The 72,089-nt window shown below is 44.6% G+C and overlaps 1 pseudogene; it reads right to left on the bottom strand.

Moving 5' to 3' along the window:
• Positions 1–37,638: 37,638 nt before the first annotated feature.
• Positions 37,639–51,607, bottom strand: LOC101153059 (iron-sulfur cluster assembly 1 homolog, mitochondrial-like; annotated as a pseudogene).
• Between the last annotated feature and the right edge of the window lie 20,482 nt (positions 51,608–72,089).

The following is a 72,089-nucleotide window of genomic DNA, read 5'->3' as shown; positions in this document are numbered from 1 at the left end:
GTACAGTGTACCACGCAAAGAGTGAGCCCTTAAATTGTATAGACATTGGCTCACCAATTGTAACAAATGCACCACACTAATGCAAAATATGAATAATAGGGGAAGGTGGGGAGGAAGAAAGTACACAGGACTTTGTATTTTCTGTTGAGTTTTTCTGTCAATCTGAAGTTGCTTTCAAAATTAGAGTCTCTTGGTTTAAAAAAATGTAAGAAAAGCAGGTGGTACTGGGAATCGAGGTAACTGAACAGATGACTAAATCAGAATCGCAAGGCAGATGGGAAGACAGAAATGTTGCAGGTATTGAAACGTTACACACAGAGTTGAGCCTGAGGAACAAACATGCTGACAGCCAGGAGCTTGTAACTCATCCTGACAATACAAACTGCTCATGAAAGGATTTCTCCACCTGAACTTCGCCTGATCAGAGAAGTGCATTTCAATGGCAACCACTGGACTCCAAAATCATTAACTACACAGATCAAAAAGCTGACTGGGCTTGGTGGCTCATGCCTGTAATCCCAGCACTTTGGGAGGCTGAGGCAGGAGAATCACTTGAGCTCAGGAATTGAAGGCTGCAGTGAGCCGTGATCATGCCACTGCACTCCAGCCTGGGCTACAGAGCAAGACACTGTCTCTAAAAATGGATTTTTTTTTAAAAAAGAATCTATAAACCTATAAAATACTGTCTCTTAATTAAGTAAACCTTAACCTTGTAGCATTTTTGCCTTACTACTTGTTTAGCAAAACTTTCCTTTCATAGGTAATTCTAAAGTAAACTAAAAACAAGCCTCTTCGGGATTCCTGGGGCCCACAGAAGTGAGATTTTATCAATTACTGTTCTATACTGAATTGTCCCTTTCTGTAATGATGGCACAGTTTCCTGTTTTTGAGTGTTGTAGAGGATAGGAGAAAAATAAATACAAGCTCCACTAATTCAGCTCTGGGATCAGCCATTGGCCATCAGTAGAGCTTTATAGAGGTTGAAATTGTTTTTCAGGGATCTTGAAACCGTGCCTCTTACCTCACTGTGCAATACTGAGAAGAAACACCACTGACAAATCTCTGCCACAACTGGATGAACACAAGAAGGCAAACTGTTCAGCCCAACATGCTGGGCCTTGGTGATCAGCCTCAGTGTTTGCTGCCAAAACCTTACATCCTTAGGGCTTAAGACCCTTTTAACAATATCTGATAATGAGCTCAAAATACAGACTTACTAATTTTTTCTGTTACAGAGAAAATGCACATGCATATGGATTTGAACTAGAATTGGCCTTGGAGATATTCTTCTAGTAAACTCTTCATTTTAAAGAAGTAGATATCTCAGAGTTTGACTTGTCTAGGACTCACCCACCTAATACTGAGAAGAACGATTAATAATTGCAAACTTCTTTGTTAGGATATAGGTCTATTGAGGGCAGGACTTAATTCCTTTTTGTTCTTGGACACCCAGCACTTAGCACCTTCCACAGGATAGGTGGTTAGTGAATATATATTGAATGAACACTCAAATGAATGGATGTATGAGCCCATTAATAGGGTTGGAATACGTGCCTCCAGACATGCAGGCTGTTATTTGACATTTGCTCTTGTACTTTGAATCCACCAGCAGCTCTGGAGTACTTTGATTGTCCAGCTTTGATTGTCCAGCTAAGTCTTTGGTGTTGATTGGTATTTTGGGCTCATACATTTTATAATCTTTTAAAATCACTATGTTAAAAGAGTTTTGAGTATGATATTTGGCACCTTCTTGATGCTCAGTAAAAGTCTGTTAATAAATGTAAGAAAGGATGATTATCTTACTCCCCTATTTTTTGAATACTTACTGCTTGCTTGGAGGAAAAGTTGGGAAGTTAAGGTCCCTGCCATTGATCATTCAACTCCTTATAATTGAAGAACAGAGTCAGAACTGCATGGTTCTGACAATTTCAGGTTCTTCCAGCCATGAGGGAAACCTCTATTGTTTTGTTTTATGTTTTGTTCAACATCCCTGGATCTGCCACCACTGGTCCCATGAAGAGTGAAAGTGCCCAGGCACAGTGGCTCACACTCATAATCCCAGCACTTTGGGAGGCTGAGGTGGGAGGATTGCTTGAGGCCAGGAGTTTGAGACCAGCCTGAACAACAGAGTGAGACCCCCATCTCTACAAAAAATAAAAATAAAGAGAGAGAGAGAGAAAAAAAGAACAGTGAAAGTACAGCAGCGTGATTAAGTAGGTACCAAATAGCAGTTACTGACCCCCTACCACACACACACCTTTTTGTCAATGTGCAAATGTTCTATGAATGTTTGAGGTCATACAACTCAGTTTCTATGTGGATTATTACATTTGGATAGTATTTTGGAGTCTTCAGAACACATTCACAACTATTTGATCACCATATAACCAGAACAATGTTAAAAAAAAGTAATAATATCAATAGCTAAGTGTTTTCTACTTATTTACACATTTAGTTCTTCCAACCTATAAGAAATGTTCTAGCATTATCTTCATTTCATATATGAGGAGACAAAAACTTAGAAAGGGTTTTAACCTAGGTTATCCAATAAGTGAGTGGCAGCTGGATTCAAAGATAGGCCTCAACTGTGCTGTCTTCCAGGCCTCACCCCCAGAACGTGCTTCCACATCGTGGTTCTGAGTGGTCTTTAAATCAGTCCTCCCTACTGTTGTCTCTTTCCAGATTCACAGCCAAACTGCTTGAAAGCGGGGTCTACACCAGGCATCTCTGCTATCTTACCTCTTAACTCATTGCTCTTTGATAGTCACCCCACTGCTCTGTTGGAATTGCTCTCACCCAGGTCTGCATTTTTCTTTCAGAAATTTGGGCAGCGACTAACTTGGATTAATTGCCTGGGATGTGCCAGACCTGTTGGAGGCCCTGGGTTTCAGTGGTGCTCAAACAAGGCCTCTGTCCTTCCTGGCTTACCTGGCTTACTTCATGGTCCTAGTCTGACTTTTCTTTTGGCAACGTGTGAATCAGTATTCCTCTCACTTCTTGAAACACTCCCACCCCCACCCTTTTTTGACAACCAATTGTCAGGGTTTTCTTCCCCTGCTCTCCCTGCTTTTCCACAGGCTCCTGTTGAGAGGCCTTCCTTTGTACTCCATTTATCCCCTAAGTGCTGTGTTCCCAGGGCTCAGCGGCAGGAACTCTTCTTGTCTCTCCTCTGCTCTTTCCTCCTCTTTGCTGAGCAACTTCATCAAGCCGCAAGGCTTTATTTCCACCTGTGAACCGACAACACCTCATCCCCTTCTGCTGACCTTTGGAACTATACTGACCTGCCAGCCGGACAGCTCCTTCTGGATGGCTGTGGGTGCTTACACCCCATGTGCCCATCACTAGAGTCAGCTCTGCCTCCTGTGATCTGAGATCTCTCTTGCTCAGAATAAAACCACCGTCTTCCCAGCTACTTCAGCCAGAAAATGTCCTCTCCCTTCACTCCTCCCTCCTTCCCCTTCTACACCCAAGTATCTAGGACATTCTTCACTTCTTTCTCCCTTCTAGAAAGACACCAGTCCATACCACCATTACTTCTCATTGCAGGTTCCTAAATATTGTCAAAGAATCCTGTTCTTTTCCATTAGAAAACTGACCTTTGTTTATAACTACACATTCACTGTTGTGGTCAATTGATTTTTGGATCCCCCTTTGAATCATAAGCTCCACGAAAACAGGAGTCTTTCCCTTTTTGCTCACTGTTTTATTTCTGGTAACTGTACAGGGCCTGGTACATACTAGACCCAGGTCTAGTTTATTGAAACAGCTCCCTAACTGCTCTCCTGTCTTTGCCCTTCTCCGATATCTTCTTCCCACAGCAGCAAATACACATATCTGATCATGATGTCATTTTCTTGCAGAAAACATTTCAACAGCTTCTCATTGCCCTTGGATAGAATTCAATGCTTGAGGCAGCTTAGGATCTGGCCCTGGACTCTTCTGTCATCACTCTCCAGCAGCATCCCTAGGCGCTGGGAGCCGTTCTCTTCTTTGTTCACATCCTCGCCACCTCCCTTGCTTCCAAGCCTTCCTATCAGTTTTTGCTGCTGCCTGGGATCCTTGCTCTTCTGTCTCCTTTTGTTTAACCTGATTATTGTTTCTCATTTCAGCTTGAATGTCACCCTGCCAGAATCAGTCGCCATCCTTGACCCCCTCCAAAACATCAGCCCTCTACACACCACAGAATTTCCTCTCTCCCTTGACTTAGCTTACCATATTTCATTGGCACAGGTAATTGCCTGACTTATTTATTGTGTGTAAATCATCTGAGAGCAGGGACAGCTTCTATCTATCCATTGAGCTTATGGCACAGTTCCTGGCTTGGCACAAACCCAGTAAATCTTTGCCGAATGAATGAATAAATAAGTAGACCAAGGGTAATGTGAATATTGGCTAATACTGCTAGGCTTTAGAAATGGAATGGGAGGTAGAGTATATCCAAGGTTTATTCAGTGAACATACATTGTATCCTGAAAGTACAGACAGTGTGTCAGAGACAGTGTCTCTTAAGACTACTGTCTTAAATAGTGTGGTGAACACCTGGTGAGCTCAGAAGGGCACCCTGGCTGATGCTCCCAGGGGAGACTTCCTGGGCTCTCAGAAACACCAGGGAAACCTGGCTGTATTCCATCATTCCCATCCCTTTGTCCTAGACCTGCTGGAATTTTTCTCTTGCTGTCCATGGAGCATTCAATAATCAGAAAACAATGGGATAGGAAAGCCATTTGGTTAGTTTGCTTGCAAAAAAGACTGCTCTTTGTTTAAAGGCAGTGAGACAGAGGCCCGTTACGGCTCCCAGCAAGTCCAGAATTCAGTAAGCCTGGATGCTAGGAAGTTTTCTTTTACCGATGATCTCAATCTTCCCTGCTGTAATTTGAGTATTTTTCTTCTGAGTGTACCTTGTTGGTGACACACCCAGTCCCTCATTCGTGTTGTCCTCTCTTCCAGCAGGGACCTCCCTTCTCTCATGACTCTGCCTAGATGCTGTCCTCCCTGAGCACCAGCCCCTCAGAGTGAGGACAAGGGACTTCTTAGATCTAAATGACCTTGGGGGAGACAAAAGGAAGGAACTAAATTTCAGTTTTTCAACGTTGACAGAACTCAAAAACCTAATGCTGAACGAAGAAAGTTAAATAATGAGGCAGACAGTAAATTATTTATGTAAATCAAATATATACAAAGCAATACTACACATTTGGTAGCCACACGTGCATGCACACTTACACACAGACAGGCATGGCGGGAGGGCGGGAGGGTGCTGATCCATAGTAAGAGAGTGTGATGATGGGAGGGTGGGACTGGGGTCAGGGATAGAGGGGACAGAGGAGAATGAATGTCTGCACGAGAAAGCCAGCCTCATCTGGGTAGATGATGGTGTTGGGCCACCAACTGAGGAAATGGTAACTTAAGCTTATTCAAGTCCAGCCCCCCAAAGGAAAAGCCATAACTAAAGTCGTGGCCAGGGTTCTGAGATTGGCCTTCTCTTCACTCTTCACTCCTTTGCCTTCCACACCAGAGCACAGTCAGGGTAAGTGAGACCGACTGGAGAAAGCCCGTCTGGTGAGAGGCATCCAGGGAGTTGCAAGCAACGTGGAGGCTCTGGGACTTCTGCTGCTTGGTGCATCCATCCACAGAGGGAGAGGAAAAGGAAAGCCAGGGACTCTAATCAAGGAAAAATGATCCAAGTATTCTGGGATTAGAAAAGACATACAGCATGTCCTCCGTAAAAGAACAGACAAGCCTAAAAGGGATTGTTAGCTTGAAACATCAGGAATGATGACGTAAGCTGAGGAAGGTTTAACACCGTGATTTAGATAGGGAGCGTTAGATTTAGTATGTTTAAGGCAATTTCTGAACAGATTCATGACCCTTGGAAGAAGGACACCCGCGGATAAAACACAGCCTCCAGAGTGTGGCCTCCCCGGCTGCCTCCGAGCTCCCTCTGCCCTCTTGTGGGCTGGGGTGCCCACTCCTCTTCCTTACTCCTTCACACGTGCTCTCTCCTGCCGCAGGCCTGTGTTTTTCCTTTGAACTTTATGTATTTGTAAACATTTTATGTGATTATTATTAATCATATTAAAACATAATGTGATTATTTTATTTTATTTTTTTTGAGATGGAGTCTCGCTCTGTTGCCCAGGCTGGAGTGCAGAGGCACGATCTCGGTTCACTGCAACCTCTTTATCCTGGGTTCAAGCGATTCTCCTGCCTCAGCCTCCCGAGTAGCTGGGACTACAGGCGTGTGCCACCATGCCCAGCTAATTTTTGTATTTTTAGTAGGGATGGGGTTTCAGCATGTTGGCCAGGCTAGTCTTGAACTCCTGGCCTCAAGTAATCCACCCGCTTCGGCCTCCCAAAGGGCTGGGATTACAGGCATGAGCCACCACGCCCAGTCCATAATGTGATGATGTTTTACTGCCTTAACTGGTCTGTCCTTGAATAGGATTGAGCAAATGCCATAGAAAAGCATGGTTCGGTTCACCATGCCTATGGGAGTGAAGGTCTTCAGACCACAGAGCCCTGAGCCCACGGTGCTGGCTTGCCTGGCCCCAGAGCCCCATGTTTAGCAGGGAAAAAGCTGCCTCTGTCCTATCAGCCACCCATTACGCTTCCCACAGAGAGTGACTGCCGAACCAAGCTTCCCTGCCCACCCCGCTTCCACCCTGATAATGTGCATTTATTTACTTACTTTTATATTTATATGTTTTATTTGTGTAAATTTAAGGGCTGCAGTGCAGTTTTGTCACATGAATATGTTGTGCAGCGGTGAAATCTGGGCTTTAGTGTAACTGTCACTCAGATGTGCACTGTATCCATTGAGTAACCCCTTACCCCTCACCCTCCTCCCCTCCTTCCCTCCCAAGCCTCCATCAGCTATTCTTCCACACTCTATGTCCACTTGTGCAATTCTGCCTCAGTCTCACACGAGGCACAAGTCAGTAAGTAGCCAGCACCCCCATGTTCCAAAGATGGGAGCCAGCTCCAGAGGTCTCTGGACCCAGTGTGATGCCATCCTAGAAAAGAGGCTGGAGATCCTCGGGCAGTTGGAGAATTTTTTTTTTTTTTTTGGAGTCTCACTGTCACCTAGGCTGGAGTGCAATGGTGCAATCTTGGCTTACTGCAGCCTCTGCATCCTGGGTTCGAATGGTTCTCCAGCCTCAGCCTCCCGAGTAGCTGGGATTACAGGTGTGTGTCACCACACCTGGCTAATTTTTGTAGTTTTAGTAGAGAGAGGGTTTCACCACATTGGCCAGGCTGGTCTCGGACTCCTGACCTCAGGTGATCCACCTGCCTTGACCTCCCAAAGTGCCGGGATTACAGGCGTGAGCCACCGCACCCCGACAAGAATTCTCTGGAGTGTGTGCAGTGAGTCCTTCTCCTTGTGGGGAGGGTGGAGAACATCTTCTCTCCTCCAGCTTAGGGACATGGGCCTTGGGCAGACACAGTGGGGGCACTGATGGGGACACAGTGGACTGGTCTTCCCTGGCCTGTGGAATCTCGGGGGTGAAGGAGAGGGAGTGAGACCAAGGGTGCGTGGGAAGTTGTCCACCCTGGGAAGGGATGCACCTGTGTTTGCAGCAGAAAGGACGTGACAGAGCAGGCCCAGGCTCTCCTCCTTGTCCTTGCCCTTTACACTCCTCAGAGAATGTCCCCCGGCTGCCTTGTGTGGAGGTGAGCCTCTGAGAATCTAGGGCTGAACGGGAGTTGATGGTGGCTGCATGGATGGTGTGTCACCCTCATCAAGAGAGCTGGGGGTGAGAGGTTCCCAGAAATCAGGAGAGGGCTCCCCAGGGACCAAAGAAGACATTCCTGAGAGGAAGACAGTTTTCCCATAGGCCACGGCCAGCATTCCAAAGCTGGATCTCAGGCCAACAAACACAATCCCTCCCTGCCTGGTACAGCGCTGCCCATCCCTGCTGTAGTCCTGGAGAGGTCAGAGTGAGAGAGAGATGGGGGTGGAAATGCCAGCAAAGAGAGAAGCTTATCAGGTATTAGGGGCTGAATTGGGTCCCCTCAAATTCACATGGTGAAGTCCTAACCCCCAGCACCTCAGATCGTGACTGTTTGGAGACAAGGCCTTTAAAGAACTGATTAAGATAAAATGAGGTCTTTAGGGGGGCCCTAATCCAATCCGACTGCTGTCCTTATAAGAAGAGATGAGGACACACACACACACACACACACACACACGGAAGACCATATGAGGGAGAGAGCCCACGTGGGGAGACGGCCATCTCCAAGCCACAGAGAGGCCTCAGAGGAAACCAGCCCTGCCAACGCCTGGCTCTCAGCCTCCCACCCAGCCTGGGCCACTGTGTTGGGCAGCCCCAGCAGGCAAACTCATCAGGTCTCTGCCATTCTCTTTGCTTGCTTCCTGCCTACAACAGGCTGAGCTTTCACTCTGAATGAAAATCACACAAGATATATGAACAACTGAACTATGGTCATGACCATAGTTCCTAAGACCAGGAACTTCTCTTTGTCATAAGCTGCATCCTGGCTTCCCAGACCCAGGAAGAGCCGCACAGCTGGGTTTGCAGGAGGGTCCAGACAAACACTGGGATTGCTTCATGGCCACCAGTAAGGGCTCTGCTCTTGTAGGGTCCTACTGACATCCTTCATGAAGACAGCAGGCCCATCACTGTCATCCTAAGCGGCTCTCCCACATTTGGCAGAGGAGTTTACACTTCCTGGGTTAGATTTTGGCTGCACCGACTATTCTTTGGAGAAAATAGAAGTCCAAAGGAATGAAGGGGTTAAAGCATACTGCTCTCAGCAGGGACCAGGCTCCAACTCTGCTCCCCGCATCCCATGGCTGGCGAGTCTATTCTACTCCAAGAGACTGTCTTAGGGCCTGGTGGGGGAAAATGAGTTTCTCCTTTCCCCAGGCTGCAGTGGGGTCTTAGTGGCCTCACCTACAGATCTTTTTCCCAGATTTCAGTCTGTCTGGCAGATTCTCCTCTATGATGTGCCTATTAAGGCTTGTCTTAAATTAAATCTGCTGAGCTAGGCTTGGTTCCGAAGTGACCCCACAATCCCCTAGAGGTGCACTGTGTCCTCAATAATATGAAAACTGACCCACACAGAGAGGGAGGGATTGGTTTGGTCTTGTTCTCCAGAGTAGCTGGGGGAAAGCATCAGGACTCCACCTCCCTAGCAGAATGAGGCTGCAGCAATTTATTTGTATTGAAATGAGTGCATTCTTTTTGATCTGTCCTAGATGCATTAGCCCCATTTCCTAGACACACTGAACAAACTGAGAACAGAAAACTGAGATCAAATCCCACTACTTCCCATCAACCAGAGCTGAAGTGGGAGGATTGCTTGAAGCCAGGAGTTTGAGACCAGCCTGGACAACAAAGCAAAACCCTGTCTCTACAAAAAAAAAAAAACATTTTAAAATATTATCTGGGCATGGTGACACAGGTCTGTAGTCCCAGCTACTTGGGAGGCTGAGGTGCGAGGATCACTTGATCGCTCAGGAGTTTGGAGGCTGCAGTGAGCTATGATCACACAACTGCCCTTTGCTTGGGTGTCAGAGTGAGACCTCATCTCTAAAAATAATTAAAATAAAATAAAATTATAAAATAATAATAAAAAAAGAAGGGGCACCCACCACAGAGAGCAATTAATGTCCAGAGAGTATGAACAGATCCTGGGACTGCTTTGCAAGACAGTTCAGTTAAAGTTGCTTTAACTTTGTAGGCGGACCAGCCTCTGCTCAGCCCTTGAAAGGGACGCTGGGCACTCACCACACTCAGTAAGCTGAAGAAGAGCAGGCCGTGAGGCCGCCAAGCCCTCCAAGGATAAAGCATGAGCCCTGGGGCAACTGGGCATGTGCTGGAGATAGCTGGCTCAAGGCCAGTGCCTCTTCAGTGCTGGAAACTGTTGACTCAAGATTTGTGCGTCACCCAGCCCTTGGGGGTGGGCCAGGGATCATGACTCTGGCAAGCTCACAGAGTGCCTGAGATTGAAGCTGCAGTGCATGGTGGCTGCTTTATGTTCCTGCAATAACTAACAGGGACCAAAGCTGAAAGCATTCTGTGTATGGGCTGATGGTGGCTGGAATACACATTTGGAGGTTTGAACCTAGCCTTTTCAAAAACAAAACCAATCAAATAAAGCAACCCCTTGCCATCACCTGAGGACTCTTCACAAGCTTTCTGGTAGGTTCCAGGAGTTTCTGATCCCCCAGGCTGAGGCATTACTTGGTGGTTATTAACCTCGTGCAGAGCAAAATGAAATGCAGACCCTGAGGTCCTTTGGGAGGCTTAGAACCTTAGCCAAAGTTCCAGAGATCCTGGGGCTGCTTTTCTGAAGTTCCAGTTTCTTCAGCAAAGTCGCTCCCAATTTCTCAGATAGTGGATACACCTCTGCAGAGTGGCTGTCAGTCTTAGAAAGTGTAAGACATGCCTGGAGAACTTGTTAAAAGTTCAGATTCTACACACCTAACAGAATGGCAACAATTCAGAACACTGACAACACCCAGTGCTGGTGAGGATGTGGAGAAACAAGAATTCATTCATTGTTGGTGGGAATGCAAAATGGTACAACCACTTTGGAAGACAGTTTGGTGATTTCTTACAAAACTAAACATATTCCTCCCATATGATGCAGCAGTTGTGCTCCTTGGTATTTACCCAAATGAGTTAAAAACTTCTGACCACACAAAAGCCTTCATACAGATGTTATAGCATCTATCTATCATCTATCTATCTATCTATCTATCTATCTATCTATCTATCTATCTACCTATCTATCATCTACCAATCTATCATCTATCTATCTATCTATCTATCTATCTATCTATCTATCTATCTATCATCTATCTATCATTCCATCATCTGTCTATGTATCTATCATCTATGTATCTATCATTTATCAACTATCTATCATCTATCTAGGTATCTATCATCTATCTATGTATCTATCATCTACGTATATATCATCTATCTATCATTCCATCTATCATCCTATCTATCTATCATCTATCATCTATCTATCATCTATGTATCTATTTCTCTATCTATCGTCTATCTATATATCATCTATCTATCATCCCATCTATCATCTAGCTATCTATTATCTGTCTATCTATCTATCATCTATGTATGTATGTATGTATGTATCTATCTATCTGTCTATCTATCTATCTTCTATCTCTCTATATCTCCTATTGACTGTTTCTCTAGTGAACCTTGATTAAAAAATTGCTCTAAAAAATCATGTTTTTTTTTTAAAGTCTATATGACTGGGATCTTCTCACCACCCACAAGAAATTTCAATTCAGCAGTGCTGGAGCTGGGCCTGGGAATGTACATTTTGAAGATCTTCCTCTATTTTCTGATGCCAGTGGCCTGTGGGTCACCCTCAGAGAAGCAAAACCTCAGAGCTTCTCCCTGTAACTGGCAGAGACAGAAAGAGCTACAACGTGAGGTCCCCCTCCCATGGGACTCTCATTTTCCCCCACCCCACCCCAGCAACTGAGATGGGCTGTGTACCCTGGACTGGGGGGCAATGCAAGACATTTTGGCTTCTCATGCCCCTAGCTATGGCCTTCCTATCGTTTGCATCAGATAGATCATGTGGTAAACTAGGGAGAAGACTTGTGGGTGTTTCACCTACCCGGCAAGAGACTTCCTCCTGGCAAAGGCCGGATGATTGCAATGATCTCCTCCTCCCCAGCTGCTCTTGGACTGCAGGCTTTCCCCCTCTGCAGCACTTCTTTATGCAACTGACCACACAGTCTTCCTCTCACAACTTTTCCTTACATAATCTCCTTCCTCAAGAACCCTCCCTGTCCCACTACTGCCTTTAAGGTCAAACCCGAATGCTGATCCCTGTGTAAGCCCCTTGTCTGTCTGCACGTGTCCCTCCTTCCAGTGTGCACATGCCCCCCACCCCCACCACTGTTTTCCAATACTCCTTGACCCTCGGAGCCCTCAGCACTCAGCTTCAACTTGCCTCTTTCCAGTGCTTCTCTGCCTGGCTCCCAGGACTCTTCCAGCTTTGTCAGTGCCAGAGCATATTGCAGGGTCATTACCGAGGGGTCCTTCTACTTGAATTTGTTTTAGAGTGTGCTCCTGCCTGCCCTGCCCTGCCTCAGTGAAGGGGCTGGTGTTTATGCAAAGCAGGCAAGCAGAAAGACCAAGAGCACTGGACTAAGCAGACCTGGGTGCAAGGACACATGCAGCCCTTCAGGAGTTGTAAGACCAGGGACAAGTTCCTCAGCTTCTCTGAGCTTTTGTTTCTTTACCATATACATGGGAATAATGGTACCTGTTTCCTAGGACTGTTGGGAGGAGGAAAGTACAATGGTCATGGAGGTGAATGTGTGGAAATTACAAGACACTTCCCCGGGAGTCAGCAGCTGTCCTGCTCAGCTGCCCGAAGTTGGCTTCCTCACTACTGGACAGGCTTGGCTGGTGCATTGGTGGCCAGGCAAGGCACAGAGCAGGCACGAGGGCCAGAGAAGGGGACCACTGTTGTCCTGATGCACAGCCTGGAGGAGGACCTAGAAAACAACACTCAAACATATGAAGTCAGGAGCGAGGAGCAGAGTGTTGGATTGGAGATGTGCAGAAGTAGGTCTGCAGAGCTGAACAGGGACAGGGGCAAGGGACAAGAAAGCAGACAGGGGGAAGAAGGAGGGATGAGGACAGAGAAGGCCACTCCATGTGGCTTAAGGGAAGAGCTTCTGGGACACTCTTCATCCAAGGCCAATTCTGTGGCTTAAAACATCACCAGTACAGCCCAAGAACGCATCTCGGAGGTCAGGAGCCCTGGAGAATCTGGAGGCTGGCAGCTCCTGTGTTCTGTCTGGGGGTGGTGTGTTCATGCAGGATTTGAGGAGACTGAATCATGTAATCATGTGGAGCTTTGGCTTTGAAATACCTTCTGTTCCCGGGACGATGACATCTCAAATGTTATTGAAGTTCTTGAAGCCCCCATTCCTCCTCTGTATGACAAGAATCCTAGTGACCACTTCACAGGGTGGTGATAAGATTTCAGTAGATACAGCACAGAAAGTGCTGAGGACAGGGCTGGGCACTGAGGAGGTGATCTTGGTTGTAATCATCATTATTATGCTTATAAAGGCTGCTTAGGCAATGCATGGAAGCTGGAAAGATGTGGGTCTTCTCTGTACAGAATATGGGTAAGGAAAAAGCTTACTCTCAACGTCAAGCGATGCTTCCTCTGGGCTGGAGTGGAAAAGTTGCTCCTGGCCTGCTTGCTTTGGTTTGGGAATGTCTCTGTGGCCTCCAAAAAGCAGATGAGGCTGGAGAGGGTTTCTTTTCTGGGGCAGCCTCTGGAGTTCAGACATTCAGGTTTCCCATCTTTCCCAGGGTGCTTATCTTAAAAACGTGTACCTCAGTCAAGAGATTCACTTCTAATAAGGAGAAGTTGCCAGAGCTGGCCACAGAGGGTGGTGAATGCAAGTGTAGCCCCATAGTGTTATGACAGATACTGGTTTTCATTCATGGTTCCTGGCTAATAACTCCCATAGCCCTCGTTAGTCTTTTATTATAATGTTGGGTGTGTTAGGCCTCACGGGCAGGCTTCAGACCTTCTCCTGCCTTCCTCCCACTCAAATGTTCCCCAGCCTTTCTGACTGTGCATCTTGAGACCTCCTATGAGGGTCCCACCCTGTAAAGCGGGGAAAGGAATGCTGATGTCACGAAGCTTCCATAAAAACCCAAGAGGACAGGGTGTGGGGAACTTCCACATAGCTGGACACATGGAGGTTCTTGGTGGGTGGTGCTTAGGGAGGGCATGGAAGCTCCGCACCCCTTCCCACATACCTCGCCCTACTCGTCTCTTCATCTGTATCCTTTGCAATATCCTTTATTATAAACTGGTAAACATAAATGTTTCCCTGAGATCTATGAGCCAATCCAGCAAATTAATCAAACCCAAAGAAGGGGGCCCATGATCCCCTCTTGAAGCTGATTGGTCAGAAGTTCCGGAGGTCTGGACTTACGACTGGTGTGTTTGAGGGGGGCAGTCTTGGGGACTGAGCCCTCAACCTGTGGGATCTGACACTATCTCCATGTAGATAGTGTCGGAACTCAAATGGTATCCTCTGCTTGGAGCATGTGGTAAAAAAAACTCACATATGGCCACAGAAGTCTTCTGTGTTTGATGATTGTTGTGGTATGAGAGTAGAGGGGAAGCATAGTTAGAAAGAGTTCTCTCTATACAAACCCCCAGTGGGAAGGTTTGATTGGAAAGGCATGCATGAGCTGGAGGCTGGGCTGCAGGGAGAGACACTTGCATGTGTTGTGGTCATGCTCTCAGCCTGGACACAGGGGCCAGAGGGCTGGCCCTGAAGGGTGGCAGGGCCGCCTGAGGCGGCATCTTACACTCTGCAAACAGATGCCACTCGGTTGCATACATGGGAGCAAAGTCCAGAGAGACTTTTTCTGATCCTTGAGATGGCTCCTTTGTAACTGAAGGAGAAAATGCATTTTAGAGAATTAAAATTTGGAAGTTGGCAGTAAAGTTGGCAGTATCCTACTGGTCAGCACTTGGAAAAAGGAAGTAAGAGAGGGAGGGAGGGAGGAAAGGAGGCTGGATTGGCTCTTCAACTATGAAATTTTGACAAGTTCCATCTTGATTTTCACTCCTCTCTTTCCCATGCACTAAAGTTGACATCTAAGATAAATCACAGTGCAATTCACATGGACTCTGAAGATGAGTGTGCTAGACATTTCTTGCACTGCTGTTTGGCTGCTATGCACCCTTACAGGGATTTCTCTGGAGAGGTAGATTTCTCTGGAGAGATTGTATTCAAGTCCTGCTGGCAGAAGATGCTACCATCAGGTGTTTCTTCCTAGTCTAGAATGACATTTAACCCTAGGAAGCATGCAGCTACTGGGGCGAACCCTGGGCACAGCCTCCTGCTGCTCTGGAGCCTCAGGTGGTAGACGTGCCGAGGTGGCACCTCATCCCACTTAGCACCCGTTTTTGGAACAACATCGTACAGAACATGTGGGCTTTTCTTTCGAAAGCTGTCACTTGGGGAGCAATCTGTGTGTCCTCCTATTATATAGTTTGATGTCTTGTTAGAATAGAAAGATTTCAAAATTAGCATCAACATTTGGGGAGAAATCAAATCTCTTCCATATGCTACTTTGCTTGGATAGCACCAAAAAAAAGGCAGAGCTGAGCTCCAGAATATGTCTCTCATAGCCCCTGCCCCGCGGCCCAAGCAGGTGTGTTCTCAGACGTGCCACCTCCACAGTGGCCTAATTTCAGCTTCTACGGCTGCTCCCTGCTCTTCATCCCCATGCTCTCTCTTCCCCCATCATCTGGCTCTGTTCCCCCTCTGCTCTTGCTTCCCTTGCTGATGCACTGTTGCTGATGCAGTGGCATTGTAACTTGAAGGCCAGCAATCTGAGACCCCCCTCCTCACTCCTGGGCTCTCTCCCTCATGCTGATTCTTATGGGAGGAAGGGCTGGGAATTGGGCAACGTGCCTCTGATCTGGCCACACCCTATTCTCCAGGGAGCCTTGTCAGGCCTTGCCTCACCCTAAACATAAAAACAAATGACTCTGACCTCAAAGTCAAGGCTTCCATAGAACTCTCAGATTAGAGAGCGAATATTCCCAGATCAAAGTAGGCACAACTCTTTTATGGACCACTCTCGGCAGTGAAGGATTCTATTCTCTGACTCATTCATTGGAATCTTTGCAACTTGTTCAACTGCATATCCTACAGACAGGTCTCTGGGCATTTCATGGTGCCCTGTTGGCCAGAAAAAAGACCTTAGACCTTGACCTTTTTTGTTTCAACTGAATAATCTCCTGAGTCTCATCTAAGTAAATATTTTTCTTGTTCACGAAAGTTCCTGTGGTGAGCAGTGAATTCTCATAGAAAAAATACTATCAAGCAAGAATTTCTTGCCTTCTAGGAAATCCTCATTTTATCCAGGTTGATCTATCTTGGAAGATTACCAACTAGTCCTAACCATAAAAAAAATCAGTAAAATGCTTCCCTTTTGGCCTTTCATGCTGCCAGAGCAGATAAACTTCACCTCCCAGGGTCCAAGCACCGAGTACTGGCCTTGGGCTCTTTTTTTGGTACCTTGAGACCAAGGAAAACAAAGCAAATTCAGAATGAATAAAAATGATTTCATATATTATAATATATCATATTAATAGAGTGAACTAGAAAAGTATGTTCTTTTCTTAATATACACGGAAAGAAAGAGACAATATTCAACATCAATGAGTTCTAAATCATTGGTAGCAAACTTGAAATAGGACAGAGCTTCCTTTTTGGGGCCCTTTGTCTTTGGCTCAGATTAATTCATTGAATCAAATAGCTGACACCTTGGAGATTTTGGAAGTCTGAGGTCAAGTGAGTGCCAGCGGAGAGGGAAGACGGACAAAAATAGGAGGGGGCAGAGGCCGTCCAGGGTAGTTGTAAATTCCAGGCTTACCTCCGGGCTCTCAGGGGTCTCACTGGCATATTGAAGAAAATCAAAATATTTCATCCCAAAATATATTTCTTTGACACATTTTGAGATTGCTGTTCACAGAGCCCGCATACAGAAGCAGCCCTGCAAGGCTGTCATTTGTGGGGAAATTTGCACCTGCAGAGAATCTGATTGACGCAGCCGTCTCGGAGGCCCTCCCTTGTCTGGATCTAGGAAAGATTAACTGAGGTTCTTTTTTAAAGAATTGACACCTTTAAAGATCTGAAAGAAACATTCACCATCTATGCTTTCTGAGGGCTGCTACCTGTGGGGTTTCGTGTATGTAACAAGGTGACCTTTGCTAGCCAGGCCTCCTCTTCTCCCCTTTCCATAACCTGTGTTGCCACCATAACCTGATGCACCTCCATTACTTGTTTTTGGTCATATTCTGAGTCTTCTTGTCTCTGTAACCTCAAGATGTGCCCCACTGGGCGGTTGGGTAATCACTTTGTGATTTTCTCCTCTGTGCATGTTAGTAACTTTGTATGCCTTTTCTCTTACTGATCTGCCTTTTGTCAGTTGATTTTTCAGCAAACCTTCAGGGAGCGAAGGGAAAGTTTTCCCTTGACCCCTACAATGTTAAGGTGGCACTGAGACGCTGGCCAGTAGGGGCAGCTCTCCTGGCCTCCCTCTTCTCCCCAGCATCCTGCATTGTCACAGTCCTAGCTTCTGTTCCCGACTAGTGGGACTGGAAAAATTGTGGGAGCAGCTTCAAGCCTGTTCTTCTCTCCTGTCCTGCATATGAGTGAGGGCACCAGGGCAGCCAGGCAGGATAGACTTTCATTTCTCTCTCACAGAACAGTCCAGAGGCAGGGCGGTCCTGGCAGGTTGGCTGGATGCATGAGGCCATCCCAAGACCCCAGCTCCTCCCCTCTTGATGCTCTGTCATCCCCTGGGTGGCTCACATCTGCACCTGCAGCCCATGGGAAGCACAAGGGGAGTAGAGGATGCCCCCTTCCTTTGTAAGAGATGGGACCCAGGAGCTGTCCTGGTCTACTTCTGCTCAGATCCCATCAGCTGGAACTCAGATGATGCCACACGCAGCCCCCAGGGAGACTGGGAGTGCTGGTCTCCAGCTGGGAATCTGTGTGCCCTGCTGACCCCCTATTGAAGGAAAGAATGAGAGAATGGAGACAAGCGCAGCCAGCCACTCCCTCCCTCCCAGCTCAACTCGGACCCTGCTTTCCACGGGAGTTCTGGGCTCGGTCCCCTTCCCAGTGCTCCTGCATGCCAGTATCTGCGTCTGAGGGCCCCACGTCCCCGCAGGTCCCGATTTGAGGGGCTGGCCGCTCCCTTGGCTTCTGTTCCAGATTACTTAGTAGAGCTATGACACTCCTCCTGGCTGCCAGCTGCTGGCCCGAGCTTTGGGATGATCAGCTGAGCTCCTGGCACCTGGCCCTGCCTATGTGTTGGCAGGGGCATCCTGCACTAGCAGGCCACTTTAGGGGAGGCTGCCCACCTCTCACTGCCCATCCTGTTGTAGCAACCCCCCGCCCCTGGGAGTCAGGCTCAGTTCTCCTCCCTTGGGCTCTACTCAGGTGGGCACAGATGAGAGGGCACTTCAAAGGGCACAGGAAAGGGTAATGGAAGGAAAAGTGGGCCTGGAGTGAGCCCAGAGTCCCAAAGCCCTCTGTCCCCTTTGATTCTTTGTCTGCACAGGAAACCAGAGGGTGAGAAGGACAACTAGGGATACGAAGGCTGACCGCGATTGTGAAGACCACGCTTGCCCACTCCCCAGGCTGCCACTGAAGGGCCAGGCCTCTTAGATGAAGGCTCAGAATGTAGGAGCTGAAACAGACCTCAGCTCCTCCCCTGTGCAGCAGTGCTCAAGTGCTCTACCCAGCCTCGTGTTCAGGAGCCGCCTGCAGGTGCAAGGGAAGGAAAGGGGCACCCTAGACAAGGCTGGTCAAGGTTGTCCACCCCACCTCCCCTTTGCTGCCAGAGTATTTCTTTGTTATCTGTTATGTGTTTTGGGGTTGTGTGCAATTATTTCACTTACTAAAAAGGATCCCGCTGGTGGGAGGGAAAGAGGACTTGAAAGCCACTGATCCAGGACAAAGCCTTCCTTTTATACTTTTTTTTCCTTCCTTCCTTCCTTCTTTCCTCCCTTCCTTCCTTCCTGCCTTCCTTCCTTCCTCCCTTTTTTCCTTCCTCCCTTCCTTCCTTCATTCCTTCCTCCCTTCCTTCTCTTTCTATCTTCTTTCTTTCTTTTTCATATAACCCACAAACATCCTTCCATATACTCAAATTTTTTTCCAGACGAGGTTCTGCTATGTTGCCCAGGCTGATCTTGGATTCCTGGCCTCAAGTGATCGTCCTGCCTCAGCTTCCTGTGTAGCTGGGATTACAGGTGCCTGCCACTGCACTCAGCTTCTGTGTTTTGAACAGGCTCCATTGGTGATGCAGATGCTGCCTATGGGACCTGTGATGGTTAATTTTATAAGTCAACTTGTCTGGGCCATGGTATCCAGATAGTTTGTCAACTATTATTATTATTATTTTAATACAGCATTAAATTTTAATTTTTAATTTAATTTTTTTTTTTTTTTGAGACAGGGCTTTGCTATGTTACTCAGGCTGGAGTGCAGTGGTGTGATCATGGCTCACTGCAGTCTGGACCTCCCAGGCTCCAGGGATCCTCCCACCTCAGCCTTCCAAGTAGGTGGGACCACAGGCATGTGTATCACCACACCCAGCTAATTTTTGTATTTTTGGTAAAGACGAGGTTTCACTATGTCACCTAGGCTGGTCTCAACCTCCTGGGCTCAAGCGATTTTCCCACCTCAGCCTCCCAGTGTGCTGGGATTACAGACGTGAGCCGCCATGCCTGGACAGGTCAAATATTATAAATTTTTCTTTGAAGGTGTTTTAAATGAGATTAACATTTAAATCAGTAGACTTTAAGGACAGCACATTAGCCTCCATAACATGGGTGGGCCTCATGCAAACAGTTGAACACCTTAAGAGAAAAAGACTGAAATTTCCCAAGGAATATGGAATTCCTCCAGCAAACAGTCTTCAGTTTTGAACTGAAACTCTTCCCTGGGTTTCCTGCCTGTCTACCTGCCGTACAGACTTTAGATTACCCTAGCCTCTACAGTCATGTAAACCCATTCCTTAAAATAAAGTTTCTCTCCCTCTCTCTCTTTATGCACACACACACACACACACACACAGAAACACACAGACACACAAACACACACATACACACAAACACACACATACACATACACACACAAACACACACACATACACACATGCACACACATATACACATACACACAAACAAATACACAGAAACACACAAACATAACACACACACATACACACACAAACACACAGACACACACACATCCTGTGCATTCTGTTTATCTGGGTTCAGACTCCAGCTCTTCCACTTACGGTGAGATTTTAGACAGGCTATCTCAAATCTTTGCTTCTGTCTCTGTAAAGTGGAGATTATACATTTAGTCCAGTGCCTGGCACATAGGAAACTATTAATAAATTAGAACTCTAACCTTCATCAGGCCATGATGATTATCATAGTAGCACTGGGAAAAACTGTAAGAAGTCTTGCCCTTCCTGTTCTTCAAGAAATCTTGTCTCCATCCCTCATTCTAAGCAATGAAAACCTCACCTTTTCTTGAAAATCTCAAGGAAATAAGATTGTAGAGACATCCTCTGCTGAGCACAGCAGCCCTGCCCCGCACGTGAGGGCCCGATGGCCCCAGTCCCACCTCTCCCCTCACTGCCAGGCAGCAGGGAGGAAGCAGCAGAAAGCGTTTCCCAGTCAGGACATGTTTGTTGTCAGCTCTTTCCTGGACAGAGCCAGCTTTTCCTTCTTGTTTTACTTGGCATCGATCTGTGTATTATCTGTGCAGTTCTCTGGAAAAGAACAGAAAACCAACTTCCTATGTGAATAGCCAAGAGCACTGACCTCTCTGATCTCTGGTTGTCTTCAGGACTAACTCAGAATTCCTGGCTCCTCCTGTCTCTGGCCAGGGAGGCCGCCTGAGTTAGTGCACAGAAGCCTCAGCTGGTATCAGGAATGTTCTGCAGGACCAAGGGTTGTTCCAGGGTTTTTACATAGAAGGGGCTTGAAGGCAGGAGTTTGGTTGAAAGAGAAATTGTCCTATAATTGTATTTGCAGCACAAACACAATGGTTTTATTTAGAAGGCATATCATAGAGCATGAGGGTGACAAACTGGCCATTGGGATAAATCTGGCCCCCTACCTGTTTTTTGTAAATGAGGTGTTGTTGGAACACTTCTATGCCCTTCCTATTGCCTATGACTTCTTTCGCATTGTAGCGGCAGAGTGGAGTAGTTGAAACAGAGGCTGTACGTGTGATCGCAAAGGTCTAAAATACTTACAATCTGGTCCTTTACAGGAAAAGTTTGCAAATCCCTGTAACACAGCAATAAAACAGCACATTTTAAAAAAAGATGCTACATTTATAACAATGTGCGTAAAAATAAGAAACTATCCTTTGCTCATTTCAAATCATATTTTGGGGATGTCTCAGTGGGTGGTTTAATGAGGCCTCTGGGTGGGGAGAGGAGTGTAAATTTTCCTAAGTGACATTTGTGCTGTGACCATGGAGACACTCCTTCCTCAACCCAGGTCCTCTGAATCTCACAGAATGCCAACCTGTGGTCTGAGTTTCTGCTTTGTTTTCAGGTTTTGGCCTCTGCCCAGCAGCACAGACTGTCCTCTCACCCGGGTTGTTTTTTCAGTTTTTCTTGCATCGTAGCAGCTATGGAAAACGGCATTCATTATTTGTAAAAGGATGCGGCTGCTCACGGCTGAGGAGACAGCCACAGGAGCTGTCCCAGACCCCATCCCCAGGACTGAGGCATTGGCCTCCGCACACATGAAACCCATTAGCAGCCCGGAAGACACCGCAGCGGAGGGCTGGGAGGCTCCCGCTGGTGAGCTTCCCCCTGTTCCTGGTGACAGCGCTCTGGATCTGCCACTCAGGGTGTCAAGGAGACCTGTTCCTGCTCCAGGATGGGGCCTCCTGTCCCCCAGGGCCCCAACCTTAACAAAGACCTGAAGGAGCATGCTAGGTCCTGGTTGAGTTGTTTTCTCCTACGTTTCATTTAAGCCTAATTAAAGTTCTGGTGTTAGGCCAGAGAGATATGATACTATTAGCTATGTTTTGTAATGGAGGAAATGGAACCTCAGAGCACTGCAGCAAGTTGCTCAGGTAAATGGGCTCTGAGCCAGAGGATCAAGTGCTGGCGGTGTGCTGGTAATGCCAACAACAGGATCTCCTTGCACAGCAGGGAGTGGGGAAGCCTCATCCACAGCATCTGCCCCAGCCCTCGAATAAATCCCCCACCCAGGGGGCTCGCCACCCCTGGACTAGGATCCCTGACCCTCTCTGGGCCTCTATTCCCTGATCTGCGGGTTGAGAAGTTGCAGCGCCTGGAGCTGCGGAGCAGACCTGCACAGGAAGTGCTTTAAAAGCCACAGAAGCTTTAAAAGCCACAATCTTAGACGGCGTGGGTCGGTGCCAGCAGAGTAGGAGCCCCAAGCATGAAAAGACCTGGCACATCCCACCTCGGTCACCCATGTGCGACTAAAAGCAGATCCGACACTAAGCCATATGTTTAAGAAGGCGTTTTTCTCATGATGCCTATGTAAATCATCACATTAAAAAAGTGTTGGGCTCCCTATCTTGCTATTGCCCTAAGCATGTTCTTGGCCTTTCCACTGGGTGACCCAGCCTGGGGACAATATGTTTGAGAAAGATCGGTATCTTGTAGCTTTCAGGACCCAGCTGGAAACTTTAGGAGAATTACGGGTATCCAGCTTGGAGTAACTTCAACAGCCTGGGACTGAGTTTAGACAAATGGCCTGCAGAATTGTACCTAACTAGCTGCGTAATCACTCATGAATTGTTTTCTGAGCACCTCTGGCAAGGTGCTGAGGGGGAAGAGGTGAGATGCTTGTCTTCTCTGGGGCTGGGGATGGAGTGAAAGATGCATGTGGCAGAGGCCACTTATGACCCAGGGAGTGCTGCTGCCATGATACCTGGGCAGCATCCGAGGGCCCATAATGGCCAACTGTGCCGTAAGGGGGTCAAGAGATCACCATTGAAGTTGGCAGCTGTGGGAGGCTTCCAGAACGGCAGATGGAGCTGGGCCTCGAAAGGCAGGTGGGATTCCAGCAGGTGAGGACGGAGGCTGGACCAGCAGTCTCAGGGATCCATCGAGTGGTTTTTCCTTTCTCTGTTTCACTTGGATGCCCTTGATTCTCGCTTCCATTTCCTCTCCTGGTTTGACCCCTGAACTACATCCTCAGGTGAGAGGGCAGCCTTGACTCGCCTGTTCTGGGACTGGTTATTAGGCTTGGTAGGGGTGGAGAGGAGGGTGGCTTCCTCCCAGAGGCAGTAGTAATATACCCAACCGACACTCCAGCTCTCCTTAGAGGCATCTTCGCATCCCTTTAATGAGTTCATTTTTCCATTATGTAGCCCAGAGGTGTGTGATTGGTTAAAATTCAAAGAACTAGTATTTGGCCACCTTTTAGCACCATTTAGCAATTATTTCAAATATGTTCCTTTAGAATGTGCAGGTGCTTGTTAAGAGTTCTTTTCAGCAAAGATCCTAGCACAACCGGAAAAGTCCTCGTGTAATATCCTGTTACGTTCTCTAGGTTGATTTTACATTCTGCCTATATGACTGAACACATTTCCAGTGCAATTAAAAAATAGTTTGCAACAACTCAGTGGGTGCTGATGTGCAGCTTTCACAGTTGCCTGGCCCATCATTTTCATTAGGTTACTCTTACGGCGTTCTGTGATCCATAACACTAAGGCTGTGTGACCCATAACGTAAGACCAAGGCCTGCTGGCCTATAAGGCAAGGTGCTGTTACCAGCTTACTTGACGCCCCTGGCTCACCTTAGACTTGAGGTCTCCTAACTCCTTGCTTAGAACACTTTCACAAGATTCTTTTGTCCCCTAAACAAAACAAAACAAAACAAAATAAAACAAAAAACAAACCAAAACCAAAAGCCTTGAGACCTCACTTTTTGATTTGAATTTTTATTTAACCTAATGTCCTTTTATCTCGTAATAGTTGGCTCTGGAACCCACTATGCAGCTGAATCCTCTTTCGTCGGCCCTTGTGTTTGTTGGTATAATTTGGTGTGAAGGAAAATAAAAAACTCTCAGGACCCCCGAAGTCCTTATGCAAAAGGGAAGGTTAAGCCTGGAGATGGAGTCACATAACACTCCCTTCCAAATGAAGAGCTGTTACCAGCATTATGTGGTTCCCCTCTGGAAGGTAAAAGTCCTCAGGCATCTACAAAGGACTACCCCACAGACCATTCATAAGTAAATTCTTTGCTAGCCTCCTATAAATAAGCACATGTCAATTGTAACTTTGGATCTACAGTCTAAGGCTAGCGCCAAAAACTAGTCAGTTCATTCTGTATTGATAATGTGAGTTACAAGCTTATCTTCCCAGGTGCAGAACATAGACAAGATGAGACCAGTCATTCCTCCACCTACCCAGAGAAGTCTGCATAATCAGTTCTTCATTTACTCCGTTTTTTCTCTTCAAACATTCCCTTTACCTTATGTAAAATATAGATTTAGTGAGCACTAACTAAAGTCTTACAAGAATGTGACCATTTACCTTACTGCCTACCTGCCCGTCTTCCTACCTGCCTTCCCCCCTTTAAGGAAATGTACAAAGACTAAACCTTCTGAAAACCTTTTTAGAAAAAAACAGCCACAGATGTGTCAGTGTTTTTCCTGGATGCTCCCTCAAGCTGGCTTAATAAACCTTGATTGACTGAGACTTTTGCTTCAGTCACTCATTTCAGTTATCATCAGATTACATGAGAATATCACTGTGATATCTAGAAAAACAGCCTCTGCTGCTGTAGGAACCATGCTAGGAAAGTCTTCCTTCATTTTCAGTGCCTGCCTGCCCTTCTGCAGTAAAAATCACCTACTCTACCTGTCCTGGCACCTACTCCCCTAGCACCAGCCAAAGGATGCCCCGCTGTGAAGACAAGGCTGGAGTCCCCAGGAGGCATCTCCACATAGGTAGGGTGTTTGGAAGAGGTGGGGTCCTCGGGTCCCACCAGCCAGAGAAACATTCAGTTAAGACAGAGCCTGGCGTGTGGTCAAGGAATGCTTTGCTGAAGAAGAAATCTTGAAATAGATGTGTAGGTGTAACTGAGTAACCCCCTTTTTCTAAGAGATAGTGAATGAGTTGTTATTATTATTATTTCTCTTCTTTTCTCTTTTCTTTATTTCTCCCTGCTCCCCACTTCCTACTTAGCCCTTCAGAAACGCAATTATAACTTTCTACCTCCCCTTCACCAGACACTCCCTACAGGGTGAGTTCATCTATGTGCTTAGAAGCTCTAGAGGAGGACTGTCTCCCACCAGAAGACTGCCTTGAGGACAACAGTCAATTTACAACTCAAGGTATGCCTGCTACAAAACTCTCTCCCACCTGGAGAGTTTCGGCCACCTTTATAACCTAGCTCTACCCACCAAGACACCAACTTGACCACCTGGTAGATAAAGCACTGAAGGTAGTATGTGGACACCTACCTGTTCACTTCCTGCCCTGCATGTCATTCATGCCAGGTCCCTTTTTGAAAGTGCCCACTTTCTTTTTATTTTATTTATTTATTTTTTTGAGACGGAGTCTCACTCTGTTGCCCAAGCTGGAGAACAGATCTCGGCTTACTGCAGCCTCCACCTCCTGGGTTCAAGTGATTCTCCTGCCTCAGCCTCCTGAGTAGCTGGGATTACAGGCACGCACCACTACGCCCAGCTAATTTTTTGTATTTTTTATTAGAGACAGGGTTTCGCCATGTTGGCCAGGCTGGTCTCGAACTCCTGACCTCAGGTGATCCACCCGCCTTGGCCTCCCGAAGTGCTGGGATTATAGGCGTGAGCCACCACGCTTGGCCCAAAGTGCCCACTTTCTGCTCCAAATGTGAAGTGGTACTCTTAAGGCAGGGAAGCCTGTACTTCTTCCCCTAAGCTAGCTTTGGAATAAAAAATCACCTTCTTTGTACCAGAGCTCGTTCTTGTTCATCGGACTCTGCAAGGGGCAAGCGACTGAACCTGTGTTTTGGTTACACAGGGAAACCTCGGCACCTTCAACACATTAAAAATACTGAATATACTGTCTCTTCTACTTCTGGGTCCACATCAAATTTACTTTCACGTTTTGTTTAATTTGGGGAGGAAAGAGAAAAGGAAAGTAACCTTGGTGAGATCTTTTCTTATTGATCCATTTATTTATTCGTTCATTTACTCAATGAATCCACTATGTGCCACGTGATTTGCTAGTAGTGAGCAGCAAGATGACAAATGATAAAAATACCATCTATCCATGCCCTTGTCAAGTTTGATGTCCAGCCAGAAGCCATCAGCATTTGGAAAAGTTTTTCTGTTATCACAGATGCTAGCCTCCCCCAGACCACATTGTGAGAAAGGTGAAATTTGACCTGGATGCAATTTCACTCTTTTGCTTCCTCTCTGTATCAACCTTCCTCTGCTACCTCACTGGGCCCGGAACCCTGTGGGATCTACTGGTGGTCTCTGTTTCTATAAGGACATGACTGACCTCCCAGCTCCCTTCTCTGAATCCCAACTCCTCATGGTCATGGGTCAGAGGGTAACAGTCCTTCCAATTCTATTGCCCTAAGGGATCACCACTGACTTGGTCTGAAATAATATCCTCCCTGACCATCCACTGTGAGAGGTGCCCTCTCAGCCAAGGTAGCAACTGATTACGTTTATAGAGATCAAAGGATTTAGTCATAAGAATAGTATTTGATTTAGACATTGTTTTTGTAGCATTTCAAAAACGTGGAAATGGAAGCTGGGAGGGGTTGAATAGCCTGCCCAAGTCCACACAATTCATAAAGGGCTGAGGCAGGCATCAGATCCATATGTCTGACTTCACGTTCCCATCTTCTCCATCATAACACCCTGGATCATTGAGATGCTCATGTGAGTAGGCTCTTGCACCTGGAGAAAACTAGTCAAACTCCATGTATTGTTAAGTTTCTACATTTATATTTGTGTAGGGCTTTTTAGAGCCTGAACTCAACATCAGTGGTAGACTTTTCAAGCCCTCAAATCACCCTAAGTGATGGTTACACACTCTGCTGGTTTTTAGACTAATTGATTCCAATATGACTTCTTCGATAAGGGTAGTGGAGATGCAGAATGTGCAGGAGACTCAGGGTCCAGGAGCGGGAGTCAGGGTAATAGACGAAAGGACCCAATCAGGTTTGATCTCAAGACCTGCTATAAAATTAGCTATAAAATTACTAATAACATGGTGAAAGAGTATGCTGAGCTGAGACAAGAAAGTCATTGAAAAAGGAATTGGCCTTGAACTTGGAGGAAGGCAGGAGAGAGATCGGATAGCCCTGAATGACAAAGAGCTGGTCCCTTGAGGGTCTTTCTCAGAGGGGAAGACCGTGGGCTGGATGAGTACTTCTGTTGAAGAGAAAATTTGTTCTGAAAAAGAACACTGGTTATATGACATGGAGTGAACTTCAATGACTAGAAGAAGCAATGTGGGAGAGAAGATTTTTTGGGGGGAAATGTAGTGAGTCTCCAGCCCTATGGCCAGTCTCTAGGTGTCTGGGGAGAATCCCTTGGTGAAATTCACAAAACTACAGCTGTCTGGACCTTGACACCAGAATTTTTGATTCAACAGGTCTGTAGGAGACCCAAGCATCTGAGTTTTCAGAAGGTTCAAGGTGATTCTGACACCCTCCAAGGCTGAAGAACTTGATCCAGCTTGTACTTCAGAGCTGGCCTTGGCTTGCTCTGTCAGTCCCTGTCCAAAAGTCAGCTTCTTCCCTGGGATCAGCTAAGGCCATCCCCTTTGAGTTGACTTTGACAGCCTTTTACTTCCCGAATAACAGAGAGCACTGGAAGAATTCTGAATATTTTTTATTTTTATTTCAGTAGGTTTTTGAGGAACAGATGGTGTTTGGTTACATGGATAGATTATTTAGTGGTGATTTCTGCAACTTCGGTGCACCCATCACCTGAGCAGTGTACACTGTACCCAATGGGTAGTCTTTCATCCCTCACCCCCCTCCCACCCTTCCCCCACCAAGTCCCCAAAGTCCATTGTATCATTCTTATGTCTTTGCATCCTAATAGCCTAGCTCCCACTTATAAGTAAGAACATATGATATTTGATTTTCCATTCCTGAGTTACTTCACTTAGAATAATGGTCTCCAGTTCCATCCAGGTTTCTGCAAATGCCATTATTTCATTACTTTTAATGGCTGAGTAGTATTCTATGGTGTGTATATATATATATCGATATACATACATACACATTTTCTTTATTCACTTGTTGATTGATGGGCACTTGGGCTGGTTCCATGTTTTTGCAATTGTGAATTGTGCTGCTATAAACATGCATGTTCAAGTGTTTTTTCATATAATGACTTCTTTTCCTCTGGGTAAACCCAGTAGTGGGATTGCTGGATCAAATGGTAGACCTACTTTTAGTTCTTTAAGGAATCTGCACACTGTTTTCCACAGTGGTTGTACCAGTTTACATTCCCATCAGCAGTGTAAAAATGTTCCCTTTTCACCACATTCATGCCAACATCTATTATTTTTTATTTTTAAATTGTGGCCATTCTTGCAGGAGTAAGGTGGTATCACACTGTGGTTTTGATTTACATTTCCCTGGTAATTATTGATGTTGAACCTTTTTTCACGTGTTTGTCGGCCATTTGTATATCTTCTTTTGAGAATTGTCCATTCATGTACTTAGCCCATTTTGATGGGATTTTTTTTCTTGCTGGTTTGTTTGAATTTCTTGTAGATTCTGGATATTCGTTCTTTGTTGGATACATAGTTTGCAAAGATTTTCTTCCACTCTGTGGGTTGTCTATTTAATCTGCTGGTTATTTCTTTTGCTGTGCAGACTCTTTTTAGTTTAATTAAGTCCCACCTATTTATCTTTGTTTTTGTTGCATTTCCTTTGGGGTTCTTGGTAATGAAATCTTTGCCTAAGCCAATGTCTAGAAGGGGTTTTCTGATGTTATCTTCTAGAATATTTTTGGTTTCAGTTCTTAAATTTAAGTCTTTGATCCATCTTGAGTTGATTTTTGTGTACGGTGAGAGACGAGGATCTCACCTTATTCTCCTGTATGTGGCTTGCCAATTATCCCAGCACCATTTGTTGAACAGGATGTCCTTTCCTCACTTTACGTTTTTGTTTGCTTTGTGAAAGATCAGCTGCTTGTAAGTATTTGGCTTTATTTCTGGGTTCTCTGTTCTGTTTCATTGGTCTATGTGCCTATTTTAATGCCAGTACCATGCTGTTTTGGTGACTAAAGTCTTGTAGTATAGTTTGAAGTCAGGTAATGTGATGCCTCCAGATTTGTTCTTTTTGCTTAGTCTTGTTTGGGCTATATGGACTCTTTTTTTGGTTTCACATGAATTTTAGGATTTTTTTTGCTAGTTCTGTGAAGAACAATGATGGTATTTTGATGAGAGTTGCATTGAATTTGTAGATTGCTTTTGGCAATAAGGTCATTTGCACCATATTGATTTTACCCATCCATGAGTGTGAGATGTGTTTCCATTTGTTTGTGTCATTTGTGATTTCCTTCAGTAGTATTTTGTAGTTTTCCTCACAGAGGTCTTTTACCTCTTTGCTTAGGGATATTCCTAAATATTTTATTTTATTTTTTTGCAGCTATTGTAAAAGGAGTTGGGTTCTTAATTTGATTCTCAGCTTAGTCACTGTTGATATATAGCAGCACTACTGATTTATGTACATTAGTTTTGTATCCTGAAACTTTAATGAATGCATTTGTCAGTTCTAGGAGCTATTTGGATGAGTCGTTAGGGTTTCCTAGGTATACAATCATATCAGCGAACAGCGACAGTTTGATTTTCTCTTTACCAGTTTGGATACCTTTTATTTCTTTCTCTTGTCTGATTGCTCTGGCTAGGACTTCCAGGACTATGTTGAATAGACGTAGTGGAAGTGAGCATCCTTGTCTTGTTCCAGTTCTCAGGGAGAATCCTTTCAACTTTGTCCCATTTAGTATAATGTTGGCTGTGGGTTTGTCATAGATGGCTTTTATGGTTAGCTAGTATTTTGTTGAGGATTTTTGTCATAGATGGCTTTTTTGGTTAGCTAGTATTTTGTTGAGGATTTTTGCATCTATGTTCATCAGGAATATTGGTCTGTAGTTTTCTTTTTTTGTTATGTCCTTTACTGGTTTTGGTATTAGGGTGATACTGGCTTCATAGAATGATTTAGGGAGGATTCCCTCTTTCTCTATCTTTTGGAACAGTGTCAACAGGATTGGTATCAATTCTTCTTTGAATGTCTAGTAGAATTCAGTGGTGAATCCACGTGGTCCTGGGCTTTTTTTTGTTGGCAGTTTTTTTTTTTTTTTTTAAATTACCATTTCAATCTCACTGCTTGTTATTGGTCTGTTAAGAGTTTCTGTTCTTCCTGGTTTAATCTAGGAGGGTTATATATTTCCAGGATTTATCCATCTCCTTTAGATTTTTTAGTTTGTGTGCATAAAGGTATTCATAGTGGCCTTGAATGATCTTTTGTATTTCTGTGTTATCCGTTGTAATATCTCCCATTTCATTTCTAATGGAGCTTATTTGGATCTTCTCTCTTCTTTTCTTGGTTAATCTTACTGTTGGTCTGCCAATTTTGTTTAACTTTTCAAAGAACCAGCTTTTTGTTTCATTTATCTTTTGAATTTTTTTGTTTCAATTTCATGTAGTTATGCACTGATCTTTATTATTTTTTTTCTTCTGCTGGGTTTGGGTTTGGCTTATTCTTGTTTCTCTAGTTCCTTCAGGTGTGAGCTTAGATTGTCTATTGTGTTCTTTCAGACTTTTGGATGTAGGCATTTAATGCTATGAGCTTTCCTCTTAGCACTGCTTTTGCTGTATCCCAGAGGTTTTGATAGATTGTGTCACTGTTATTGCTCAGTTCAAAGAGTTTTTAAATTTCCATCTTGATTTCATTGTTGACTCAATGATCATTCAGGAACAGCTTGTTTAATTTTCTTGTATTTGGATTGTTTTGAGGGTTTTCCTTTTGGAGTTGATTTCCAATTTTACTCCACTGTGGTCTGAGAGAGTACTTGAAATAATTTCGATTTTCTTAAATTTATTGAGACTTGTTTTGTGGCTTATCATATGATCTATATTGGAGAATTTTCCATGTGCTGATGAATACAATTGAATAATTATTAATTGTCCACTTAGCATCTCATAGAGCTGAGAAAGACGTTCCCAAAGCCAACAAAGCAAGTAGCAGTGAGGGGCTCAGAACAGGGCCTTCCTTTTCTTTTTCTTTTTCTATTCTTTTTTTTTTTTTTTAAGACAGGGTCTCATTGTGTCACCCAGGCTTGATTGCTCTAGAACAACCATGGCTCACTGCAGCCTCAACCTCTTGGACCCAAATGATTCTCCCACCTTAGCCTCCCAAGTAGCTGAGACTTCCGGTGTGTGCCACCAAGACTGGCTAATTTTTGCATTTTTTGTAGAGGTGAGGTATCCCTGTGTTGCTTAACCTGGTCTCAAACTCCTAGGCTCAAGTGATCTCCCACCTCAGCCTCTCAAAGTGCTGGAATTGCAGAAGTGAGCCACCGTACCCAGTGGGCCTTCCTTTTCAAGGCTGCCTCTGCCCACGCTCTCCTGCTGTCTCCACTCTTCACTGTGTCTCACTCAGATCCTTTTCTGGCTCTGAATCTCTCCTCCTTTCTGCATTCCCCTTTCCACATTAACCTCCCACAATATGAATTTGATGTACATTAGAAATTATTTGCAGGATTTAACAAGCAAAAGTTTGCATGTCTTGTTCAGTCAAATATTCAATGAGCTTTTCCAGCTCTGTCAAATCCTCCTCACAATCAAATTAATTCCAGGTGGCCTTGCCTGTAGGTCAAGACCCTCCAAGAGCAGCGGTATCCTCACCGTTGAGTGAACCAAGGACAATGAGGTTATGGGTCTTGGTGGATGTTCTGCTTGACTCCCACTAAGCTGGTTTTATTTCTGGTACCTCAGTTTACCTACCTGTAAAATATAGACTCCCTTCAACAGGATGCAGCTAGTGCATGCCTAGCAGAGTGCCCAGCACATGAAAGGACACACAAAAAAACAAAATACCTATTTTTCATGGGAGTAATAATACTTGCTAAGGGACACTGGGAGATTGATTCAGAGAACTCAATGTCATTTCCAAGGAAGAAAACTAGTCACAAAAGATAGCTTTGTGCTCTTGCCCTTTCTGCCGAACTCCAGGACGTGCTTTCTTGGCTGAGGGCCATCCTTGGGAAGGGAGATGTGCTGAGATGTGCTCGTAGGATCAGACTTTATGGTTGCCAGGCACCTCCTCATTCATTTCTGCTCTTGTCGCTGTGTGTGTGTAGCATCAGGGAGGGGAGGCAGGGACTAGGACCCCTTGATGGTCCCTCAGCCTCTTACCCCTCCAATGGCTAGCAGCAGGGAATGAGGATATGCTCACAGTGGATGATTATGCAAATAAGTACAATATTCTTATGGGTTCTTAGTAACATGGGAAATGTTTATGGTATGAGTTTACATTTTAAACGCACACTCCCAAATTGCATATTATGCAGCATGAACTCCTTGGGCTGCGGTGGCCCTGCTGTGAGCCTATGAATTACCCAGTGCTGATCACCTGTGTCCTAGAGGGTCTGGTGACCTCGGGCAGAGGAGCACCCTGGGAGGTAACTCCCTGAAGGAAGAGAGCTGTGGTGGCCAGTGACTGGGGCCTGGAGGGAGGAGTGTCATCTTTCACTTGGAAGAGCTGGGTAGGAATGGTCCAAGAGCTAGTGCATCTCCAACTGAGAGCAGGAAAGAGTGCAGGAGGCAGTCCCGGCTCCAGAGCCCCTGTTCAAGAGGAAAGACCAGGGCACCTAACGGAGCTGGCACAGCCGTTGGCAATAGTGTCACCCTACAGAAGTGGCTTCTGTGCTGTAGTAACCATGTCTTTTGTTTTCTGATGCTTTAACAAATGGGGCCTTGCTTACCCTAGAGGGACTTGCCCCTGAGTGCACCTTTCACATGAAAACCAACCAATTCAAAGCCCACCCACTACCCCCTCCTCTATCTGGGCTATCATACTCAGGGCTACCATCCACCTGCCCTCATCCAACACCTAGGGCCAGGTACCAGACAACTAGGGACAGCCTCTGTGCCCTGGCACATACTGAAATGATTCAAGCCAGCCAATCCTAAGTCTGCCTGCCCAGCTTCTCTGGTACTTCCCACAGAAAGCTGCTAAATGCTCTTGCCCTTGTTTTCCTGTGCTCCCTCTGCCTCCCGACCAATGCTGGTGCCTGCCGTGTGGACCCGGGTGTCATGGCATGCTCCCTCCTCTTGGAACTGTGAGCAATAAACTCTCAGTTCAATGGCAGCTGTCTCCTCATCTGCCTTACTACACCTCAAATTTTCTACTAATATATTTTAGAACACGTGTCCAGAGGATGTAATTGATGCCCTGACAAGGCTGCTATAGGAACAGGAGCGTCCAGCTCAGGTCATGAGGGGCAGGGAAGCTAGGAAAGTGGAAGATGAACCAGGACAGCCTGTGGTAACATCTGAACTCCAGCACATGAGAAACCCACCCTGGAGAGCCCCAGAAAACAAGGACAGGCCACTTCCCAGAAGGCTCAGGCCCAACATGAGCAAGAGGAAAGTCAGTGGAATGGGTGCCAGGCTACGTATAAAACACAGGAGAAGTTGGCAGGGCACATGTGAGATGTGGTGTGTGGTGTGCTAGGGGGATCTGATGATGGGGGAAGGGGTTTTTTTGGGGGGGAGGGGGGCCTGTCTGTAGAGGGAAGATGAATTGAAACCATGGAATAGTGTGCCTGGCCAGGACCCACTCTTCTGATCCTGGCCATAACGAGAAGTCGAAACAGGAGCCTCCACAGCCAGAGGCAGGACTCAGCTCCCATGCGTCACTTGCTGATCAGCTTCACACCCGGGACTCCCAGCTGGAGAGACTTTCACTCTGTAAAGTCAGTGAGAAACCTCGTGTTGCTGAAGCAGATGTCCAGCCAACTCCAGGAGGTACGGTGGGACAGCTGTGTCGAATTAGCTGGGGAGGGCTCACACAGCTGTAAGACAGTGGCTGACACAGGGCCTGGAAGGAAGAGGGGTTGCTGCACTTTCCCAAGCTCCCAGCTGGGGGAACGGGAACCAGGGTGGGCCCCAGGCTGGCTGTCCTCAGCCCCAGGCTGGGAGCTGCTGTGGAAAGTTCCCTGCTTAGGCATCAGGAGACCAACAACCTTGCATGGTGACGCCTGCCAGCTGACAACCTTGAGCACGCCATTTCCCTAGGTAGGCTGTGCTCCACTCCTCTGTGAAATGGGCTGGTTGTGGCTTGGTAACATTTTCCGACTCTGACTTGCGTGAAGTTTCTTTCCCCCATACGTCCCCTGACTCCAGCAGGGAGTGAGCTCAGAGCCCTTCGCCATTAGGGTAGCCCCTGTGAGGAAGGAGGAAGAGATGGGCTTAAAGTCTTCCCAACCCTACTTTCCAAAAGCCTAAGCCCCAGAAAGGGAGAGGATTTGTGGATGTAAACAAGACATCTCTACTAGAAACAGGGAGAGAGAGGCGGGCTTTTCTCACACACCAGAAAGATGTTCTCCATGAGGAAGATGAAAGAGGAAAGCAAGCAGCAACAGAAAGAGAAAAATCTCTATGAGGGGCCCTGTGGGCAGGATGAAGGAGGGCTTCACCGTGACACATGCAGACCACGAGGCTCCCGCCTGGTCCGATGACCCACAGCTGTGAACAGCCCTGCGAACAGGGATGTCCAAGTGGGAAGAGGGTGACTCAAGTAGAATTAAGTTAAAAATTTTATGATCTGGTGAAGTAAGCCTGAGGCAGCTTTCTGTATCCATTGAACACTAACTCCCCGTTCTGCCTCCTCTTAACCCCCTTTCAACTTTCTATCTCTTTGCATTTGACTCCTCCAGGTACCTCATATAAATGGAATCATACAGTCTTTGTCCTCTGTGACTGGCTCATTTCAATTAGCATAATGTTCTCAAAGCTCATCTATGTTGTGGCATGTGTCAGAATTTCTTTCCTTTTGGAGGCTGAATAATATTCCATCGTATGCATCCACCATAATTTTTGTTTATCTATTGATCTGTTGATGGACTCGGGTTGCTTTCACCTTTTGACTATTATAAATGAGGCTGCTATGAACATGAATGTACAAATATCTCTTCCAGTCCCTGCTTTCAATTCTTTTGGGCATATACCTAGGAGAAGAATTGTGAACTGTGTGATAATTCTATGTTCAAATTTTTGAGGAGCCACCAAACTGTTTTGAACAGGGGTTACATTTAACAGGGTTTTACATTCCCACTAAGATTCCAATTTCTCCACATCCTCACCAACACTTGTCACTTGTTATTTTGTGTTTTTTTTTTTTTGAATGTCATCCTAAAAAGTGTGACGTGGTATCTCATTGTGGTTTTGATATGCATTTCCCTAATGATTAGTGATGTTCAGCACTTTTTATGTTCTTGCTGGACATCTGTATATATTCTTCAGAGAAATGTCTACTCCAGTCTTTTGCCCATTTTAAAAATAATGAGTTAATTTTTTTTTTAAAGAGGTGGGCTCTTTTTATGTTGTCCTGGCTGGACTTGAACTCCTGGGCTCAAGTGATCCTCCCACCTCATCCTCCCGAGTAGCTGGGACCACAGTTTGTCTTGTTCGCCCATTTTTCAATCCAGTTGTTTGGTTTTTGTTGTTGAAATACAGGAGTTAATATATTCTGGATATTAATTCCCTTTTTTTTTTTTTTTTTTTTTTGAGATGGAGTCTTGCTCTGTCTCCCAGGCTGGAGTGCAGTGGCATGATCATGGCTCACTGCAACCTCCACCTCCTGGTTTAAGCGATTCTCCTGCCTCAGCCTCCCGAGTAGCTGGGATTACAGGCATGTGCCACCATGCCTGGGTAATTTTTGTATTTTTAGTGGAGATGGGGTTTCACCATGTTGGCCAGGCTGGCCCCGAACTCCTGACCTCAGGTGATCTGCCTGCCTCGGCTTCCCAAAGTGTTGGGATTACAAGCGTGAGCTACTTCATCCAGCCTCCGGATATTAATTCTTTATTGATACAAGATTTACAAATATTTTATCCCATTCTGTGGGTTGCCTTTTTACTCTCTTGACAGTACCCTTTGAGGCAAAAAAGGTTTTTTGTTGTTGTTGTTTATTTGTTTGTTTTTGTAGAGATGAGGTCTCACAATGTTGCCCAGGCTGGTCTCCAACTCCTGGGCTCAAGCGGTCCACCTGTCTTGGCCTCCCAAAGTGCTGGGATTACAGGCGTGCACAAAAGTTTTTAATTTTGATGAGATTCTATGTATCTATTTTCTCTTTTTGTTGCCTGTGCTTTTGAGAAATCATTGCCAAATCCAAGCCATAAAGCTTTTCCCTGATGTTTTCTAAGAGTTTTATAGTCTTAGCTCTTACCTTTAGGTCTTTGATCAAGTTTGAGTTAATTTCTGTAAATGGTGTAAGGTAAGGGTTCAACTTGATTCTTTTACATGTGGATATCCAATTTTTCCAACACCATTTGTTGAAAACACTGTCCTTTTCCCAGCGAATGCCCTGCAAACCCTTGTTGAAAGTCAATCAACCAAATATGCAAGGATTTATTTTTGGGCTCTATATTCTGTTCCATTGACATATTTGTGTATCCTTATGCCAGTGCTGCATTGTATTGCTTTTGTGGTAGCTTTGTAGTATATTTTGAAATCAGGAAATGTGAGAGTTCAAATTTTCTTTCTTTTTCTCGATAGTTTTGGCTATGTGGGGCCCCTTGAGATTTTATATGAACTTCAGGATGAGTTTTTCCATTTTCGCAAAAATCACTATTAGGATTTTGATAGGAATTGCAATGAATGGAGATTGCTTTGGTTAGTATTGTCATTTTAATAATGTCAAGACTTATCATCTATGAACAAAGGATGTCTTTCCATTTATTTAGTCTTCTTTAATTTCTTGTAGCAATGTTCTGTTACTTTCTGTGTACAAGTCTTTTGCTTCCTTGGTTAAATTTATTCCTGACTATTTTATATTTTTTGATGTTATTGTAAATGCAATCATTTTCTTTTTTGAATTGCTCTTTGTTAGTGTATAGAAATGTTACCAAGTTTTGCATGCTGATTTTGTATCCTAAACTTTGCTGTATTTGCTTGTTATTAATAGCTGTAACAGGTTTTGTGTGTGTATGATCTTCTGCATATAAAATCATGTCAACTGTGAACAGAAGTGGTTTTATTACTGCTTTCCTTTCTTCTTTTTCTTGCCTAATTGCTTCAGTTAGAACTTCCAGTACTGTGTTGAACATACGGCCAAAAATGGGAACCCGTGTTTTGTTCCTGATCTTAGGCTAAAAGCTTTCAGTCTTTCACCATAGAGTATGATACTGGTGGTGCATTTTCATATATGGACTCTACTATGTTGGGAAAATTTCTTCTTACTCCTTATTTTTTGGGCATTTTAAAAAATCATAAATGGGTGTTGAATTTTGTCAAATGGTTTTTCTTCATCAATTCAGATGATCATGTGGGTTTTTTTTCTCTTCATGCTATTAATGTGGCATATTACATTGATTTAGTGTCATATGTTGAACAATTCTTACATTCCAAGAATAAACCCCATTGGTCATAGCGTATATTTTTTTTAATACGTTGCCAAATTTGGTTTGCTAGTACTTTGTTAGGCACTTTTGTGTCAATATTCATAAGGAATATTGGTCTGTAGTTTTCTTGTAATTTTGTTTTCTGGCTTTGGTATCAAAAGTAATGCTGGCTTTATTGAATGTTAGGAAGTGTTTTCTCTTCAACTTTTGGGAAGAATTTGAGAAGCACTGGTATTAATTCTTCTTTAAAAATGAGTAGAATTCACCAGTAAAGCCATCTGCTCCTAGGTTTTTCTTTCTTTTGTCTGTTTCATTTTCAAAATGCCTCACTTTATTTTCCTTATAAGGCAGCCACACATTAAGCATGTGACAGTCACATGATTTCTTCAGTGAGCCCCAAGGCTTCCACGAGCTTTCCTGGAGCCTATGGCCAGAAGAGTCCTGAGATTTCAAATATTAAAGGTTTCTCCACAGCCACAAGTTCCTTTGATGTTTGGGTTATTGAACAAAAACTCACTGGATAATTTGTCTTCAACATTGTCCATTTCTGTTCCTAAAAGTGTTAGCTGGGCTTTCTTTTCGATGAATACTCTGACTCCATCTTGAATAACTTCTTCATCAGAATCTCCTTTTGTCTTTGTATATTCTACAGTATAAGAAAGGCCATTACAGCCCCTGATTCAGACACCAGCGTTTACACCTACATGCTCAGGCTTATCTTTAAGAAGTTGTTTTATCTTGTTTACTGCTGAGGGTGTCAGGGTGAAGGCAGCCCCGGTGGGCTGCAGTTTCCTCTTTCTAGTTTTTTAAGTTTTCCTAGTTTTTCTAGTTTTTTAGTTTTTTTAGTTGCCCAGACTAAGGAAGCTGACATCTTCGCCGTCCTGGAGCCCTGGTGCCTCGGAGCCCGGCTGCCTCAGCCTGTCCCCATGGACACGGTGGGCGCATTCCTGGGCTTTTCTTTCTTGGAGGTTTTTGATAAGCGATTTAATCTCCTTCCTAGTTATAGATCTGATCAGATTTTCTATGTCTCCCTGAGTCAATTGTGATAGATTTTATGTTTTATAGGAATTTTTAAATTTACTACTTTATCCAGTTTGTTGGTGTATAATTGTTCATCGTATTCTCTTTTAATCATTTTTATTTCTGTAAAATTGATGGTAATGTCCCCACTTTTATTTCTGACTTTAGTTATTCGAATCTTCTCTCTTTTTTCCTTAGATAATGTAGCTGAAGTTTTCTCAATGTTGTTTTTTTTTGAATAATCAACATTTAATTTTGTTAATTTTCTCTATTTTTCTGCTCTCTTTTTTTAAATTTCTGCTCTAATCTTTATTATTTATTAATTATGTTCCTTTTGACAGCTTTGGTTTTAGTTTATTCTTGTTTTCATAGTTTCTTAAGGCATAAAGTTAGTTTGTGAATTTGAGATTTTTCTTCTTTTTTAATGTAAGCATTTAAATCTACATGTTTTTTCCTAGCATCACTTTTACTGAATCCCATAAGGGATTTTTAATTATAATTTTTTAAATTTTAGATTCAGGGGATACGTGTGCAGGTTTGTTACAGGATGTTTGTGTGGTGCTGAGGTTTGGGCTTCTATTGATCCCGTTATCCAGATAATAAACACAGCATCCAATAGGAAGCTTTTCAGCCCTTGCCGCCTCTCTCCTCCTCTCCTTTTGGAGTCCCTAGTGTTTGTTTTTTCCATCTTTATGTCCATGTGTACTCAAGGTTTATTTTCCACCTAAGTGAGAACATGAGACATTTGGTTTTCTGTTTCCGCATTAATTCACTTAGGATAATGGCCTCCAGCTGCATCCATGTTGCTGCAAAGGATATGATTTTATTATTTTTAATGGCTGCATAGTACTCCATAGTGTATATATGCTGCATTTTCTTTATCAAATCCATGATTGATGGGCACCTAGGTTGATTCTGTCTTTGCTATTGTGAATAGTGCTGTGATGAATGTATGAGTGCGGGTGTCTTTTTGGTAGAACGACCTATTTTCCTTTGGGTATATACCCAGTAATAGGATTGCTGTGTCAAATGGTAGTTATATTTTTAGTTATTTGGGAAATCTCCAAACTGCTTCCCACAGTGGCTGAACTAATTTGCATTCCTACCAACAGTGTATTTGCAGTCCCTTTTCTCTGCAGCTTCACCAACATCTGTCATTTTTTGAAGTTTTAATAATAGCTATTCTGACTGATGTGAGATGGTGTCTCATTGCGGTTTTGATTTGCATTTCTCTGATAACTAGTAATGTTGAGCATTTTTTCATATGTTTGTTGGTCACTCATACGTCTTCTTTTGAAAAGTGTCTGTTCGTGTCATTTGCCCTCTTTTTAATAGGGTTATTTGTATTTTGCTTGTTGATATGTTTAAGTTCCTTATAGATTCTGGATATGAGTCTGTTGTCAGATGCATTGTTTGCAAATATTTTCTTCCATTCTATAGGTTGTCTGTTTACTTTGTTGATGGTTTCTTTTGCTGTGCAGACTCTTTAGTTTAATGAGATCTCACTTGTCAATTTTTGTTTTTGTTGAAATTGCTTTTGAGGACTTAGTCATAAACTCTTTGCCTAGGACAATGTCTGGAAGCGTATTTCCTAGGTTTTCTTCCAGGATTTATATAGTTCAAGGTCTTACATTTAAGTCTTTAATCCATATTGAGTTATTTTTTGTGTATGGTGATAAATAGGTGTTCAATTTAATTCTTCTGCATATGGTTAGCCAGTTCTCCCAACACCATTTATTTAACAGTGACTTTTCCCCATTGCTTACTTTGGTTGATTTTTTTTAAGATCAGTTGTTTGTAGTTGTGTAGCTTTATTTCTGTGTTCTCTGTTCTGTTCTGTTGGTCTATGTGTCTATTTTTGTGCCAGTACCATGCTGGTTTGGTTACTGTAAACATATATACTTTGAAGTTATGCATCCCATAAGTTTTGATATGTTGTGTTTCATTATCATTTATCTCATTTCTTTCATTACTACCTTCTTTTGTATTTAGTTGATTTTTTGTAGTGATACATTTTTATTCCCTTCCCATTTACTTTTGTGTATATTCTATAGATATTTTCTTTGTGGTTACCATATGTGGTTACCATATATAACCTCCTAAAGTTATAACAATTAGATTTAATTACCACCAACTTAACTTCAATCACACACAAAAACTACTCCTACATAGCCTCATCCTCCCCTTCATGTCATTAATGTCACAAATCATACATGACATCTTTAAACATTGTGTGCTCAATAACATAGATTTATAATTATTTTATCCCTTCTTTTTTTAATCCCACTAGAAAATAAGTTCAAAATTATAGAAATACTGGCTTTATACTTGCCCATGTATTTACATTTACAGAGGTCTTTATTTCTTCATATGGGTTTGAGTTACTGTATAGTTTTCTTTAATTACAACTTCAGGGGCTCCCTTTAGCATTTCCCGTAGGATAGGTAATGAACTCCCTCAGTTTTTGTTTATCTGGGAATGTCTTAATTTCTCATTTTTGGAAGACAATTTTTATGCATATAAAATTCTCAATTGACAGGTCACTTTCCTTTCAGCACTTTACGCTATCTGCTCATTGCTTCCTGAGATCCAAAGTTTCTAATGATAATTCTGCTGATAATCTTACGGAGCATTCTTTGTATGTTACGACTTGCTTCTCTCTTGCTACTTTCAATATTCTTTCTTTGTCTTTTGGCAGTTGATTATAATGTGTCTTTGTATGGTTCTCTTTGAGTTTATCCTACTTAGAGTTCGTCAAGTTTCGTGAATTTGTGCATTCATGTCTGGCATCAAATTTGGGGAGTTTTTAGCCATTATTTTTTTCAATTTTCTTTCTTTCCCTTCCTTTCTCTCTTCTCCTTCTGGAACTTCCCTAATGTGTGTTTGTCCCACAAGTCTCTTACATTCCCACGAGTCTCTTAATGGTGTCCCACAAATCTCTTAGGCTCTGTTCGCTTTTCTTCATTCTTTTTTCTTTCCATTCTTCAGACAAGATAATTTCAATTGTCTTGTCTTCAAGTTCATATATCTTTCTTGTGCCTGTTGAAATTGAATCTGCTGTTAAATACATGTAGTGAAATTTTCATTTCAGTTATTGTACTTACAGTTCCAAAATTTGTTTGGCATTTTTTAAAATTTTGGTCTCTGGTAATATTGACATTTTGTTCATATATCATTTTTCTGATTTCCTTTAGTGGTTTGCCCGTGTTTTCCTTTAGTTATTTGAGCATCTTTAAAACAGCTGTTTTAAGGTTTTTGTGTAGTAAGTCTGATGTCTGGGTTTCCACAGGGATGGTTTCTGTCAATATCTTTTTTTTTTTTCATTTTTTACTTGCGTGAACCATGTTTTCCTGTTTCTTTGTATACCTTGTGTTTTTTGTAAACATTGAACATCTCACTGTTACAATGTGGTAACTCTGAAAATCAGAATCTTTTCCTTCCCCAGAGGTCACTGTTTTTGGTTTGTTTGTTTGTGTTTTTTTTTTGTAAAAATTGTTGAAGCCCTGTGGCATCCATGTCTGAGAGTTTTTCAGACTGTTTTCCCAAGACTATTCCTTGTCACATGTAATCACTGAAGTCTGTATTCCTTTAGTTTGTGTTCAGCTAATGCTTTGACAGAGATTTCCTTCAATCCTAAGGGCTCTTGCAGTCTTTTCAGATAGCCTCTGTACTAGAGCACTCTTTCAAGACTAGCGAGGCTTATTCAGACCCTAGGGATCAGCTTCAGGTAAAGCCTAAGGCTTTCTTCAGACTTTGTGAGCCTGTGTCTTGCCTGGGCATGCACATGGCTTTCTAAATTCTCTCATAACAGCTGCTTTTGAGTGTCCTAATTTCCCAAAGAGTCTTACTCCAGCTTCTCATCTGGGCCTTAGATGGTCTACTCTATGGCTCCACTCAAAATCTCTTGCCCAGGCCATGAGCCTACAGTGATTTTGCAGCTTTTATTAACAGTGTCCACTTATTTTTCCAGCTGTGTTCTGAGTTAGGTAACACAGATTAGTGAGTCAGTCCTTCACTTATCTCCCAGACAGTTTAAAAGAGATGTATATAATAATTCGCAAGTAATATCTGGTCTGATTCTTCCAGTTTACAAGGAGGAAATTGGAACAACGCTGGCTGCTGTGTTTCAAGACAAAGACTGCTGCCACACCGGGGAGAGGATGGGGCCAGGGTGAGTTAAAACACAAAACTTCCCTGCCATTTTGAAGATGACTTTTTCTTGATTGGGCCTTCACTTGATTGCTGTAAACCTTTGACTGTTTTCCAGTGCTGTGACAAAATTGGTTCAGAAAGTTTCTAGGTTTTAAAAAATGCTTTTGTGGGGAAATGCAAATTAGGAGCTTCCTAGTCTATCATTTTGCTGGTATTCCAGCACCAACAAAGTCTTTAATCATGTGTATTAACACATAGATATTGTCATATCTATTTCGCCTGAATGCCTCCTCAGATCTTTGTAACTGAGAATAACGAAGAGAACGTTATTCTCAGATACAAAGGAGAACAAAGTAGAGAATGTATGATTTATGAGGAGAATCATCACAAATGTATGATTTGTGAGGAGAACGAAGTAGAGAATAAACACATAAACCCTTGGACAGACTGCTGTGTATCCTGGGACCATCTGCAAGGACACTCTACTGCAGGTGCCTGATCAGACTTCAAACTGATATTTTTGTTGAGAAGTTGAAAGAGGGAGATTGTAAACGTGCCCAAAGTCCTTCTGGAGAAAAACTATTGTGAGGGTATGTCTCTCCTTTCCTTGGAAACTTTACTCAAAACCATTTAAAATTCTTCACAGCTACTTTACCAATCTGGTGGAAACTTCGACTTTAGTGTTATTATTTTTTTACCCATTTGTGGTGTAACACACATGTATGTATGTTATGAAGTGGGCAGAGGGGGGATGACTAACTATTTTTCCTTGTCCAAAAGGGCAGAGAAATTCCCCTCTCACTCTGTCACTCCCCCACATTGATCAATCCCCTCTTTACCTCCCACTTTAAAAAACTCAGCACCTGGCCTCATTATTCCCTCTAAGGAGCTCACAGTTTGGTGAACTCCTTCCAACACCCTCACAATCTCTTGTGGGGCAGGTCTTTCTACCCACCCTTCCTCTCCTGCTGGTTTTAGATCTAAAGGGCTTTACATTTAGGATCAGCCTTCTAGTTAGTTGAGGAACTGGAGAGAGAACAGAGCTTAGTGGCTTCCAGTTGGCTCCAGTGCCACCTGAGTCCAAGTAAATTAAATTCCCACCATGACCAAGGATGGTGCCCAGAACTTTCCTTTTGAAATGTGTAATGCAGAGAACCCTGAGAAAGTTGCAATGAAGGAGGAAAAGTCAATCAGATGGGCTCCACCTTTCCTGTCATTCCTCTTTTCAGTGCCCCATCTGCTGCCAAGTAGCAATTTGGGAGCTTTTGAAAATGAGTTTTAAATGGAAGAACTAATGGAAGAAAAAGTAGACAAGGAGAAGGGGTAAAGGAAAGAGGATACCCTTTCTAACAGGTAGCTCCTCTTTCCTCTTGACCTGACCTTGTGAGACAGTGAGACCAAGGAGTTTCTGGGGTCACACTTGGGCATTGTGGCCTGAAAATCAGACAGACATGGAGTGGGTGTGTGAACCATTAAAACAAGTGAGAAAAAACCTAAGCTGGCAGAGGACAGCTCCCAGTGCTGTGGGAACACACTTCCCAGATGAGGACTGGTCGCAATGACTACTCGCAGGACCTCAGTTTGTATCTTTCAGTCCCTGTCCCCCAGGGGAATCAGAGGAGGGAAGGAAACCTCCCTAAGATGTCTATCTGGTCAAGGCTGCAAGGCCCTCTGGTTTGCAGTTATGAAACGAAGGCATTTAAAATGTTCTCTCCTCACTTTCTCTGAGAGCCAGGATCTCTTTCCTGGGACTATGGGAAAGAGGAGCTGCTCCAAGCCCAGAGGATGTGCATGATTACCAGATGGCAATGACAACTGGGAGATTTTTATTTGACTTGGTCCCACTTTCCCATTTCACAGGTGGGAGAGCAGGCTCAGAGAGTGAAGTGGTTTTTCCAATTTTATAGAGTAAACGTCTGTTGAGATGAAGGCCAGACTGCTGATAGCAGGCCAGGCATGTATGCTGTCTGATTAGTGCATCTATCTTCCCCTCTACTCCTGTATCTTCCCACACACTAGCTCCAGTCAAATGAATTAGCTATGAGGTCAACAAACCCATGCTTTGCCTTCCTGCAGAGTGAACAAGGTAGGGGCACATCTCCATCAGAAAACAGGGCAAAACCTCCTGGTTTAATCAGGCTGACTTTGGTGCACAATCTCAAGTAAAGGGTGGAGTTGTTTCCTTTTCTTTGGTAGCTGATGTTGTCTTTGCAAAGAAATAAACCAAAAAAACCACAGGCAGAACTCCTGCTAGTATGTCAGTGCTTGACCGACCAACCGATTCATACACTGGTCTGGTTTGGCTATGTACATGTGTAAGGTCTTTCCCCACAGGATTGATATACAGACAAGTGGGTTTGCAAATCCTAGCTCCTCCTTGTGTGATGGAAGGATTTGGAAATCCCAGTTGGGGTGTTCTGCTGTGAAAAATCTATCAAGGTAGGACTATGTCTAAACATTTAACTCTGAAAAAGGGGCCAGCAAACAGAAATACCATATGTGAATTTCCTATGTGTTCCTTAGCTCAGGATTGTTGGTAGTTTCATCCTTACTCCACAGTACACCCCTCCCATCACTTTTTCATACTCATTTATGTACAGAATTAGTCAAAACTGATTTAAAAATTATGACTCAGAGCACGGCGCCAGCTACCTGGGTGTGGGACAGGGTCCTGCACTTGGTTTAATGCTTGGATGTTGCTGTCTTGAAATTCTTAGCCATTTTTGGACAAGTGCCTATATTTTCATCTACCACTGGGCTTTGCAAGTTATGAAGCTGGTCCTGTTGGCATATATGACTTCCAATTTCAGCTCAAACTTGTGTTGTGACTTTGGCCAAACTTTACTCTTTTTGAGACTCTGTTTCCTCATCTATACTCGCCACAAGGGCAGTGGCTGCAGTAGTTATTTACTACTAAATTCTCAGCCCTTACCATGTGCCTGACACAGGTAAGTGCTCAATAAATACTTGTAGAATAAATGAATTAATGTCAAAGAAAACCTGCTGCTTAAAATTTGAGAAAGGATGCTGAATTACAGAAGTGCATTTCTTAAGAGCTGCAAAGAAAAACATATTGAATGGCCATTATGAAATAAAGATGATGGCAATATCACTGATCATCTATTTCCTGATGGCTACTCTGGTAATTTACTAAACAGTGGATACGGAGAAAAGAAAACAGCCTTCAGTAGATACAGCCGGGACTGATGCCAGACATCTCATTGAATCTTATAAATTCTTCATCTTTACATAAGCGTGCATGGAAAAAGGCTTCTCAAGCCATAAAGAAAGCTACAAAGAAAGCTCTGGATATTGTGTTTCAGGCCAAGGTCTAGTTCAAATGCAGTCTGGGAAAAGTCCCATTTGGAAAACTGTCTGCTTGCAAAATTTTATTCCCCATTAGTACTTTGGTATCACTCAAAACACAGGCAGAACTAAAAGCTGGGCCTGGAAAGTAAGAGGACTTCTCGTAAGGATGCCTCCAGGCAAAAGTGTGGGTTTGGACTGGATAAAAACTAAACATCAGCTCCAGCAAATCTGGGAGGCATTTGGTAAATGGCTGAATTGGACCCTGCCTCAAGACTTCTTGATTATTTTTTCTGCTCCCTTTCCTGCCCCAGGGTATGTCTCAGAGACGGAATTCAGAGTGAGCTTTTCTCCTGAGCTGCCAGGGGATGTGGGCACAATCCCACCTGAGATGTGAGCATGGAGCTCTGGTTAAAGCAGCCAAGCTTTTGAGACTCAGGGCTACAGTTAGAAGGGGAGGTCAGAGATCACAGTAGCTACTGGTTATTTCTCACTTACCAGGTGTCGTAAGTTCTTCATGTGTATCATGTTTAATCCTCAAGACCCCTAAAGGAGCTATTATTACACCTGTTTTAAAGGTGTGGAAAATAAGGCTCAGATAGGTGAAGTAAGTTGACTTAGTGTATGCATTTATTAGTGGTAGATCCATGATTTGAACCCAAATTGCTCAGGGTCTAAAGTAAGTGCTCATTCTCATCTACGACTTGTCTCTTTGATTTTGGGATTGGCTATGGCTTGCCAATGGAATGTGGGTGGGCATGATGTGGGCACTGGCTCTAAAAGTGCTTGCCATGAGAGCATGAGTAACCACTGCCCTTCAGGCTCAGCCCCAGCTGGGAGATGTGAACAGACTGGAGCTAACTATGAAGCTGGAGAATCTCTGAGCTGTGGGGTCATTTGTTACACAACACCATTGCAGCAATAGCTGATTAACACAGCTTGTTTTTTCACTGGGAAAAGACAATCAAGATGATATATGTATCAATTCAATAAATGTTTATTGATTACTCTGTGCCAAGTACTGGGCTTGGTTCTAGGGAACACAATAATCAGTGGATCAGACACATGCTTCCTTAGTCTCGTTTGCTGATTTATCCTTCCCTACCTGACTTTCAAATGTTATTGTGAAGGTTCCATTCTAGACCCTCATATGTCTCTATATTCTTCCCAAATAATCCCATCCATCTATGTCCATGGCTTCAATTCCAACCATATCTGGAGCTCTCTCTTTCTTTCTGAGCTCTAGATTGGCATAGCTAATCCAATTTTAACTGTCTGCTTTCCTTTGCCACTGGGCATCTACAACCCCTTTCAAGCTCAACAATTCCCAAACTAAACTCATGCCCTTCCTCCCCCTAATTTGGGTCATCTCCTGTCGGTAACCACAGAGGAAGTCCTGTCCCCATTATCTGCTGTCAGAGTAACTCATACTTGTCCTTGGTAGGGCTTGCCAAGGTTAATTAATTAAATGCAATAGCTTGGATAGTTAATTGCTTGTCTTCCTCGTGAGAATGTAAACTCCTCCAGAGCATCCACAGATCTGTATGTGATTGTGGACACTCACCTATGGAATAAGGTCCAAACTCTCACAGCTTTCAAAGCTCACTGAGATCTGGTCTCAACTTAACATCAAGCCTCCATTTCTCTGCTCAGGCAACTAACAACCTTCACCTACTATTGCTCTTTCCCTGGATAGGGAGACACGCACTTGTAGGAGGAAAATGACCCATCACTGAAAATGCACCAAGAAGCTGGTGTACTTGGCCTCACCTGCTGGCTCTGAGGAGCTGCCCATTCTGAGTCCCTTCTTTAGGGGCAGAGTACTGTGGTGCTCCTCTTTACCACACTGTCTCCCATTATCCCCAGCCCTTTATCCTCTAGCCTGTCCCTCCCACTTTCCAAACTACCACTGTGCAACAAAGAAAGAGAAAAAGGAAATGAAGCAATTGAAGTGGAATTGAATCCTGGAAATCTGCAATTGCAGAGGGAAAGGTGGGGCTTGTGCTCCAACCCCCTCATGTCAGAGTTCATGGCAATCTCCTGGGGCTGGTTTTTTACCTTTTATCCTTTTAAAATTTTAATGTACTGCAGATTCTAACCTTCTTATCCATTCCTGGAAATCCCCCCATTTTACTTCTTTTCCCAGTGGGCCCATTTAAATCTTGGCTTTGCCATTAGCAATGTTTGAATCTGAACAGCTTTAAGGTAAAGTGATCCCTGAAATGGTTCAAGTTAACATTTTCTTTTGTTTCAAAATTTCTTGCTTATTTTTTCCGGTTAAGACCCCAGTCCAAACCCCACATTTCAGATAGCACATCTGAGCTGCAGTCTCAGAACAGTGAGCTCATGTGCTGTGTTTGTCTTGGCTCAGCCCGCCTGACCTAGGCAGGGACTTGGTGTGTATGTAGGGGAGTGGGGGAGTAGGGGGCTGGGGTGGGGGTGGTAACGGCAATAGATTAGAGCCATAACGACAGCCCCGTCCTAGCCCAGGCTGGCCAGCCTCTGGGGGCTCCAGGACCTCCTTCAGGGAAGCCCAGCAACGCCTTGTTGGTCCCTTTTTGGCCCTGACTTGCACCTCTGTGGTCTTTGATATTGGCGTATGTTCTTTTTTCTTTTTTAGAGACAAGGTCTCATTGTCACCCAGGGTGGAGTGCAGTGGCACAATCATAGCTCACTGTGGCCTTGAACTCCTGAACCCAGCAAACCCTCCCACTTCAGCCTCCCAAGTAGCTAGGACTACAGACCCACACCACCATGCCTGGATAATTATTATTTTTTGTAGAGACAGGGTCTCACTGTGTTACCCAGGCTGGTCTTGAACTCCTGGCCTCAAGTGATCCTTCTGCCTCAGCCCCCCAAAGCACTGGGATTACAGGCATGGACCTCTGCACACGGGCCTGGCTTATGTTCCTCTTCTGCTCAACCAGGACAATGGTGGTAGGTGGTTAGAGACAGTCTGAGCAGATGGGGAGGCAGATGAATAATCTGATGCATCCCCGGAGGTCTTTCTGCCCATTCTGGTAGGCAGATGTCGTGGCCGTCCCCAGGGTCCAGCCCAGGCCTTAGCTCATAGCCCATTTAGTGCCTGCCAAGTACAGGTCTCCCAGATGTATAATAGAACCTGACTATCGCAAGCTAGCTGTCCTTTTCTGTGGAATCTGCCTTCCCACCCCAGTTAGAGTCTTCCCTGACATCCATAGACCTATCTACAGCCCTCTGCTGCTGTTGCTAAGGAACCCCCATGGCCCCATGAAGGCCCTTCTTGACCCTTCCCACTAAAACCTCTGCCAGCTCCACAGTAGCAGGGGCCTCATTAGCCAATCTGAGAGCGAAGCGGCTTCGTTGTCTGGGGAAATACCCGAGGTTCGTTGTCTCAAGCCGACAAGATTAACGACATGGACACATACGCACGGAGTAGGTTTAAGGGGCGGAAAGTTTAATAGACACAGAAAGAAGAGAGAGAGAGAGAGCTTCCTCAGGCAGAGGAAGGGGGTGCCCAAGAGGGTTTCTAAGTTTGGGGTGGGATGCAGTTGATTATATAGAGGGGCTTGAGGAGGCGGTGTTTGATTTACGTAGGTCCCAGGGGATTGGTTTGACCAGGTATGTCATTTACATAGCCTTCGAAGAAACTGGCCCTCCCACCGTAATCTTTTATTATGCAAATGTGGCCTCAACCTGGTGGTGCCATGACACCTGCACAGGTGACAACAAGGAGAGGGAGGGGAAGTCACCATGTTGGAATGTACTTGGCTTCCAGGTACAGCTGCTGGCACTTACACATGTGACCTTCCAGCTTGCTTATCTATGCTTGCAGCTTGGCTTTTGGGCTGCTTTCTGTTAGAAAAGAAATGGTTTGGGGGCTGCTTTTTATTAAAAGCAAATTCCACCGAGAACTCTTTTACCCACACTAACTGCCTAAAACAATTTCTTAATAACTTCTATATCATTCATGCTGGTTCTATAGACTCAGGGTCTCAGGGCACAGAGAATTTGGGACCCCATGGTGGCCCAGCCTCTAGATGCCAGGTCCTGAGGGCAGTTAGGGATAACTGCATTTAGGCTGGGAACGTAATGCCATTCCTATTGCAGTTTGAAATTTGTGGGCTGGCATGGAAAGCCGTTGCATGGGGCCTCTCACACAGCACTCAATAAACTCTAACAAACCTCATGATAACCTGTTTCTACATGTGGGACCATTTGTATCTTTCAAAGATATTCCATGGAACTCTCTGGAAATACTAAAATAGAGATCTTTGTAAGGGCCACTGCACTTTAGTCTGGGCAACATAGCAAGATCCCATCTCAAATAATAATAATAATAATAATAATGATAATAATAATAATAATAATAGTAGAGGTCTTAGAATCTGAGAGTGGAATTCCGACCCTGGCTCTGTCATGGCACAGTGTGACTATATCACACACAGCTGCTCTGGGTCCTGCTTTTAAGATGTGTACAATGAGTGGCTTGCCTAGCGCTGCTGGTTTTCTAATAAACCCTGACCACACAGAGGTGCCTGGGGAGGAGGAAGGGAGGGAGAGCTCTGTGCTGTCCTTCCAGCTCCTACAGAAGAATCTGTCTTAATCAGGCCTCCCCATAAACTTTCATTTGAAAGAAAGTTTTGCACTTAGAAAGTAAAGCTCAAAAGCCACAGGACTAGGAGAGAACCAAGACCTTCCCAGCTCTAACATTCTGGAACTGAGCGCCAGAGCCTGGCATGTGACAAGCTGGCATTGCATTCCCCTCAAAGATGTCACTTAGGAAAAAGCTGACTCACTCATAGGAGTTAAATGGATTCTTCTAAGGGAAGACAAGACCAGTAGCTAACTCATTACTGAGCAGGCTCAATAACACTGATTGTCAAAGGAGCACGTCTACTGGTCGCAAAGTGCCATATGGCTGATTGCGTCTAATAAAATGAGCTCATGTTGAATTGACAATCTGTATATGTCTCTGTTGTCCCCAAAAAGACAGCTGAAAATGATTGAGGGCTGCAAGTATTTGGTGACTGCACCATGGATACAGTAATTTAACTCAGCTGTCACTAAGCTTGTGCCAGATTTGGCCTAGCAGACATTTTTGTGTTGATGGGGCGTGTTTCTTGGTGTGTCTCGCTACAGGTGATGGGGTCAGTCCCAGCTGAGGGGTCCACATGGACTCCCCAGCAGGGGCAGTGTATGGCTGTGAGAGCTGCTCACACATCTCTAAGTCTCATCCATTCCTTCTGTTCCCACGCCCTGCCCATCTCCTCCCACCAGATACAGTGCCAGGTGGGGAAGGCAAGTGAGGACGGTGGGGAGGGGGGTGCAGTGGCAAAGGCCCCCCAACACAGTCTGCTTTGTGACTTGTGGCTGGAGGACTCCATCTAGCACCTTCCTTCTGAGCTGAGCTCCAGCCTGCGCCGCAGTTGCCCCGAGTCCTGGTTAGAGTTCAGAGCTGCAGCTCAGGGTGGTAGCTGCAAGCCCCATGTGGCTACTGACCACTCTAAATGTGGCAATTCCAAACTGACACTGAATTTCCAACCCTTGGTACCAGAAAAAGAGACTATAAAAATCTTACAAATTTTATACGATTACATGTTGGAATGATAATGATTTTTATATACAAAGTATATTGCTAAAGTTAATTTCACCTGTTTCTTTTTATTATTATTACTTTTTAGTTAGCCACTAGAAAATGTAAGATGACGTGTGTGGCTCACATTATAATTCTGTTGGGCGCCACTGATCTAGAAAGAATTCGATTTGTAAAGGGGCCCAGATGGACCATTTCAGGGGATTCGGCAAGTGTTTGCCGAGCACCTTCTGTGTGCAGCTCATCTGCCGCACAGATGGCTGTCTGAGCTGCTGGGGGAGGTGGGAGGTGGGGTCGGAGCAGGGAGCTGCCCCATTGGAGGAGTGTGGGGAGCAGCGCCCATCCCTGAGCTGAACCAGGGACATCTTCCTCAGGAAGCACTTCGAGTATCTGGGCCCAGCACAGCCCGGAACCCTCCCAGTACCTCTAAGGTTACAAGTAATTGTCTAAGGCCTACGTTATTCCTGCACACCCAAGCACAGCCCTCAGCATCTCATGGGAAAAGAGAGCCTTATCTCCAAGATGCACTTTGAGGTTTAAAAATAAAAGTGGGGGTGACCAGTGCAGTGCTGGTTGGCCTCAGCCCATGATGGGGGCTTGGGAGAGTTTTCTTCTCTTTCTTCTCTTCCTCCCTCCCCTTCCTTCCTTCCATCCTCCTCTCCTCTCCTCTCCTCTCCTCTCCTCTCCTCTCCTCTCCTCTCCTCTCCTCTCCTCTCCTCCCCTCCCCGCCCCTCCCCTCCCCTTCCCTCCCCTCTCCTCTCCTCTCCTTCCCTGCCTCCCTCCCTTTGATGCTTAAGACTCAGCACAGGAAGAGAGAGCTCCTAGGAACATGAAAGCTGAAGATAAACCCCAAAGCCTCCTTTGTCTTCCCTTAATCTGCTTTAAGCTCCCACCAGCTCAAGCCTAATTGAGTTAGTTCTTGAGTGAAAGGGAGCTTTGGTGATGTTAAACTGTTATTTAATCACAAGTGGCAGGTGGGATGTGGAGCAAAGGGCAGGAAAAGTGGGTCTGTGGGAACGTAGAGCTGAGCAAAGCCTTCCTTCCTCCCCTCGCATCAGGGAAGGCCCGCGATGCCCTTTCATTAGTATTTCAGCCAGTGTTTTCCAAATTGCTGACCATAAACCGTTAGGGGATTGGGAAATCAGTTTAGTGGATTTCAACGAGCATTGTTGAAATGTGGGGGGTGGTGCGGCCTGGGAAGAGTAGAACAGAAAGTAACAGAAGGCTTTGCAGGTAGTGAAAGGAAGTATTGCTTCCTGAAACTTTTGACTTAGATGTGAGTGTGTGTGTGCATGTGCACGCGTGGGTGTGTACACTTAATTGCAACAGAAAATGCACTTTTTGCTGTGGGTCATGAGCAAAAAAGTTTGAAAGCTTCTCTCTGATGCTCCTAGAAATAGAGTCCCTTCTGTGCGTGGATCAGGAGAAATGATAGGCAACAGAGGATGGGGAACAGGAATCCTTGGCTGTGTGATAGAAAAGGCTGTGGGGAGGTGCGAGGTGGGAGGTGGGAGAAGCAGCAGGGCCTGAGTGCCCGGGCCTGGGCAGCCTGTTAAACTTCATGGCCCCATGGTCTGTTTGCTTCTGCACCTGCAGCAGGGAGCAGAGGCCAGGCCCCACGGGGCACGTGGCTCCACAATCTGAAAATCAAATTAGTGGAGGAGGGAATGGAAGGCCTCTTTGAGGGGCTCTGTGCCACATGTATTCACCTGGGATCGGGGAAGGAAGGATGACAATGGAGAGAGTGTTCTGGGAGGAAATTCAGTCCTCACCTGAGTAGACTGTCTGTGGAGGGCTTTGCAGACGCTCAGTGTTGCAGAAGATGACGTTTCTATTTCCACTGTTAAAGAACCTGTCTTGGCGGGGCGCAGTGGCTCACACCTATAATCCCAGCACTTTGGGAGGCCGAGGCGGGTGGATCACGAGATCAGGAGTTTGAGACCAGCCTGGCCAATGTGGTGAAACCCTGTCTCTACTAAAAATACAAAAAATTAGCAGGGTGTGGTGGCACACGCCTGTAATCCCAGCTACTTGGGAGGCTGAGGCAGGAGAATCACTTGAATCCAGGAGGCGGAGGTTGCAGTGAGCTGAGATCGTGCCATTGCACTCCAGCCTGGGCGACAGAGCAAGACTCCATCTCGAGAAGAAGAAGAAGAAGAAAAAAGGAACCCCTCTTATTCTTTCGCCATTCATATTTTATGTGTATAACAGTCAATATTATGATGAGCACTGGGATTCATACTAACTCATTCTATTGCTAAAACAATTTTTTCACTGAACTTTTTCTTTTGGTGCCTCTTAAATAATATCACTATTAAGCCAAAAAAAATCAGAAAGTGAGCTATTTGGGAAAAAACAAGCACAAAGATGAACTCAACCCTGGTTGAAATATAGCCCTGGGGAAGGGAACTACTTGATCTCCCAAAGCACAAAGATCAGCGACTTTGTAGCACTTTGAGTGCCTGGGCCTGGCAGGCAGCTCTGAATGTTCCTGTTGCCTCTAAGGTTACAAATGATTGTCTAAGGCCTATGTTACACCTTCATACCCATGTACGACACTCAGCCTCTCATGAGAAAAGAGAGCTTTATCTCTAAGATGAACTTTGAGGTTTAAAAATAAAAGCAGGGCTGCCATTTCCCAGGGCCACTGTTGAGACTGCGCAGAATGGGCTATTTCTTTACAAATAAACAAGCGTCTCACAGGCTGACCAGCTAACTGGCATTTCAGGTGGCTGAACCTTTTCCTTTGAGGCCTACCCAGGTGAAGGGACATTTACTTGGGTTTAGCATGTTTGCATCTGAGGAGAAATTTTTAAAAGCATTTTTCTTATGGAGAAGGGGAAACATTTTGCTATTTATTTATTTATTTATATTTTAGAGATGGAGTCTCACTCCGTCACCCAGGCTGGAGAGCAGTGGCGTGATCATAGCTCACTGCAGCCTCGACCTGGGCTCAAGGAATTGTCCCGGGAAACTGTTCTTTTCAAATGGCGGGGAGACAGAAAATGCTGATGATCCCCAGTGCTGCTCAAGTTTAGAATGCAACAAAGGAACAGCCAGTTGTTGTGAAATTATTCGCCAATCATTACACACAATGACAGGAAATTATTTATAGAAAAAATCCCAACACAATTTCTTTCCCCAGCATCCCAGCGGACAAACCGGGGAAGATAGTGCAGGAACAAGCCCAGCAGTGAGCTGTCACCTGTGGCACTGCTCAGCCACCTGCTGTGTCTTCAGTAGCTTCCCCTTCAGGCACGGGGCTTTCTTCCTGCCTTTACCTTAGTGTATCCCAGCAGGATGAAAGCACTTCTGAGACAGATGTTTCTGGGTCCTAGTGTTTCTCTTTGCCCTGCCCTGGGTTTAGTATGCACACATCCACACTGGCAGTTGCTCCTAGCCCCAGGGCCTATGTCCTGCGACCCTTCTTGGCCTTTACCTCTCATGGCATGAAGGAGGGAAAGGCCCAAGGAAGCGAAGGCCCTGCATGAGCTAGGTGGCTGGGGAGGGGTTGAGCAGGCTCATAATTAGGAAGATGACAGACAAGGATGCTGGCATCCTTCACACTGATGTGCTGTGTAAGGTCCGGCTCGCAATGTGACCCTGTCACCCCCAGAGGACCAGGACCATTGAGCGGCACCTTCTGACTGGCACATCTCCTTTGAGGCTCTCAGAGGTGCAGGTTTTCCTCCAGGCCTGGTGGCTCTTCCTGGAGGGGATGGTGCTGCCATCCTCTCTAGCAGTCCAGGGTCTGCACGGTGGGCTTGGTGGGGCCCAGTGTCCTCGGGTCACAGCTCTCAGCAGAATTCTGCTTCTCTGCTGCCTGTGGTAGCTCCTCCACCAGGACCCAGCCAGTGCCAGGAGGGTGGAGTGGGTCCTGGAGGCAGGAACGGGGTAGCAGATCCCTGGAGAGCTGAGCCTGAAGGGACCATGGGCCAGCTTGGGAAGTAAAAAGAGCAGTAGAGAGGCTGGAGCCCAGGTGTGGGTCTCAACTGTGGGTCTCAGGACAAGCGAGGGGGTATGTCCCCAGAGAGATGGGAAAGTGGGCCCAAGGCTGAGTGAAAGCACGTTGCCAGGAAGAGCCAGGGGACGGAGAGGGAGCCAGAGAAGCAGAGGATTCATCTGCTGTCCTGGGAACCTGTGGGTCACTGCTGCTGAATCATCAGAGCTGCCTAGAAGCTGCTTGGTTGAACCCAGGAGCAGAATGGGAAGGACCAGAAAGGAAGTTCTTCTCCTTCTCCGGGACCCTGGAAAAGGATCATGGGCATGGCTGGGCCAGGCAGCACCATGAGGGCTTCAGCCTCAGGTGGAGCAGGTCCTGGTCAAAGAGCTCCGTGGTCCAGGCCAAGCTGCTAGAGCAGAGCCCGAGGCCCCTGGCAGTGCGGTGTGGGGACCGTCAGCACGCACTGGCTTACGTTCTAGACTCTACGTTCACTTTAGAGGTGAGGCAATGGAGACCTGGAGACTTGCCTGGGGCCATAGAGAGTCAGAGGCGCTGGTCCTCCAGAGCCCATGCTCCCTAATCACTGCCCAGGGTCTGCAGTGATCAGATCCTGGAGACACAGTGACGAGACCTTATCATGCTTGTATTGTTAAGGGCCCAAACTGAGCTAAATGGCCAATTGAAAGACGGATAGATAAATTCCAAGGATGCTCTCCTTATGGCAATGCCATTTGATTTGCTGGTGTATTTATATATTTGGGGGATTTTTAAACCTCTGAATAAGTATATAAATTTTTACCATGCTCATCTGAGGAGTCCCCAGGCCTGGGAAATAGGGAAGGACTGCGCAATTTGCTGTTTCTTTAAGGAGTGGAGCGTCTGCCACCATTCTGTGTCTGGCTGCTCTCCCAGAACCTGGTGCACTGACAAGGCCGGGCTGTGGCTCAGGTCCACATCCCAGGAACTGCCCTGTCCTGGGTGCGTTGATGGCGATGTTGGACGTGAAGGTGGCTGTGGGCCTAGTGTGCACACACTCCCCTTTAGAGAAGTGGATACTGGGAGTTTTATGTTGTCCCATGCTCCATCTGGCAGGACCCAGTCACCTGGATGCTGGTGTGGCCTGGGCCGACCGAGTATCTGTATCAGCTGCCGTCTTAGTGCTCTAAGATTTGCCAGTTCCCTTCCTGGGCTGATGGCCTGCAGGCTGTGCTGGCTGTCTCCATGGGAGCAAGGCTGTGGACTGCTGTGTGTCCTAGAGAGGAAGTGGACTACTGAGTTATGTGCGTACGACAGCCTGTGGTTTCTCTGTAGGCTGCAGCATACCCAGCAGATGAGCCAAGGAGACCCTCCTTGCGTCTGCTCGACGCCCTTCACCATCCTCTGATTCTGTCCACCTCACAAATGAGAAATCCGATGCTCCCTGAGGGTCAATGCATTGATCAAGGTTCAACTGCTTGGAAGTGGCATATCCCCAACTGTTCAAAGTTAAGCTTTTTTATGCAAAAGCTGGTGCTACACTGTTGTACCTAGTGCCTGTTATATCTTGTGAGTAATTTTGCTTTGGCAGGACAGACCAGCAGTCTAGAAATCATTTCGTAGTGATGCTAAAGGGCACCATGGTGGAGTCTTTTCCTTCATGACCAGACTGATGTGCCTGCCCCAGGGAGTTCCTGACCTCTCCCTGGACTAATCAATGATGTTTGCAATGAATTATCCCACCCGAGATTTCCTTCCCCCAAAGAGGGGTTTTGCAGGGGCTCTGCTGTTTGGATAAGGCGGTGAGTCAAGGTAAGATTAGAAGCCTCTTGATCTGCAGAGAATAGTGCATTGTGGGTTCTGGCTGCACCCTATAGGGTGGGGACCCAGGCACTTCCTTTTCTGTATTGCTTGTTTGCAAGGAAAGGGCTCCTATGTCATCCATAGCGACCAAGCGGGTGATGACAAGTGTTCTTGCTCCCATCATGGGTATCTCTGGCCTGGACAGCCAGGAAGAAAATAGTGATTAACTTTGCGCCAGCTTTCCTTTCTCTGGTTGATTTGGCAAAAATGCTCTGACTTTCCCTTTTGTTCTGTTTGAGGAAAATTTTAGCAGGATGAAAGATTTTGTCAGGCTGAATTGATCCAGTTGTGTTTCCAGGGCATCCAAGCCTCTCCCTGCGGCCCTGGCCCGCCTCCTCCCCATGCACCAGGCTCTGGCTCCCGGGTACTCCTCCTGCCATGGGGCCCACGCAGCAGCTACAATGCATGCTTTGTTCAGGGAGCCCTGGGGAGGCAGCTGGCTACAAAAAAGTTCATCCACTAACTGGGCTTGTCCTTGACATCTGGCTTCTCTCCTAGGACCTCACTTTCCCCAACTTAAGTGGGATTTTGAATTAATGAAATTATAGCCCTTTGAACTGACTTGAGAATTCTCTCCCAGGCTCAAATTACATCTCCACTCAGTGTGTCTAGATGGCTCCAACACTTTCACAGATCATCCCCTCCCAACCCCTAGGAGATCATCTACATTGCTGTTTTCCAGCTGTAGAAGAATGTGATTCAATAGAACCTGCTGCCTGAGACAGTGATAGCATGTGTGCATTTATTGAGAGCACTATATGAGGCATTTTATACTAATTTTCTCTAAAATTCACAACCCATAAGGTAAATAATGATACAATATCCCAATTTTTCTGACAAGAAGACCAAAGCTTTTGTCTACAGTTACTCAGCTAGAGGGTGGCAGAAGCTAGATTTGAACCCATATCCCTCTAATGCTAAAGCCTGTGAGACTCCACGGTGTCCCTCTAAGTCACAAGTTGTCTGTGAGTGCATATTTACAAACACATGTGGACAAAAATTTTGATAGTAGCATCCACAAACGTCACATTGAGATGTGAAACAGGCCTCTAATAAATCAGATCGGGATATCTTCTTTGCTTCTCACCTGGCATGATGCTGGGTTTGTGGCAAGATACGAATATGTATAAAGTTGGCCTCCTGTTGCCGCAACACGAGATGCCTTTACATCCTAAAATTGCTATTACTTAAGTTAAAATACGTCACACAGTCTACTTCAGCCTGCTTCAGGTCAACTTGTGGTTGTCACAGGGGCCAGCCTCAGAGGTAAACAGAGTTTAGACTTTTCAGTCTTACCCCCAGTGTCCTTCTTCTCTCACTGGTAATTTCTCTTTGATGTTCCCACCAAATACCCTTGCCCTGGATGGAGTCATATTCTCTGAAGTATCTTCCATTCAAGGGTCCTAAGAGTCAAGGTCATTCCTGATGGAAACACATGCCCGGGAAAAGAAAATCAACCCTCCATGTGATCTAGGTCCTTTAGATCTAATTTCCACTTTTTAAAACAATCCAAGGGTCAGAGGGACATGTTAAATGACACCATAAGAATATAGCAGCAAGTCCAGACTGGGGGAAACTGCAGGACAAATGACCTAGTTTCTTCTCCAATAAGAATTTGTAAAGAAAAAAAGGCCAAGTGTAGGTGCCCATGCCTGTAATCCTAGCACTTTGGGAAGCTGAGGTGGCGGGATCGCTTGAGCTCAGGAGTTCAGCCTGGGCCACATAATGAGACCTCGTCTCTACTAAAAATTAAAAAAAAATTCACTGGGCATAGTGGCACCCACCTGTAGTCCTGGCTGTTTGGGAGCCTGAGGTGGGAGGATTGCTTGAGCCCAGGAGGTTGAGGCTGCGGTGAGCTGTGATTGTGCCACTGCACTCCAGCCTGGGGGACAGAATGAAACTGTATCGAAGAAGAAGAACAAGAAGAAGAAGAAGAGGAAGAGGAAGAGGAGGAGGAGGAGGAAGAGGAAGAGGAAGAAAGAAGAAGAAGAAGAAGAAGAAGGATTTATAGAATATGTAGATAGAAAGAAACTTCAGAGACAAATCAACCAATCTCAGTATATGAATCTCTCATTAAATCCAGAGTCAAACAAATGAAGTACGAATTGCAAGACAATTGGGAAAATGCAAACACTGGCTGGGTATATTATGAGACTAAGGACTAACATTAATTTCTTAAAAAGTAAGAATAATGTTATCATAATCATATATTTTTAAAAACAGCCCTTATCAATTGAAATACTTAGATATGCAAAGATATGATATTTGTTCATACTAGTATTTGTTATACCATAGTCAGGGCAGGCAGCAGTTAATTGCTGGGTGTATAGACAAAATACTGTCTGCCATGTGTTGATAATTATTAAAACCAGGTAATGGATATGTTGGATTATTAAATATTGTCTGTAATTTTATATATATTTGAAATTTTTCATAATAATGAGTTAAAAAAAAACAAAAGAAAATAAGGGCATACCCCTTTATGCTCCGTCCCCAGTGGGTGGCCCAAGTGGAGGGTGGAGAACTTCGACTCTGGATTCAACCAGACTAGTTGGGCTCGCTGTGCCCACCACTGCCCAGCTGGGAGCTCCACTGGATGGAACCCTGGCCTGATGTAACCATGGCTCACTGAGGACCAATCAGAAGGAGAAAGAGCTAGCTAGCACATTTAGAGGACAATCAGGAGAGTAATGGAAAGGAATTACCAGCACAATGGCAATCTATGAAAAGCACTTTGTAAATTGGGAATTAATAAATTCTTTTTAGTTACAATTCATGTATTCTTAGAACTAGGGATATAGCAATGTTCACAAATCCTCTTCCAAAGGAATTTAGAAAAAATAATTAGAGGATGGTGCAGAAACACAAGGATACAAATGATGTGGAAATGCCAGAGAGAGATCATGGCTGATGGGTAGGAAACTGAGGAATGACCTCAAGCATGCCTGGACTCCCCCTGGTCCCAGGCTGGTGGGTTCAGGATGCACAGGGTAGGGCTGTCCTCCTTCCCGCCTGGCTAGCCTGCCTGGCAAGGCTAGCTCTTCACGGAATCGGCTCAAGAATAGAGATTGCACAAGTGTTTCAGCAAAGTGCTGCCACCTGGCAAGACTAGAATGCCAAGAAAACTAGAAGAGCCAGCAGGAGCAGAGAAGTCCTGTCAAAGTGAAAGTCAGGGAGTGCCTTAGTCTGAGGATTCAGCTCTCAGACAGTCAGTGTGTGCTGGGTGGATAGTGTGAGGGCGGGCCATGTCGCCCTTTCCTTTTGCTGCCTCCGGCCCTTGTCTCGAGAGCTACCTCTCTGGTCCTCAGATATCCCAATAAGGCAGGACGGGGAAGGGGTCAGGTCCCCAGTGGTGGAACCGGGAGGGGAACACTTCTTATTTGTCCATTCAGGCTGGCTGGTGAAGGACTTAGGACTGCCCTGGTCATGCTGGGCTGATGTCATGCACTCTGCGACCAGGTTTGCATCCTAGCCTGCTTCCTATTTGTTTCTGTCCTTGGACAGGTTATTCACTTATCTCATCAGTAAAATAGGGATCCTCCTCTGCACTGCTATCATAATTGAGATTATTGCCATGTGTTTCCAGGTAGGGGTTTGAGAGGGAGAATGAGCAGGAGGCGGTGAGGTGCGGGGACAAAACATGGGCTCCAGGGACAGACAGAGAGGAGAGATAAATCCCTGTTCCTCTTCTTGCCAGCACTTGGATAGGATTTTTAGAAATTTACATTTTCCCGTTGCTCAAAATTGTTGTTATTTTCTTTTGCATTTTCTGGACAAACAAGTAAAAGTTTCTTCCATAATCCAGCTTCTCTCCCCCATCAATGTTGTAAAGAAAACCAGTAGTACTTAAGAGAGTGGATGTCAGGCGTGGTGTGATTATGTGTGAGAGCTCTTGGGAAGCACTCAGTGTATTGGAACTTTCTTTCAAAGAAAGGAAGTGAGAGAAACAAACAAGTTAAGGGGACTGCTATGGTCTGAATGTTTGTCCCCCCCTCACCCCAACATTCGTATTTTGAAATTTTAACCTCCAATGTGATGATATTTGGAGTTGGGGCCTTTGGGAGGTGATTAGCCATGAGGGTGGGGCCCTCATGAGTTGGATGAGTGGCCTTATAAAAGAGATCGCAGAGACTCCCTCATCCCTTCCACCATGTGAGGACACAGAAAGAAGGTGCCGTCTGTGGACCAGAAAATGAGCCCTCACCAGACACGGAATCTTTGGCACCTTCTTCATGGAGTTTCAGCCTCCACAGCAGTGAGGAAGGAGTTTCTGTGTCTTGGAAGATGCCCAGCCCAAGGCATTTTGTTATAGCAGCTGGAATGGACTAAGACAGTGACCATTCTCCCTTTGCAACCACAGCAACACAGGGTTTTGAAAGCAGTCAATAAATGAGTCATATTAAATCACAGAAAATAATTCTCATATGGAAAAGTCATCTCTTTGTCTCCTTTTGCCTGCTGGGAAAGGCTGTCTCCTCTGAGCCTCCTTCTAGTGATCATGCACAGGTGTCGGTTAGAGATTCACTCTCAGTCTGTGGCTTTATTCACATCTGCTGCATCAGAGCTCAGCATTTGGGAGCCAGAGCCCACTGGGACAAGGGACAGCCACCATCTGGGAGGCAGAGCTGGGAGCCAGAAGGCACCCTTTTCTCCAGGACAGGACCACCACAGGCCTGGCTGTCTCTGCGATGGGCCCCCATCTCTGTCCTCTGAAGCCTTACCAGAAAAGTTATCGGCTGCAGGGAGATGGAGATATGAAGCCACTTTGAGGTCCTCAAAAAAAAGTTGCTCTAACACGACCAAACTCAGTATCTTTCAGAAGGCGGCCACTTAGTGTTGTGGATGGGAGCCCTAAATGGTGACCTGGAATTGCAGCCTCACTGAGAGGCTTCCCCAGGGATCTGAGGCATGCAGCTCTCACTCTGCCACAGAGATGGCGTCTGAATTGCCTTCTGTCCACGGAGGGGCAACAGCAGTGTCCCCACAAAATGGTAGTGGGGACCTGGCTGTGGGCAGACTGAGACAGGGCCTGAAATATGCCAGGGAGTGGCTAAGTGGCAAATGGGAGCTAGAAATGGAGGGACCTGGGGAAGGGCAGCTCAATCGAGCACAAGTGGCACTCGCAGAGCAAGCAGGAGGACTGTGAGACCATGCTTGTCGCATCCAGCTACCTGCACAGCGGGTGCTCCCGCCTCTCCCTGGTCCCCTGCATCAGCCCAGTCTCCATCATGCTGGCTCTCCACTTGCTGTGGCACTGAATATTCCAGCCGAGGGCATTTCTACCAGGTTATTACTGACCAATAGCATTTAGCTTGTTTCCCTTCTCAGAGACAAACAAGTTTTAAAAAGAGTTTTCTGCTGCTTCTGCTGCTTCTCCTTCTCCGCCTCCTCCTCCTCCTCCTTCTCCTCCTTCTTCTTATAGAGACAAGGTCTTGCTCTGTCACTCAGGCTGGAGCTGGAGTGCTGTGGGGTGATCATAGATCACTGAAACCTTGAACTCCTGGGCTCAAGTGATTCTCCCACCTCAGCCTTGCAGTAGCTAGGACTACAGGCGTGCACCACCACACTCAGCTAAATTTTTTGTAGAAAAGAAGTCTGTTATGTTGCGCAGGCTGGTCTCACACTCCTGGGCTAGAGGGATCCTTCTGCCTTGACGTCCCAAAGCACTGTGGTTACAGGTGTGAGCCACTGTGCCCAGCCAAAACATAGTTTTCCTTTACTGTACATCTATGCGGCATAACCTGAAATTTTTTCAAATCGAATCGTTCAGTCCAACTTTTATTTTGTCATGTGTTTTTCCAATTCTCATCCATTTGCATAAGGAAGGTTCATTTAATCATTTCTCATTTGACAAATGCTAGTGCCTGCTTTGTCATCCTAGAGTTTCACAACGTATTTTATGCTACTGAGAGCTCTGAGAAGTTCTGCCATAAAAAATCAATCTCTTCCACTTTCGCTCATCATCTTTTTTCCTTGATACAAATTCTGGTGGATTTATGCAACAGAATACTTTACAACTTCAGAGTCCAATGTGGAGCCCCAAGACCCCTGTGGCAATCCAGCACTTAAACTGGGACTGGTCTAAACTGAGACGTGCTGTAAGGATAATATCCATGTCAAGTTAGGAAGATAGGGCAAAAAGAAGAACATAAAACCTCACATTAACACTTTTTATTTATTAATTTTTTAAGACAGGATCTCACTCTTGCCCAGGCTGGGATGCAGTGGTGCAATCACGATTCACCGTAGTCTCGACCTTCGGGGGCTCAGGTGATCCTCCCACCTCAGCCTCCTGAGTAGCTGGGACTAGAGGCACATGCCACCACACCTGGCTAATTTTTGTATTTTTTGTAGAGACAGGGTTTTTGTCAGTTCACCCAGGCTGGTCTCAAACTCCTAGGCTCGAGTGATCCTCCCACCTCAGCCTCTCAAAGTGCTAAGACCACAGGCGTAAGCCACAGTGCCCTTCACATTAACAATTTTGAGGGCGGTGGTGGAGAGAGCAGGGAGGATGGGAAGTTGTCCATCAAAGGGTACAGAGTTGCAGTTATGTAAGATGAGTAAGTCTAAGAGATTTAATGTACAACATGAGGACCATAGTTAATAATATCGTATTGTGTTGTATACTGGAAATTTGCTAAGAGAGTAGATTTTAGATACACTTAACCACACAAACACACACACGCACACACACACACACACACACAGTAGCTAACTATATGGATAATGGGCATGTTAATTTGCTTGACTGTAGTAATCACTTCACTACATATATGTATATCAATATCAGGTTGTACATCTTAAATACATACTGAAAATAAAACACTTTTTATATTGATTATGGGTTGAAATGATAATATGTTGGCTATATTGGGTTAAATAAAATGTTTCTAAAGTTAACATTATTTGTTTCTTTTTTTTTTTTTTTTTTTTTTAGGACAGTAGGTCTCATTCTGTTGCCCAGACCAGCCCAGACTCCCCTCCGACCCTGCCCCACTTCCACTGCCAGGATCTGATTTGTCCTTAGATGGTCCATACAGTCCTCCCAGGTATCTGCAGCTGCTGCTGGAACCTCCTTCACGCAGGCAGAAATGGGGTTTTTGGCCCTGACACGGTGTCCTCTTACATTCCCCCTGAGCTGGCTGCTAGAACTGGGTCATGTCTGTAAACGCCCTTCAGTCTTTCACAAAGCAGGGCGCGCGGGGTGTGTGAAAGTTCAGGCTGTGCTGATGGGAACAACCCATCCCGTCCTTTCCCGTTGCTCCTCCCCAGCATTGGCTGAAGCCCTCCTTTATTCACTGGCCAGGTTATCTCGTAAAGAAGGCGCTAGCTTATGAACTCAGTCAGCACGTCGGTGAAACAGCCTGAGATCATTTGAAGCTGGTTTCAGGGCTTTGTTTATTCTTTCAGTTTTTCTAAAGTTACTGAAGGAGGCGCGTAATTCAGAGCAACTGAGAATTTTCTAGTAACTCTTTTTTCTCTGCACCCCCCCTCTGCACAGGAGGATTTAGATAGAAGCCATTACTTACTACTCTTAAGTGAGTTTGCCCTTTTGCTCAAGGGTAAATTATAGTCAAATCCTATCAATTTTTACTCAAATAATTTGAAATTATATAATTCACTGTATTAGAGTTCTCTAGAGAGACAGAACTAATGGAATATGTACATATATATGTACGTATATATATGTATAATACGGGAGTTTATTAAGTATTAACTCACACCATCACAAGGTCCCACAACAGGTCCTCTGCAGGCTGAGGAGCAAGAAGAGCCAGTCCGAGTTCCAAAACTGAAGAACTTAGAGTCTGATGTTCGAAGGCAGGAAGCATCCAGTACAGGAGAAAGATGTAGGCTGGGAGGCTAGGCCAGTCTCTCTTGTCACGTTTTTCTGCCTGCTTGTATTCTAGCCATGCTGGCAGCTGATAAGATTGTGCTCACCCAGATTAAGGGTGGGTCTGCCTTTCCCAGCCCACTGACTGAAATGTTACCCTCCTTTGGCAACACCCCCACTGACGCACCCAGGATCAGTACTTTGTATCCTTCAATGCAATCAAGTTGACACTCAGTATTAACCATCACATTCACATAGGGCCTGGATTGAAGTTACTGGTCCTTGTCAAACCATACAGTGGGAAATACATGTGGCACAACAAAGGGTCCCAAATTTGGAATTCCAATCCCATGTTTGGAATATGTGGGTTCAACCCCTAGCTATACCAAGTTTTCCCAGAGAGGCCACTCATCTCAACCTTAGTTTATACTCTATAAAGTGAGGATAATAGTAGAAATACACCCTATGCCAAGTTGTAAGGATTCACCAAAATAACGGAAGTAAACAACCTTTGTAAACTGCAAAGCTATGCAGATAGAAATGGTCATTGTTTATCAACAGTGTGCATGAAAAGTACAAACAAGATTGGGAGAAATAAAATGTTAAGGTCATATTTTAAAACTCTATAAGCATTCTATCTTCTTAAGATTGATGTGCTAATTCCAACACCTTGTATTATGACCAGCTCTCTAATGACCTCTGTTTGAAATCGGACCCTTCTTGCTCTGTTACCTCCTGGAGACCCTGCCAGAAATGCCCAGAACAGAAAGGGGAACAGCCAGGACAAAGGGGGGCAGCTTCTGCAGAGGAAAGGCTTGTTTCTCTTGGTTTTATTCACTGCTTGTAAGGAGAAGAAGTTAGGTCCTGAAATCCCAGTAACTGACTCACCATCACTTTAAAAGATTGATTTTTATGTGGAAAAAATATGTTTTCCTGACAGAGTATAAAAAGATAAAAGAGCATCTAACCCACTGCAAAGAGAGGTCTTATGAAATTCAAGGGCTGAACCCCGACTTTCCATGAAAAGAAAGGCCATCTTGGTCAAATTAAACATAGGCACTTGCAGTCCATATCGTCAGCAGAAGGACGGCCTGCTGGTCTAGCGAGCATACTTCTTCCTTATGCTGCTTGCTGTCTGTCACGTCCAGCAGATTCACTCCCTACCTTCTTCCTCCCTCTTCCTCCCCTCCCCGTTTCTTTTCTGGTAGTATTTGTGTCTACTTAGCCACACATTATCTAAATCCTACTTAAGATAAACAGGAAAACGGAAATGGGATTTAGGAGTTAGTGTGGAAAAGTCCTTGAAATTTTCAACTCAGTGTATGAAAACAAAAGAGGGTTAGGTAGGACGCCAAAAAAAAAAAAAAGAGTGCAGAGATTTCTAATAATTGAATTTGGGAAATATTTGCAAGCAAATCATACAAATGTGTTAATAGCTGGACCCCACCAGAAGCACCTTTGTGGATAAGTTGGAAGTTATTCCTATTAGATGGTGTAAAAGAAGACAATTTAAAAAGGCTTAAAGTTTTACAATTTTTACAGATTAAAATTTGAGAAGGCAAATTTTGGGGGTTATAGGTATTAAGAATGAGGAGTAGGGATATCAAATGGACTTTAATGAAATGGCGGCTGGTTGCGGTGGTGGCTCGCACCTGTAATCCCAGCACTTCGGGAGGCCGAGGTGGACAGATCACGAGGTCAGGAGATCGAGACCACCCTGGCTAACACGGTGAAATCTCATCTTGTAAAAATACAAAACATTAGCTGGGTCTAGTGGCACACACCTGTAGTCCCAGCTACTCGGGAGACTGAGGCAGGAGAATCACTTGAACCCAGGAGGCGGAGGTTGCAGTGAGCTGAGATCACACCACTGCACTCCAGCCTGGGTGACAGAGCAAGAATCTGCCTCAAAAAAAAAAAAAAAAAAAAAAAAAAAAAAAAGAAAGAAAGAAAGAAAGAAAAAGAAATGACATAGTTGTTGAGAAGGAACTTCCAGTGTGTTTAATTAATCCTGGATACTCACATAGGATTAGAGATCTGTGATGCTCTGGCGTTTATGAGCCTCTACTCCTCAGTCTTCCTAACTTATAGCATGGGTCTTTTTAATGAAAAGCTGCCCCAAATCATTTTCTAACAAAAAGCAGCCCTGAAAGCTGGGAGTTTGCAAGGGTGAATGCCAGCAGGAACTAAGGAGTAGACATGTTCAAGATAGCGACTTCATCTTCCCTTCTCTGCCAGTCATGCGTACTGTAAATGACATCATACCAATATTCCAATCAATTCTCACTCAGTTGCCACCCACAATGACAAACGGTAAGACAGAAAAGCAAAGGAGTGAAAATGGCCCCTTGAAGTCCAGAGAGTGATGTCATACTTGCCTCTCTGGGTTCATCACTTATCATGACAAACATCTTCTCATTCCCTTAGTATGCTTATGCTGTTCCTGCCAAACTAAGATATCTTTTGAAGATAAAACAAAACATAAAAATAGGGCTTTCATCTTATTTCAGTGCAAATGGAATGTTACTGAAAAATATATAAAAACAAATTACACCAGAACATAAAATACATGCATGGGTCTGTGCAACAGAAGTTACCTCTATTACACATATCAACTGAAGTTATACAATGAGAAAAAACATAACTTATTAGGTAAACTTGCCATGAAGTGGATAAAATGAGCAGCAAAATATGCCACCATCTGATAACAGAGCCCAGAGAAGGATCTGAGAAGCTTGGCCCTGACTTGATGGCTGAGACCAAAAGCTGAGATTGGGACATTCTACAGTTCATCTGGGTAAGAGTGCCCATGTGCTGGGTTTCTTCATTGTAATGATTTTCACAAAATATGTTCACCAAGATGAGCAAGATTTGTTGGATGTAAAACCTGACACATTCACGAGGGCCAAAAAGCAAACACTCCATTCAGCTAGTTTTTAAACACACTATCAAGTAAATTGGCAAAAATGCCCAGTGTCTGTAGCCCCAGTCAGCAGCCCCAGGAGGAAGAACCACATGGGTTTCTCACACTCGATCGGCCCCAGGTTGCGTGGGTTTCCACGTGGTCAGGTCTCTGAGTGGGCTTACACCTGAGGATGGGCAGGTTGTGGACAGGTGACAGTTGTCACTGCCTGCCCTCACACACTGAATCTGGGTGTCCAAGGCAGGGGGCAGAGCCCTGAGAACAAGAAAAGCCCATTCTAGCAGCTGCTTCTTCCTTATGGGCAGCAGCTCTGTGGGAAACACAATGATGGTTCTCAATTGCCAAGTGGTTCAGAAGACTGGGACTTTGCGAAGACGTGTCACGAACATCTTAACCAATTTTATTCTCCGTATATTCCTCACTTTATGAAACATCGCTCTGTGATTTAACATTGTTTTTAAAAAGTTTAAAGAGTACTTCCAACAATTATAAAATTAACATCCTAAGATGTAAGAAACTGGTCTTGTCTTAGTGGTGCTTAGGATAATGGTGCTATCCTGCAATGGTAAGTTGCACAGACAAGCACTGTGCTAGGATCTTTCAACTTGGCATTGGATATTGCTATGGAAATTGTCAATTTTATTAACAATGATTTGTAAAGGTATGTAAAAATTTGCCTTTTCATAGTAAAGTTTGATGTCTATCTCTAGAGAAAATGTGATACTGGTAGGAATATTTAAATGACACTATGTTATATAGTGAGACAAAATCACTATATACATACCTGCATACACACATGTATATACAGTCATGCATTGCTTAACAACTGGTGTATGTTCTGAGAAATGTATTGTTAGGTGATTTCATCGTTGTGTGAACATCACAGCGTGCAGTTACACAAAGGTAGATGGTATAGCCTAGTACACACCTAGGCTATATGGTACAGACTATTGCTGTCAAGCTACAAACCTGTACGGCATGTTACTGTACTGAATCTTACTGTACTGACTTGTAACACAGTGGTAAGTATTTGTGTATCTAAACATAGAAAAAGGACAGTAAAAACATTGCATGAAAGATAAAAAGTGGTACACTTGTAGAGGGCACTTACCATGAATGGAGCTTGCAGGACTGGAAGTTGCTCTGGGTGTCAGTGAGTGGTGAGTGAATGTGAGGGCCTAGAACATGATACCACTGCTGACATTATAAACACTACACTTAGACCACACTAAAATTACTCTGCAGTGATTGCTCTACAACTTTACGGCAGCTACAATATTAGGCAATGGGCATTTTTCATCTTACAGGACAATAGATATTATAATCTTACAGGACAACTGTCTCATCACACTTTATCATTGAACAAACCATCGTTATGTGGCACATGACTGTACATACCTATATATGTATTTTTTCCTTTTGCAAATGTAGGAACTCTACCCAGCTAAATACTGCCAGATATAACATGCTTGCTCCAATTTGCCTGTTTTGCTGATATTTTTAATGAATGGAACAAATTCAATTCAGGCTGTGAATGTTGCAACATTATGGTGATTACAACTGCAGAAAAATTGTTGGCAATTAAAAAACAGAAAAGCTTAAACTCAACCTGAAAGACAAAACAAATTTGACTTTTAAAACTTTGCTGAAATATGTTGCAAAGATGAGCATTACGGTATCTTTTTTTATTTTAATGACATTGTTTAATATTCAAAATGTTTCAAAAGATATATTTAAAGAATATTTCTTGCCAGAAATGGAGAAAGATTCTTTGATTTCTTCCAGATTTAATACTTACTAATTAATGATTTGAAACATTCACTTAGAGCTTTTTTTGATTCGTGATTTAATGTTGGAACAAAAATATTCTATTACTCTCTTGAGCGTTTCCATAGGGGATTAACAAACAGGAGGCCAAAACCAAACTCACTGCGTGTTTTTGTATGGTCCATCAGCTATGAGTAGTATTTACATTTTTAAATGGCTGAAAAGTGATAAAAAGACAAACAATATTTTGTGAAATGTGAAATTTATATGAAATTAAAATTTCTGTGTCTGTAAATAAAGTTTTATTGGAACATGGCCCCGCTTATTTGTTTACACGTGGTCTGTGGCTGCTTTTGAGATAGAAAGGCAGAGTTAAGTAGTTGTAACAGAGACCATAAGACCCACAAAACCTAAAATATATAGTACTTGATCCTTTACAGAAAATTTTGCCAATGCTTAACCTAGATCAATTTGCTGAAAAAGCATCTCGAGGTTGCAAAATGAATTATTTAAAAAACATTAGCATGCACAGTTGCTTATCTGAGTGCCCCAAACCTTTCTCACGGTGCTGCAACTAAAACAATCCATAGAAATAAACTGGTTGGTAGGGCTGTTATTAGTATTTCAAATTCTTATTAAATAAATAACACTTCTTAATTTGCTAAATAAAATTTTGATTTAAAAAGTCGTGATATTTTTTCTTTTTTTTGTTGTTTTTTTGGTTTTTTTTTGAGATGGAGTCTTGCTCTGTCACCCAGGCTGGAGTGCAATGGCACGATCTCAGCTCACTGCAACCTCCGCCTCCTAGGTTCAAGCAATTCTCCTGCCTCAGCCTCCCGAGTATCTGGGATTACAGGCACGCGCCGTCATGCCCAGCTAGTTTTCGTATTTTTAGTAGAGACAGGGTTTCGTATTGGCCAGGCTGGTCTCGAACCCCTGACCTCAGGTGATCCACCCACCTCGGGCTTCCAAAGTGCTGGGATTACAAACGTAAGCCACTGCTCCGCTCCCAGCCTCATTTCTTCTTTTTTCTTTTCTTTTCTTTTTTTTTTTTTTTTGAGACAGAGTCTTGCTGTGTCACCCAGGCTGGAGTGCAGTGGCACGATCTTGGTTCACTGCAAGCTCCACCTCCCAGGTTCACGCCATTCTCCTGCCTCAAACTCCCGAGTAGCTGGGACTACAGGCACCTGCCACCACGCCTGGCTAATTTTTTGTATTTTTAGTAGAGATGGGGTTTCACCCTACTAGCCAGGATGGTCTTGAACTCCTGACCTTGTGATCCACCCACCTTGGCCTCCCAAAGTGCTGGGATTACAGGTGTGAGCCACCACACCTGGCCCAGTCTTATTTCTTAATTGAATTTTTAACTACTGTTGTAGATTTGAAGTAGCATAAATTTGTGCCAATGAAATATCAACATGTGGTTTTATATTAGGGGCTTTGGCTCAAGATTTCATTAAAAAATGGAGCCCACTCCTGTAAAAATGTGAAATTCATCAGAACATACGAAGTAAATGTTAAAGAAAGTAGGGTCCCTGGGCACTTAAGTCCTATATTTTTTTTTTTTGAGTCATTCTCTGTCACTCAGGCTGGAGTGTAGTAGTGCGATAACAGCTCACTGCAGCCTCAGTCTCCCAGGCTCAAGTGATCCTCCCACCTCAGCCTCCTGAGTAGCTGGGACCACAGGTGCATGCCACTATGCCCTGCTAATTTATCTGTTTTTTTTTTTTTTTTCTGTTTGCTTGTTTGTTTGTTTTTTTAATAGAGATGGAATCTGGCTATGTTGCCCAGGCTGGTCTCAAACTACTGTGCTCAAGCAATCTTCCCACCTTGGCCTCCCAAACTGCTGGGATTAAAGGTGTGAGCCACTGAGCCCAGACTTAAGTCTATTCTTCAAGGTCCATTTCAAATGCCACCTTTTTTTTCAGGTGGGCACTGACCATGTCAGTTCCACATGTTCTCTTTTCTGGGTGTGCTGGTCTTGCTATTCTGTCCTAGGCACTTCTTAAAAACCTGTTTCTCTGTTCGAGTCTTATCTCTCTGTTGAGGTTTTCAGTTCCTGAGGACAGCTGAAATGTCTACTCCCAACGCTAAGCTCTTATTTCTCTTTTTTTTTTGAGACAAAGTCTCGCTCTGTCACCCAAGCTGGAGTGCAGTGGCGTAATCTTGGCTCACTGCAAGCTCCATTTTCCGAATTCAAGCCATTCTTCTGCCTCAGCCTCCTGAGTTGCTGGGACTACAGGTGTGCACCACCACACCTGGCTAATTTTTTGTATTTTTAGTAGAGATGGGGTTTCACCCTACTAGCCAGGATGGTCTTGAACTCCTGACCTCGTGATCCACCCGCCTTGGCCTCCCAAAGTGCTGGGATTACAGGCGTGAGCCACCACGTCCAGCCTACTAAGCTCTTATTTCTTAACTGAGCTATGCCCTTTGAGAGATCTACAATTGATTTTTATATTTACACCTTCCCCAACTTACGGGTTAAGCCAGGGAGACACCCTAAGCAAATGTCAGTCTTAGGATATTACAAATGACTAG

The sequence above is a fragment of the Gorilla gorilla genome, chromosome 1 (genome assembly GCF_029281585.2).
Source record: "Gorilla gorilla gorilla isolate KB3781 chromosome 1, NHGRI_mGorGor1-v2.1_pri, whole genome shotgun sequence".
NCBI classification, from domain to species: Eukaryota; Metazoa; Chordata; class Mammalia; order Primates; family Hominidae; genus Gorilla; species Gorilla gorilla.
Note: the sequence above shows the minus strand (reverse complement) of the source record. Positions and strands in the feature narration are given on the sequence as shown.